Genomic DNA, 63,917 nt, shown 5'->3' on the forward strand with positions numbered 1-63,917 from the left:
GGTCTTGTATATTTTGGGGGGTTGGGTGGGGGAAAATTGGGAAGTTGCGCCGAAAAAACATCCGCCCCACGATGAGGCTAACCCAGCCGGAGCCATTTGACTAGTGCGCCCCCTGGTGGCAGGAACGCACCCTGGAAGCCGCAGGTCAGCTGCCGAGGGTCAAGAGTATGGCGTCAAAAACAAAGTAAAAAAAAAATAAAATAAAATCAGAATTACTTTATTAATCCCTTGCGGGAAATTATTTTCTTGCAGTGCAACCATTTACAGAAGAGAGAAAAATATGATTGTCAACACACACAAAAAAAATAAAATATAATGAAAGGAAATAAGTAAAATTACACCCTTCCCATATAAACAGTGTAAAATAAGATATAGCAACAAAATAGATAAAAAGATAGAATAAACTACTTTTATTGCACATAAAAAGCAGATTGAAAAATTAATAATTTAAGTATATATCAGCTTTTGTCATATTTCTATGCTAAAATTGTTGCAAACTTATAAATTATTTCTTAAATAAATATTTACATATGGGATGGTTAAAATTAAAATGTATTGAACACATTAAAAAAACTCAAATCAATTCAATTACAATTCAGTTTATTTATAAAGCGCCAATTCACAACACATGTAATTTTAAGGCACTTTACAATAAAACCAGATCATCCAGTCAAATTGATTCTAAGTTTTCTATCAAAGGAAAAACAGTTGATTGCATCAACTTATTGACTCAAAGGCTATCCCTTACACTAGGCATGCTTGTAGCGACAGTGGAGAGGAAAAACTCCCTTTTAACAGGAAGAAACCTCCAGCGGAAACAGGCTCAGGGTGAGCAGCCATCTGCCGAGGCAGACTGGGGTTCAAGGAGACTGAAGCAGAGATACAAAAGACAACTGTTAACCAGCTCCACAGGTGGCCCTGTCCAGGAAACACACAGCCATCCAGACAAACTCTGAGCCAGCTCCCATGTCAGAGGATGAGGATAGCACATCTAGCCAGTCACAGTCAGAGAAACAGGACTACTCTGAAAAACAGGCTGATCTCGAACATCTATAAACAAAGGTTTTGATGGCAGTCGCACAGCTGATATTTCTCTCCAGGATGGTGTCACAGCCAAACAGGAACAGACCAGATGAAGCCACTATGACAAAAATCAGAGAGAGCATAACGCTAGAGATTGAACTAACAAATTCTACAGAGTGGGAGAATAGAGACAGAATAAAGCCAAATGATGAAAAAAGGGGTCCCTATGTCCTCCAGCACTCTAAGCCTATGGCAGCATAACTATAGAGGTATCAAAAAGAAAGTTTTAAGCCTACCCTTAAAAGTAGACAGGGTGTCTGCCTCATGGACTAAAACTGGTAGTTTGTTCCACAGGAGAGGAGCCTGATAACTAAAAGATCTGCATCCCATTCTTTTCATTTATTTATTTATTTATTTATTTATTTATTTATTTATTTATTTATTTATTTATTTATTTATTTATTTATTTGTTTATTTATTTATATAAATTCTAGGAACCACTAGTAAACCTGCAGATTGAGAGGCAAGGGCTCTTTTAGGGACATAAGGAACAATCATATCTCTGATATAAGATGGAGCTTAAAAAAGATAACTTAATTGTTTAGTGATTCAAAAATCTCTTAGACATAATCAGATATTAAAAATATATAACCATTAATCCAAATGTAAACTAATGATGTTTTAAAATAATTTCAAAAAAAGTTAATTACTTACTTAGTGATTTTAACCGTTTAAATAACTTAATTTAGCTCCTTTACATGTTAGTTTTTTTTATAATGAAAATAAAGACTAATACACAACAATTCAATGCATCAAGATTTTTAAATTCATATCTCTAAATGTGATTGCAAATCAATTAAGCTGGATCCATTATTTCTCAAATACACCCTAACATCTAACTGGTTGATCCAGTAGCAGCGCTGGCCCAATAAAATCTATAAATAATCTGGAAAGAATAAAGAAACAAAATGCTCATTTATGTTTTCTGTGAAAATTTTTACAATATGTTAGTTATAAATGTTTAAAAAATATGTGTTTAACATGGAAGTGTTTGTATATACTCAATGAATGAGCTAAAATGAGTAATTTTATCTCACTTCATGGATTGTCATGCTGAATATAGAACAGAACAAAGAATAATGACAACCTGGAAGCTTATATACAATGACAGAGTGAAGAAAAGCACCCAAATAGCTAAGAATAATCAGGAGTAGATAAGAACAGCTGAGCTAATTAAAAGAGGAAGAGCTGAGGGAGGAGGGTAAATGAAGAACAGAGAGAAACCCAGGAACAAAATCAACAATGATTGAAACAAAATTTACAATGGAAAAAATGTATATACAAAATAAGAACTTGATCTAAAACAAATGGCAGTGTGTAGAAAACATAAATACAGAGAGAAAAGTACATATATAAAGAAACAAAAAGGTTAAAACACTTCATGAAACTTTATTCCAGGTTTTATTGATGTGTAGAAGTCAAACACTGACAGTGAGTTCAGTCATTGTATTACATAACATAGGTTATTTAAAATGAAGTCTTATATGCTGTGTTTACTCTTTTTACCCAGATGCACCACAGGAAATCATTCCTGCCTGTGGTCATCAATCTCTACAACGCCTCCCTCAAGTGATTCAGACACCCCCTCCCCCCCTCTGTAATTGACATTTATTCATTCCTTGCACTGTTTTTGCATGTCACTATCACTTTATTTGGATTTATAGTTACATATGCATTATTATGTCTGATTCTGATTCTGATTGAGGCTGAAATCAATCTGCCCATCGTCTCTCTGTCTGCTTAGGCAAGGCAAGGCAAGGCAAATTTATTTGTATAGCACAATTCAGTACAAAGACAATGCAAAGTGCTTTACATGATTAAAATACAGGAAGATAAAACAGAATCAAAACAAGTAATAAAAAATAAAAAATGAATGAAATAAAATAAAAAAAAATGCAGAAACAAAAAAGAATATTAAAAACAGTTGGGTTAGCATTTGATCAAACATTTCTTAGACTCACTAAATGCTGAAGAATCAGAATTAATTTCCCTTCTTTAAAATGATCACAGCTGCCATCTTTCACTCTTTCTTTAAGCAAACAAACTGCATGTTATTTAACCCTGTCTGACATTTTTTATTGTTTTATAGTGAATGCTTAATAAATGAAACCTTTGGATTAAAACAGATACACAAATAGATTTTAAAGTGTTCCGAACCTTGGACAGAAAAGCTGAATTTATAAAAAAAAAGGAAAGAGGAGGTTTTATTCAAAGAGTAAACACAAAGTCAGTATCAGCCAGTGAAAATTGTATTGCGTGTCTCATTAATTCAGATTACCGGTATTGTTGATATCAACAGCAATTGCTTTTGTCTCCCTGAACCCTAGTCAGCCTCGGCAGATGGCCGCTCACACTGAGTCTGGTTCTGATGGCGATTTCTTCCTGTTTAAAGGGAGTTTTACCTCTCCACTCTTACTACAAGCATGCTCTGTGCGAGGGATTGCTTTCGAGGCAATGAGTCGATGCAATCAGCTGGTTTTCCTTCAAACGAAAACTTTGAATCAATTTGACTGTATGATCTGGTTGAACTGTCCTTAAAGTGCCTTGAGATGACGTGTTGTGAATTGGCACTTGGCAGTGGGAGGATTTTTGTTTTCTGAAAAAAAAAAATTTATCATCCCTTAAGAGTAAAGTTTATTAAGCAATATAAACACAGCACCAAAAAAAAAAAAAAAACCGAGACATCTTAAATTCCTTCACACTAAAGAGAATCCACATCTCTATTTACAGTCTGGGAAACTTGAAACAGTCTTTTGAAGTTTAAAATGCTTTGTGTATTTTCTTTTTATTTCCCATTTAGAAACACGGTTTTCAACTTGAACCCCCATTCATTAAATTAAATGTCTGATTAGTTTGTTAACCAGTGGAGAGGATTTGTTTTTTACTCCATCATTATTACTGAAACAGATACATTAGTATCTGTTTCAGTAATAATGATGGAGAAAAAGACATCTGAAACACAATATCACAGTATTAAACGATGATAAATTGTCCTCTCTTTGTTCCCATTATAGAGAGCGGATAGAAACACAATGTGAAAGTTTGCCTGATAGGTAATGTGTGACTTCTCCCTATGAGAGGGGCTGCAAACACTGAGGGCAAAGAAAAGGTCGACAAAACCTTTCAGGCAAGTTACTGATTTTAAGGGAAGTAAAATGCTCTGTTTTGCACAGTCAGTCATATACCCCATATTATGTGTTTTTGTTTCTTATCACCTGTTTAACAGTGGAATGAATAGATTAAAGAGACATTGATCCATTCCAGACATTTTCATTGTGGCCTGCTTTAGTGGAAGTGATACTTTAGATCGAAATGTTCACATGTGGCAAAATAGCAATTCAACTTTGAACATAATTATCACATAGCCAAATCAGATAAACATGTTTTTTTAAAGTCACATTTTAGGTCACCTATTCACACAACCCCTGATCTGCCTCTTTAATTTAGCTTTAATTGAGATGTAGAACAGGGATGTGAGGAGAGATTGCTGGGCAAAGTTCCTGTGATACACTTTTGTGAACAATAGATGGCAGTGTCTCTTTTTAACAGTTTCTTCATGCATTTGATAGCTTTTTCATGTTGATTTACTAAAAGGAAAACTAGAATTAAACCGCGCAGCGAAACAATTGAATAATTGTTGAGCACCAACTGATTACAAGCTGAGGAAAAAGATAAACATGTTTGCAGTGTGTTTCCATCACGATTCCCCTCTATTAATAGTTAATATCGTTGGGAAAATAAAACGTATCAGATATAAATTTACAGCAAAAGAAAAAAGGATGACCTATTTTATGTTAAAAAAACCTATAAAATGTTTTTAATGTGGATTTCAGAGTCTCAGCATCTACTTTAAAGATTTGAAGTTGTAAATATTCAGCAGTTATTTCCAATGTTGTTCATGCAAGTATGGTGCCCTGGGCGAACTGCTTGGAGAACCAGAAACCAAATCAAAGGAATAAATTGGATGAAATGAATTGCTGCCATGTACAGTACCTACCTGTAAGATAGATAATTTATGCTGTTTTTATGCTGTTTGTGCTCGAACCCGCACATCTGCCACTGATCAGCTGCTAATTCAGCCCTTGGCAACTGCACATATATAATCCATATATCGTACTTCCATCATTTTAGAAACGTGAAATTCCAATATTTACTGCAGTTGACTCTTTTTTTGTGCAACTGTCAAATAGATTTGCCAGAACACGTTAATTCTTTGTCTCAAATCAAAGTGGGGCCATTAAACATAGTCTGGGAATCAGTGACTTAGCAGGCTATGCATTAGCTGTAGTGTCTTGCTTTATCATAGATACAGATTGAGATGAATTTAAATCAATAACAATATTTCTGGGAAGAGGCTTTGCAGCATTTGCTGCAGCACCAGCAGGTTCTGCAACAGCTTTTTGCCCACTGCCATCAGACTGTTAAACAACTGAAACTCTAATCAAGACTCTGCATCACACTTATAAACATCATATTTGCACAACATGGCTGATTTTTTTCATAATCCCTTTAAATAGAACCTAACTCAATGTTATACTGCATTTTGCACATTTATTTATTTCAGCTGCACTGAACCTTTTCACATCAATGCCTTTTGCACCATTCTTTAAACCGGGTTTCCTTTTCCCCAACACAGTTTACATTCTGATAGCTGCTGCACTTTATAAATGGTCATGTTCATGTAACTGTTGTAAGCTGCTCATGCACTGTGTATGCAATGACATTTGGTTTTATATACACTCTGTGTATATAAAATGACAATAAAGTTTGTCTAAGTCTGTCTATTTAGTATTCTTACCCACAATTGTGTGGATTTTTATACAATTTTAAAGACAGACAGTTATAATGACAGATGCTCTTTGATGATTATTGCTATTTTCTAGAGGCTTCGGGGGTGGACGAGATCCGTCCTGAGTATCTCAGAGCTCTGGATGTTGTTGGGCTGTCATGGTTGACACGTCTCTTCAACATCACGTGGAGGTCGGGGACAGTCCCCTTGGATTGGCAGACTGGGGTGGTGGTTCCCCTCCACAAGAAGGGGGACCGGAGGGTGTGTTCCAAATATCGGGGAATCACACTTCTCAGCCTCCCCGGAAAGGCCTATGCCAGGGTGCTGGAGAGGAGAGTCCGGCTGATTGTCGAACCTCGGCTGCAGGAGGAGCAGTGTGGTTTTCGTCCTGGCCGTGGAACAGTGGAACAGCTCTACACCCTCTGCAGGGTGCTTGAGGGTTCATGGGAGTTTGCCCAACCAGTCCACATGTGTTTTGTGGACTTGGAGAAGGCATTCGACCGTGTCCCTCGTGCTCCCCTGTGGGCGGTGCTCCAGGAGTATGGAGTCGGGGGCCCTTTATTAGGGGCCATCCGTTCTCTGTACAATCGGCGCAGGAGTCTGGTTCGCATTGCCGGCACTAAGTCGGACCTGTTCCCAGTGCATGTTGGACTCCGACAGGGCTTCCCTCTGTCACCGGTCCTGTTCATAACTTTTATGGACAGGATTTCTAGGCGCAGCCAAGGACCGGAGGGGGTCTGGTTTGGGGGACAGCGGATCTCGTCCCTGCTTTTTGCGGATGACATAGTTCTGCTGGCTCCCTCCTGCCAAGACCTACAGCGTGCGCTGGGGCGGTTCGCAGCTGAGTGTGAAGCGGCCGGGATGAGAATCAGCTCCTCCAAATCCGAGGCCATGGTTCTCGACCGGAAAAAGGTGGCTTGTCCCCTTCAGGTTGGAGGAGAGTCCTTGCCTCAAGTGGAGGAGTTCAAGTATCTTGGGGTCCTGTTCACGAGTGAGGGAAGAATGGAGCGGGAGATCGACAGACGGATCGGTGCGGCTGCTGCAATAATGCGGACGCTGCACCGGTCTGTTGTGGTGAAGAGAGAGCTGAGCGAAAAGGCAAAGCTCTCAATTTACCGGTCGGTCTACGTTCCTACCCTCACCTATGGTCATGAAATTTGGATCATGACCGAAAGAACGAGATCCCGGATACAAGCGGCTGAAATGAGCTTTCTCCGCAGGGTGGCTGGGCTCTCCCTTAGAGATAGGGTGAGGAGCTCGGTCATTCGGGAGAGGCTCAGTGTAGAGCCGGTTCTCCTCCACATCGAGAGGAGTCAGTTGAGGTGGCTCGGACATCTTCTTCGGATGCCTCCCTCGGGAGGTGTTCCAGGCACATCCCACCGGGAGGAGGCCCAGGGGACGACCCAGGACACGCTGGAGAGACTATGTCTCTCGGCTGGCCTGGGAGCGCCTAGGGCTTCCCCCAACAGAGCTGGAGGAGGTGTCTGCGGAGAGGGAAGTCTGGGAGTCTCTGCTTAGTCTGCTGCCCCCGCGACCCGGTTCCGGATAAAGCGGGAGACGACGAGTACGAGTACGAGTGCTATTTTCTAAAAAAAAAATCTGACATTGTTATTTATGGTTTTCCCAACAGCAAAGTAATCAAGATAGCTTTCATTGTAAAAACAGTCAACGTTAAAGGGTTTTAATCCCAAAATGTTTGGAAACCATTGATTGCTGCCACTTTACAGTCATTTACTGTTTCTCTGTTGGTATCCAAGGGGAAAAAATAGATTGGAGATTAAAAATGTACTATGAATATAAATGCCCTAAAAGTAAAGAATATCTTTGTGTTCACAGTGTGTTTATACATTTATTCAGCTATTTCAAACACTCAACCCCCCAAATGCAATAAGATTCAATGAGATTCCTTTAATGGCTTGAATCCACTTTTTCAGAATCAGGTTTAACTCATTGATCTGCATGAGTTCCCTGGTTATTGAAAAGCACACACTCTTTTAGAGCAGGACGTAACATTGCACAGATGTGGGGTCCCTGAGGCTACAGCCCCATGCTTTTTCCACATTCCTCTGCCTGGCCATGGCTGCAGACTCATAGTAAGTCCTTTCCACTGGCACTCTTAGCAACATTTTCCAAGGAAGCAAAAGAATCCAGTTGGACTCTGCTTGAAATTTGCTGCTGTTCTTTTACTTTTCACTTTCTTCACTACTTAAATGGCCAGTTAACTGCACTAATTGGTCTGACTCTAGACCTATGACTCAGTGCTTGGGGTTGGAGGAAATATAAGCACAAGCAAGAAAGACCCTGCTCCATCTACAGCCTACCTCCAGCTGCAGCTCCCACACAGGGACATAAGCAGAGACAGGGGGTTCAATAAAACAAGTTACACATTTTTCCTTCCCACATCTGGTTCTCATGCTGGCGGCAGGATGTGACCTTTAAAACAACAAGGCCTGATTAGGAGACACACCACAGAGGAGGGTAATAACTCCACCGCAAAACTAAAATCTGCACATTCAGCCCATTCTGGGATAAATGATCAAACTGTTACAAACCTCCTCTAACAGAGGCAATGCAATAGGAGTTTACAGGAAAGTGGGAGTAACAACCATCAGTCACTCCCACCATCATGTGTTGGAGAAAAGCGAGGTGAAAGTATAAAAAAGGGGGTTTGTGGAGTGTGAACGATAGATGTGGATAGGTGTTGGAGAAAAATAGGAATAAATGAAGAAGCATCTGCTGGTGGAAGGAGCTCCGCCCCACAGCTTCAAGAGGAAATGATCACAGCTGTACTGAGATGATGTCGGCAACAACTCTCCTCCTGCTGCTTTTGCCTCAGCTGGTTTTCCCCACAGTATGTACCAAATGCATGTTGAACATTTTCATTGTTTTTCAAATTGCTTTGTTATGAAATGTTTATTAGAATTGACTGAGGTCAGATTAAGGAATAACTTATGAGCTGCCAGGCAAGAGGCCCAAACGGCCTCTTAAAGCTGATTTATTCTGTATGTGTACGTCAGCGTTTAATCAAATCAAGTTTCACACCAAAAAGAAAATGAGCAAGAAACCCTTTTTGTCAAATCTTTGAGATTAAAGGGTTTTGAAAACACATAAAGAATGTTTTATTTTATCAAATCGGTACTCAAGGACATCGAAGGAACTCATTGCTTCAGAAAACCTTAGACAGGACATTATAATCTTCGGTTTTTTTGATTATACAAATGTTTTTTTCCCCCAACTTTTATTTTATCCCATCTGGTTCCAGGTTAAATTGCCCATTTGTCAATTTTATCTCAATAATATACCAACTTATTGCTATTTTATCATGACCTTCTTCCATTTTTTGTTCTGTAAATCAACCGTTTCATACTCGTGCCAAATCATAGGATATTAACGATGTCTCTTATCAGTGAGGTGCTTTATTGTTAGAACGAAAGCTTCTAGAGACTGTTTGCTTTGTATATGAACATCACAAATCAGCATTTATAAAATAAACATCGAAGTTTTGTGTCATTCAGTTAAATATGAAAAACTGGATTACTGGGTTACCATCATTTCTTTATATAGCAAGTTTTCCTTTTGTCTAAACTTTATTCATTCTTATTGTTTCTCCCTAGACTGACGGTATCATTGGTCATTTAAACCAGTCAGAAACAGTCAGAGAAGAGCTCTCTGATTCATCTGCCAAAAGCCAAAAAGCTTTCAGGCAGGACAGAGGTCACGATGCTTGCTCCATCCCATGTGACATCACCATCAAACTCCTGCGGGATGAGAAACACTCAGTCTGCGGTGAAGTTTTTCTTCGTTTCTCATTATATTTATAGTTCTGTTAACAACAGGAGTTGCTCAGGATGCCGGTTTCTCTGCCTGCAGGTCAGCTGCAACAGTCCCTGCTGGCCTTTGGACGCAGCACCCGAAAGCTGATGAGGGACGTGATGGAGGAGCAGCAGAGAGCTCTGGATGTGCTGAGCAGTCAGGTAAATCCTGGCTTTGATTTGATGGTTTCATGTAGAGTCTTTAAAGGATCAGACTGAAACGTTTAGTCATCTTTTCAGGTCACAGAACTGATGAGCAAAGTGCAGACGCTGAGCTCCGAGGTCCAGAGAAGCAACATTGAGATGTACTCGATAAAACCTGTGTTATCCCACGGTAATGCCAAGGTTCCCTCACAAATCTGACAGATTAAAGTGAAAGGCTTAGATTAATTAACTGAACATAGTAAACCATTCTATAGTGCAAGAAAAATGATATGATTTTCTTTATAGATCTAAAAAAAAGAGCATTTGTGTAAATTTCTTTCATTGTAACATCGCTCAACAAAAATGTAGTGCAGCCAAATATTATCTATGGTTTTATAGAAAAATATAGAAAACTTAAATGCTGAATAGACCAGAGGGTGTCCTGATCAGTCACTTTTTGGACGTAATCCCAGTGGAACTATGCAGAAAATTCTTCAGCACATATCAAAATATATTTCCTGATTAATCAGATACCCTGTGGCGCTAAATATGCCACAGGGTATGAATAATTTAGGGTTTTACCAAATCAAAATATTTTGTAGTTAATATGTAGATGTGTCATTAAGCCTAGGCATATTTTAATGTGCAGAGTGAAGCAACAATGGATGAGAAATGTTCTTTTAATTGGATCATTCTTGTTATTAATTAGGACGAGACTGCAGTGACATCAAGGACAGTTTGTTGTCAGTTGTCCCAAAGATCCCCAGTGGCATTTATATAATCCACCCAGAAGAAACAGATTCTTCTTTCGAGGTAAAACATTAAATCAGTCATCCAAAGGCTGATTATTTTATCATTCAAAGCTAGATAAAATGTTCTGCAGGTGTTCTGTGAGATGGACTACATGGAAGGTGGCTGGACAGTGATTCAGAGAAGAACCGATGGATTAAGTGACTTCAAACGATCCTGGACTGATTACCTTGATGGCTTTGGGAACCTTGCAGGTTATTCAGGCTTGCTTTCATCATCTTCAAAAATCCAGTTAAAATAAATGGAATTGATTCAACTTCCTTCTCATATTGGGTTACATGTAATTTCTTAGATAAGTAAAATTCTCGGGGAGTTTGTTCCTCACACATTTCTATTTGTTTACATCTTTAGGAGAACACTGGTTAGGTCTAAAGAAGGTTTTTCACATCGTCAACCAGAAAGAGGCTCGCTTCCAACTGCACATTGCTCTGGTCTCCAACAACGATGTCACGTCATATGCATCCTATGATGACTTCCGCCTTGATAATGAAACAGAGTTTTTCAGAATCCACCTGGGCCGATATGCAGGCAGTGCTGGTATGCAAAAACAGTCTGATATTTACATCCTTAACTTAATGTCTGTCCACCGTTTGGAACAAGTAATGTTGTCTTGTGACACTATGTGCATGTGTGTGGTTTTGTGCAGGTGATGCTTTCCGTGGCTACGAGCAGGAGCAGAACCAGGACACGGCTCCATTTAGTGCTTCCGATGTTGATAACGATGGGTGCAACCCATCATGCACCTTCTCCAACAAGACTGTGGAGAGCTGCAGCATTCTGCATAATCACACAGGATGGTGGTTCAACCGGTGTGGGCTGGCGAACCTCAACGGTTCCCCTGGAGAGGGGCTCCAGAACCAAGGGAAGAGGACTCACATCCTATGGGACACCTGGAGGCAGAGTGGTGTCCCACACACCATCAAATCTGTTACAATGAAGATCAGAAGGCTTGCAACAAATAACTGACACCAAAATGACTCATCAAAATGGCCAACAATTTGAATTCAACAGTAAATATTCACTAGCAGAAACATTTGACAACTTATGCATCAATGTAGAGAATACTTTCCAGGACCTATTCCAGAACTTTACAGGTGATTCATGGAAGTGAAAAGACACTTCCAGAAACTTTCATGAAATTTGGCAGTTACTTTTGGTAAAGTTTCCATCAAAGTTTTTTTAAAAGCTCTAAGGCAGGGCTGTCCAAAGTCGGCCCATGAGGGCTACTGTCCTGCAGGTCTTGGAGGTTTCCTGCTTCAGCAGAGCTGATTCTGATGATTGCAGTTCAGCAAAAACCTGTTAATCAGCTTTTAATGTAAATCACCTGTGCTGTAGCAGGGAAACTTCTAAATGTATGCTATGTTCAACACTATTTTATAAGACTACCATTTCTCAGAGATTCAAATTGAGTTTACTGGTTTGCTCCATTAACCAACAATTCATGGTATGTTCTGAAAAAGTGTCTTGAGAGTCCCTTCAAAATATAGGATAAATTCTGGAAAGTAAGTTGCAGAAAGATTTACGAATGAATAAAGAGCACTAGATTTATATTTTAGTTCTGTGGAATATAAATCCACCACAAATGTAAAAAAAAAAAAATGTATCACTGTTTTTCTAAAGCAGAAATCCCTGGTATGTACATAAGCCAAAGCTTAATGACATGCTCTAGAGTTTAAAAAATAAAATCCTTTTATTTCCGTGTATTTTGCCTCTTTACTTGTCTTTGTGTTTTAATTAGATTCTGAAAGTCAACTCAGTATCCATCACAAATTTCCTGTAACCTTCAATGGTGACTTAAACATTTTTTTTTTATTAATATTTCTGTTTTCATTTTATTTTGTTGTTCACAGAGGTCTGATCCTAAAATGGAAAGTGCCTGCATTTATCTCTCCTAAAAATACCTACGTTGGTATAGTTGTAAGAAAGGAGTTAAAGATTGTGTAATATCATCTCTATCAAGTGAACATGAATATTTATCTGGACAGACATTAAATATTTTACTGAGAAGGAGCATCTGTATCAATGTAGCCTAGACCTCAACAAGCTTAAAGGGGAACGCCGTTTCTTTTTTACATTGGCCCCTTGATTTTACGTTATTACATCTTGTTCTACTCACCCATATGAGTTTTGTGTCATTTGGAGCTGTTCTGAGATATTCTGTTATGTTATATGGTAAATGGCATGTACTTATATAGCGCCTTTATTCAAGTCAGAAGACTTGACCAAAGCGCTTTACACTACATTCATTCACCCATTCACGCACACACTCACACACTGATGGCGGCAAGCTACATTGGAGCCACAGCTGCACTGGGGCTCTCTGACAGAAGCGGGGCTGCCATACACTGGCGCCACCGGGCCCCCTGACCACCATCAGTAGACAATGCAGGTGAAGTGTCTTGCCTAAGGACACAACGACACTAAAAGTCGGAGTCGGGGCCTGAACCGTCAACCCTTCGATTTCAGAGCAAACTCCTACATCCAATGCCCTGTCGTTATATCCAAGTAACGTCTTCCTATGAGCAACGACTTAAAGGCACAAACTAAACTGTTCATAATTTATCATTTATGGTACGCCTGCATTCATAACATGTAGGCGAATCACTGTCCCCCAGACATCCGCGGTTATATTTTTTATATTACACAGAGACCCAGTTGCTAAATAATCTATTCAAATAAAAATTTTTTAACCATCAATACAGACATATCAAAATATGACTCCACGTTTGAAATAATTTGTGTCAAGATGAGTGGAGGATTGTAGAGGAACCAAATGCAGAGCCAAAGGCAGAGATGGTTTCTTGCAGATGTAATGGGGTGGCAAGAGAAGAATAAATCTAAAAATAACAAACAAGGGAACAAAGGAACCAGAACAGAGAGTAACACAAAATTTCAGGAGTGAATGGAGAGAACACAGAAAACAATAACTTCAGAGGGGTATGTATGGCCAACAGTACAATGAATGAAGTAATCAACTGATTGGGAGCAGGTGTGGGCAGAAGTAGCTAGAAGGGAGCTGGGGTGGTGGGGGCGGAGAGTAACAAGGGAATAAAAGAGGGCTTAAATATTTCTCAAAAATAACTTCAATGACCTTAAAGGCAGATAAAACTAATGACTAGAAAACACAGAATGACAGAAATCAAAGTGTAACCAAAAACCCAGAGTAAAAACCTAAACACAACCAAAACTGCAAATCACAAGATCAGGATTATTTGGCTCCTATCTCATGTCAGCATTACCTAAATATCCATGTAAGTGCAGAAAATTTAGTCCTGAAACTTTAGAACAGTTTTACTTTGCAGGTCTCTGGCTTATTATCAGTAAGACTATAAGAAATTTAAATTAATTCTATAATTACTTTATCATAGCCTAACTGCCCAAAGTGATTTAAAAATCCACAGCTTTAACTTCAGCAGGAAGCAATTTCTGCATTATAAAATAGGTAAAACTTAGTTTATCCTTATTTCTTTCTTTTTGTTTTTACTTTCTACTACAGTTATTTGGCTAAGAGAAGGTGAAATGTCTATGATTGAGAAGAGAAACGATCCATTCCAGCAGATGGTGCTGTTGACCTTGCCTTTTTTACACTTCGACGGAATAAAAGGCAAGGTCAACAGAATAAAAATAAAAATAAAAACTTTTAACAGAATAAAACATTTGTAGCAAAAAAACAAACAAAAAACAAGCAAATATTTAAGAATAAGAATCCAATTCCAAAACTGTCATTAGATACTGGTCAGAAATTGTAATCAAAGGTAATCCAGCACTGGAAATAATGGTTGATACCTATCCAATTACACAATGCTTCCAAAATACAGAAATGACTGGGTTTACTGGGTAAACTAGATGAATTGGACAGCAGTTCCCTGTATGTCATCTTCACTGCCTTATGTACTGGAAAGAAAACTATCCTCATGAACTGGAAAAAAAGAACAGTCTAAATATTAACCAGAACAGAGACATTCTGTTCAATTCAAGTAATCTATACAGGGCCTCTGCTCATTAGTAAATCAATCTCTCTAGAAACTTTTGATTGGCTACCTTTCCTCTTAGGAATGTGTGGCCTGTTGCTTTGTCCGGGTGGCGTACTGAAGCTGATTTGGAACATTTCTCTCACTGGGTTGCTCCTCCAAGTGGGCATTGGGAGGCCCGGGGTGAGACTTCTGGAGGCTGTGCAAGTCTTTGGGGAATCTGCGTTGGCGGATATGGGTTACCGGCCTGGGTGGGCCTGGAAGGACCTGGGGTCCATGGAAAGGCCTGCCCTTGGGTGGTTTCCCTATTGGAGGTTGGGGGCTTGGTTTTGGACCGATGCTCGCCTGCTGTTATGACTAGGCTGCTCTTGGATCTGGGTGCAATGGCTCTAGGTTAATTAAGGTGGTGTGGAACGTACTTTATACATCATCCTTTAAAACATCATTTATTCATCATACATACATCTCCCCTATAAGGGACCTAATGTCAGTAAAGGGGTGGAGGGAGAGCAGGGAGTTGCTTGTGCATGCAGCTTGACCTGAGTGTCTTAGTCAGCGAGCCCTTTGGAGCTTGCTGCTGCGCCCCAGTGGGACCTCTGTGCTGTAGCCACTGGGGTTTGGCCCCTCAGGGGCTGGACCCCTTTGGGGTTTGGCCCCTCGGGGTCGGGCTACAGTTGCTCTTGTCTGCCCTTTACTGGTGGGTGCGGCCATCCCTGTGTCTGCCCTCCTTGTGTCCCAGTGATCAGGGGTGCTTTACATGTCTGTATTTCTAATAAAATAGTTCAAATCAAGGAATTCACATATTTTCTTTGAATTCTCCCTTGGTAAGTTAAACTTTAATCACAAAACACCTCAGGCCCTAAGCACCTAAGGTGAATAAATTGCTAAAAGTGGATTATTAAGGATTATAAGAGTGCCTTAAGCAGAGTCTAAATCCAGTTGCAGCAGACTGACTGTTCTGAAGCAGGAAGAGTTAATATAGGTCAATAGGTCAATATATGGACATTTTAAAGATTAACAATAGAAAAATTTTGAGAAAAACATAATAAAAAATTTATTAGTTAATGTGTGCAAACCATTGCAACACTGAAGAATTTAAACGGCATTTACTGCCTATAAAATCCTCACCATGATAAGTATTTTAAGATCACTCTAAAAAACTCAGTGTTTCATCCCTTTTACAGTTTTCTGGGAGTTTATTCCAGATTAGTGAAGCATGAGAACTAAAGGTCGTCTCTCCTTGCTGGTTCTGGTTCTGGGTACACAGAGTCCTGCCAGAACATCTGAAAGGTCTGGGTGGCTGATGCACTGACAACATTAATTTCATTTTTCTTTTATGAAATTAATTCCGAATTTAAACCTGTATCATATAATAACTGAGGTTATCCATCCAAGATTTTGTACTTTTCTTGATTTACAAAATCCTGAAATTTAAATGTCAAAAAAAAGGAAAAACAGCTTAAAGGATCGGAAAAACATTTTCACCACTCACATAATATACTAAATCGTTCTAAGGCAAGGAAAGTTTATTTATAGAGCACAATTCAGTTCAAAGACAAAAGTGCTTTATGAGAATTGACGTATAAAATAGAAGGAAAATAAAAGCAGAATTAAATCATATAAAGACATCTTAAAACTTTAAACTAACAATACCTCAGTTAACAGTTTAACTTCAACTGTCAAAGGCTGTTTTAAAAAAAAATGGTTTTTAACTGTGACTTAAAAGAACTCAGGCTTTTAAAAGTTGTCCAGTCTTCTGGGAGTTTGTCCCAGATCAATGGAGCATAGGAACTAAATGCTGCTTCTCCATGTTTGGTTTTAGTTCTGGGTGAACAGAGTAGGCTGGAACTAGAAGACCTGAGACCTGATCTGGGTGATACACTCACAACAAACCTGTTATGTATTGAGGTTCTGATCCATTCAGTGATTTATAGACTAACAGAAGGATTTTAAAGTCTATTCTCTGAGCTACAGGGAGCCAGTGGAAATATTTTAAAACCAGGCTGATGTGTTCTACTTTCTCAGTTCTAGTGAGAATACAGGCAGCATTGTTTTGGATGAACTGCAGCTGTCAGATGGACGTTTTAGGCAAACCATGAAGAAAACTTTCAAGTAATCAATTATAATAAAGATACATGAATGAATTAGGTTTTTCTAGATCCTTCTTAGACATTAGTCCTGTAACCCTGGAAATGTTCTTCAGGTGATAAAAGGTCTTTACGTGCTTCTGAAGGTTCAGGTCTGAGTCCATCAGGACATCAATCAGGTTTTTTTTTAGCTGTAGTAGCTGAAAGCGTGTGCTAACTCTTATTCTATCCTCCTTTGGTCCAAAGATTATTACCTCTGTTTTTTTTTCATTCAGTTTTGTAAGCTGCTTGGTGTGTTTTTTGAATAAAACGATGTACTGAAGGCAAAAATAAGAGTACTTCACCATTAAAGCAAAGAGCAGAAGGCCCATCTGAGGAGTTCTTCTCTGTAATCTCCCACCTCTGTCTTCCTGTTTAGTTCTACACGCAAGAACACGTGATTTACTTTATGTTTGTGTGTTTTTACTCGATAAAGATTCATTAATTCAGCTGATAACATTGTTGGAAGTCTGGCTCTTGTGTGGTCTGGTATGTGCATGTGTTGGCAGCTTCCATCCATAGAAACGCACACACAGATAGAGAACGGGACACGTTCAGGTGCTTTGCACTCTCTGTCCCCCCTAATGGAACTGTGTATGTTTGGGTTGACAGTGTTTACACCTAGATCTTGGGTCTGTTCTGCTCTGTGCAGGAAGTCTTAACAAAAACTCCTACTATTGACATACGTCAGTGTTTAGACCTTATTCCTTGAAGCCATCTAACTCTCTCACAGAATGAAATGTACGAAGTGACTAATCTTAAGTAATCAGAGCCTTAAAAGGCAGTTTTCACTCTATCAGACATCAGAGACTTTGCGCTTTCAGATTCTTTTCTACTTTTAAGGTTTGTACCAATATGACTTATAATGAAACTGAGGCCTGAGTTAGATTGAGGCAACAATTCTCTAAAACAGAGATAAGATTACCATGCACCATATCAATTAACAGCCATGCTTGCCTTAAGGATATATGATTATGTGTGTTTGTTTTCCCACACTTGACAGGGATCAGTGGAAAGTGGGAGCGGACAGGAAGTTTGGTCTAGTGGGAATTTAACCCTGGAGGAATCTCATCTGCAGTACATCAGCCATCATCCACTCTGGCACGCACGTATTCAAACATGCTCACTACAAAGTTTTTCTTATACACAATTCAAGCAGTAAAACTTAAGGAAAGGGATATCCTGCATTTTCTTTTCTTCAACTTAAAAACTTAATTAAAACTTTGACAGGTAAGGTAGAGACGAGGTCAGAGTAAGGGGGAGAGGGGAGCGTTAAGGTTTCTAAAGATACAGAACACAATTTGAAGAGGAATGATTTTGATCATCAAAGTGATCCTTAAGGTTTTCTCTACATCTGTGAGATTGACTGTGTCATGTAAATAAAAGTACAGTGGGACCCAGAAGGATGCATTCTTTCTCAAGGATAGAGAATAAACATAGGGGGAGGGCGGCAGAGGGAGCAAAGCAGGAACATGCCGCAGGCACTCGACTACTTGCTCACATGAAGCAGGAGCAGACCCTCAGCTGCTGATCATCGCTCAGGATGAACCACAAACCGCGGGGAGGAAATCGCAGCAGCCAATCTCCTGGCAACATGGACAGATCCGGAACAAGAAGCCAGGACAACCTGCTGCTGAATGATGATTTTAGGGAGGAATACTGTTCTGCTGGACAAAACCTTGGGTAAGACTCTGATTTTACCTGGACTAATAGATAAACAAAAAGAAAGTGCAAATACGGTTAAATGTGAGGCATGTTTTCCTAATTAATGTAGGTTAAAACGTAAACTGGGTCACATCATCATTCTACATGATTATTTGATGGAAGAAAAGATAAGGAAAAGAAATCCACCCAGATATACATTAAAAACATAAACCACCTCTTAACTACTATATTTATTAACAGTTTGAATAACAGACATTTGGATAACAATGATTCAAGCAGTGGATATTTACAGATATTTAGTTTGTGAGGTTTTGTAAAGGACAATGCTTTACTGAGATCATGTTTGCAATCAAGTCTAGGCCTCCAGTTCAGCCACATCTGAGTATAGCAGGTAATGTCATTACATGGATCTGTTCTGTTTGTTTTAGAGAAACGCTTAGAGATAAAGCTGTAGAATAAGAAAGATTCCTGAATATCTTTGAGGGGAAAAATTGTTCTTATTTCAATCTAAAAAAACAATTAGAAGAATTTTATTGACACAATAATTTTAAGACTTTGACTCTCAGACCTCGGCGGTAAACATTAGAACAGAATTTTACTATAATATGCATAAGCGGTTGTAAGACAACAGGGATGTTTCCCCCCAGGCCTGAAACTAGTGGTGGAGTGGAGATAGATGAAGTTGGTTCAGTCCATACTGTTGGTTGACGAGATGATCTGCTTGAGCTGAATTGGTGGGATCCAGTACACTGTGACAGTGTTGTAGTACTCGAGATCGGTCTTGGTCTCAAGACCGGTCTCGAGACAATTTTTTGATGATCTCGGTCTCGTCTCGGACTTGACCCCATTTGGTCTCGGTCTTGTCTCGGTCTCGGGCCTTGAGGACTCGGCATTTTATTTCAAGACCGGTCAAGACCAAAACTGTGGAAATATATATATAATATTATCAATTTCTTTTTATTGGATGCTTGGATTCAAATCCAAGCAATAACCTGTCTCATTGGTAAATGCAGTGAAGGAGATCAATCTATTTTTTCAACAAATTATCTCATAACATTTTTCACAACTTGGTGACAGATATAGATTTATTTAAGAAAAGTTATATAATATAGCTTTAATCTGTATATGAGAGAGAAACAAGAGAAATGATTGGCTTTTTTTTTCAGTTTTACAAATTTTACAGAATTTTGCACATTGTTTTGAAATAGCACATTTAAAAACAACATAAATGTATGTACTGTTCATGAAAGGCAGAGAAAATACAATTTTGATCGACTTTGATTAATTGTTTGAAATTCTGTGATTACTACACAGAAGTACTAAATAAAGATGTTAATGTTTAGTCCAGTTCTGTGTGTTAAATATCTAGGTGTTTTTATGTGAATGTGGGTCTTTTAGATCAATTTTAGTGATTTTGATCATGTTTCACATTTTATTGTCACATACTGGCGCTGGTCTTGGTCTTGACTCGGTCTCGGACCCTAAAAGTCTTGGTCTTGTCTCGGTCTCGATACACTCTGGTCTTGGTCTTGTCTTGGTCTCGGCTTAGGTGGTCTTGACCACAACACTGTGACTGTGTGAGCTGATACTAGTACTTCACTCGGGACCCGGGAGATAGATGTCCAGCTTGGATAAAGAGGTTTGCATGAACCTATCTGTGATGAGCAAGCAAAAAGCTACAATGCAGAGGAAAAACTTTGAGGAAGAACCCTCTGGCAGAACCAGGCTCAACATGGCAGTCTTCTGCTGGACCAATCGAGATGTGGTGGGGAATGCAGTAAGTAATTAACCTTTGATGGGGACAAGGTTGAAGAAGCACCATGAAAAAGCTAGATGGACCATAGCTACGATGGTTGAGAAGGAGATGGAGGTGGGTTGAATCTATGTCAAAATCAGACTAGCGCAACCACTGCTTGCGCTTGGCTGGGTAGCAGATTGAGTCGAGGATTTAAAGACCTTTTAAGATGAACTCTGGATGCTGATTGGGCTTTGTGGAGGTGCTGTTCAATGCCGATTGGTTTGCATCAGAGGCAGAGAGCCTCTGATGATGAGGGATAGTAATTTAGTTTCTTCAGCTGAACTTCCACCTAGGCTTCATTTAACAGGAAAATTAGTTCTGGTATTTCTTCATTCAAGCCAGCATTTATAAATCCTTGCAAGGGATATACAGTGTTGCCAACGTTCTTGTCTGCTCTGGTCATGCAGAATTTCAATAACTAAATAAAGCCTGCAAAAAGCTGTGAAGGTTTTCACATACAGTTAATCAAAAATATCGGCCTGGGTAAATACACTGCTAAAACAAATCAATTAACACATAAACAACACAACATAATTCATATTAAATGAAAATTTCTGTCGCACTCAAAAAAGGAGTGGTTCAGCAGGAGGAGACCACTGACCACTTCTCAGTACCTAATGCTTTCTGCCTGATGTTTTGGTCACTTTTGAATCTTGGTGGTGCTTTCACACTTGTGGTAGCATGAGATGGACTCTACAACCCACACAAGTGACTCAGGTAGTGCAGCTCATCCAGCATGCGAGCTGTGGCAAGAGGGTTTCCTGTATCTGTCAGCTTAGTAGTCCACAGGCTGGAGGTGCCACCAGGAGACAGGCCAGTTCACCAGGAGACGTGGAGGAGACTGTAGGAGGGCAACAACCCAGCAGGACAACTGCTACCTCTGCCTTTGTGCAAGGAGGAACAGGAGGAGCACTGCCATAGCCCTGCAAAACCTCCCGTAGACCACAAATATGCATTAATCAAAGTTGGATCAGCCTTTAGTGTTTTTCCACTGTAATTTTGTGTTCGACTCCAACATTAGGCCTCCATTGGTTAATACGATTGATTTCTATTGATATTTTTTGTTTTTGTTGTTGGTACATTTAACTGTGTACAGAACAAAGTATTAAATGATATTATTTCATTTATTCAGGTCTAGGATGTGTTATTTGAGCTTTTCATTTACTTTTTGTAGCAGTGCACCTTTAGAAAGCAAGTCAATGAAAATCAGCACTCATATGAAACTATTAGAAGGGATGTGGTAGGAAATAGATTTTTCCATATCTTAAAAATGTTTTAAACAGAAAACAGAAAGTAGGAAGTCTGTAAGAAAAAAACTGAGTAATAATATTGTTAGATAGCTCATAAAAGTAAATACAGCAGCTTTGACTTGAAGTTGTTAATCTTTCTTTAACAAAACATGACGGTGTTGAATTTGGTTGTTTTTGTAAAGAACGTTAGATTTAAACAAATTTGAAGCTTTTAAACAATTGAGACAAGTGTGATCCATTTTATTATCTTCTGATCAGAACTGTATGCTTCCCTGATTCCCAGCAGGCACAGCAGCTCTGACAGGCAGCTCACAGCTCGCATCAGCACTGTAAAACGGCGCCAGGCTCTACGGGGTCCTGCCTACATGTTCTCAGCTCCTTTGATCAGCCTTTCAGACGTCGAGCAACGTTTCCTAGAGGCAGCTGAGTACGGCAACATCCCAGAGGTGCGTCGCATGCTGCTTCAGATCCCCAACCTGAATGTCAATGCTGTGGATTACATGGGACAAAACGCTCTGCAGCTGGCTGTGGCCAATGAACATCTGGAGGTGACGGAGCTGCTGCTGGGGAGGGCAGACTTAGCCAGAGTGGGAGACGCTCTCCTTTTGGCCATCAGTAAGAACTGTGCTCTTGTGTATTCATACTGTAGATAAATATTTACTTGAAAGTTTAATCTCATCTGGCAGGGAGCAGATAGTATGTGATACAGAGGCGTCAAAATTAACTTTTCATCAGAGCAAAGGGATTTTTATCGCTGGAAAAATAACAGCTTTGCATCAACTGCTCAATATTTGATTTAACTGAAAGTTTACTAATGAAGTTCCCATTTGGTAAATATCCAGATATTTTAAGAACCAACACAAAATGGGAAGGGAACAATAGAAGGTTTTCACATTTTCTTTGGCAAAAAAAATAAATCTAAAAAGAGTGCTCTACATTTGTATTTAGCTCCTATAAAATAAAATAAAATTCATGCAAACAACCTCAGAAATGAACAAATCAAAGACTTTTGTATAAACAGCTGTTCTGTGAAGGCCTCAGAGGTTTGTTGGACAATATTAATGAACAAGCAAGAGCAAAAGAACATAGATGAAAGATTAAGATTAAAATTGTTCAGAGGTTTAAAACAGAGACAGGAAATAGAACTGGATTATGAACGTTGAACATCTAATTTTATGAAAAAATAAAAAAGTATGACACAACCGCAAACCCACAGAGTCATGTCCATGGAGCTGAACTGACATACTGAGCAAGGAGATTAATAATCAGAATAACAGTAGCCTTGGAGGAGCTGCAGAGATCCATAACTCAGGCTGGAGAAACTGCTTGTAAATCTTTGACTTGCATTTTGCAGAAAACAGAAACAAATTCAGTTCAGACCTAAACTGAACATTTTAGCTACATGCAAAAGCTATATTCCAAACAGTCACTTTATACTGTGAAACATAGTGTTGCAACATCATACTGAGGAGATTCATCTCTTCAGCTCGGACAGGGCAGCTCATCAAAATGAATGGGTTGATAGATTACGCCAAATATGGCGCTATACTGGAAATAAACCAGTTAGAGGCTACAGAAGACTTTCAACTGTGCTGAAGGTTTATCTTCCAGCAAAACATTAATCCAAAACCTATTTTTACTGACATTTTCACATAATCTGAAAAAAAGAAAAGGAAAAAGTGGAGATTTCACATCTAAAGAATGAAATTTCAGTCTCTAGATGTGGGGAAAATGGTAGAAACATTCTGTAACTGTGATTGACCCAGGTGGGGCTAAATAAATAGGCAATCTGCACTTTTTAGATTTTTAGTTTTTATTCCAATTTGCCTTCTACTCACAATAATTATTTTATATAATAACCTTATATTTAACTAAATCAATTTTAGATTTTATTCATGTAGGAAAATAAATACACTTCTATAACCAGTTTTCTCTGTTTGTGCCATAGGTAAGGGTTATGTTCGTATCACAGAGGCCCTGCTCAGTCACCCTTCTTTCAGAGATGCTAACCGTCTGACAGCAAGTCCTGCTCAAGTAGACATGTTGGATGACTTCTATGCTTATGATGAAGATGGGACAAGGTACGGCTGGTAAAGAAGCATCACACAGCACCTTGTAAGGCTTAAAATTATCTTATTATACACATTTTTTTGTGACATAAAAGCAAAAAAAAAGAAGAAAAGAAAAATCTGTTTGGATGGTAAACCTACTGTTGCCTCCTTTTGAAAAATATATTGCAGTGCGAGTGGTTCTCTTTAGAGAAAGTGCAAATTATCACAGATAACGCAAATAGAAGAGAAATCTGTCTAATTATAGATTTGAGAAAAGTGAACTTTTACAGCCAATCAGTGGTTTGGGAGGTGTGCAAGAAAAATGGAAAAATGATCTCACTCGGAATGTGAGAAAAAGCTCTAAATTCCCATTTTATAGCGCATGGTGTAGATTCTATGATGCTACGGGGCTTTTTCTCTTCAAGAACTTTACCAATTAATGTCATCTTATCTTTGAGCGTCCCACCTTTTAAACTTTCTTGGATGGAACGGAATATTCTGTGAAAAATGATTTCAACATTGTTTTTTCCCTGATGAAATTTATTTGAATTAAAGGATGGAAAAATCTGATTTTTTCCGGTGTAATGTTTGTCCCATAAAATAAAACAATTTGTTCTAATGGTTTATTTACATCTACTGTATAATAAGGTGATCAAGCTAAGGCTGACTTGTTGTAGACTAGAAATCAATGGCAAAATTTGCAGTTTGGCAGCCATTAAAAGTTTATTTTAGATTTTTAGTGATGCTTTTTGACCCCTACCTTAGATCCTTGCTAAACCGAACTGAGTTAATGAGCTTTAAAAGATGTAATATCCTTCTTTCATAAAATTAGCTAAAACTGCCAAAGTTTTACTGAAAGGATTTCTTACTGATTTCATTATTGTTGCTCAGGGTAACGTTCCAAAGTTAAAGCTATAGTACAGCAATGGGAAAATATTTTTTTTCTTTGTTTATCCTCACAGGTTTTCTCATGATGTGACTCCAGTGATTCTTGCAGCTCACTGCCAGGAATATGAGATAGTTTACACGCTCCTGAGCAAAGGGGCCCGCATCGATCCTCCTCATGATTACTTCTGTGGCTGCGACTCGTGTAACTATCAGCAGCAGTACGATTCCTTCAGCCACTCACGCTCCAGGATCAATGCATACAGAGGACTGGCCAGTCCTGCGTACCTCTCTCTCTCTAACGAGGATCCGGTGCTGGCAGCATTGGAGCTCAGCAATGAGCTGGCCATGCTAGCTGATATAGAGAAAGAATTTAAGGTCAGAGTAACCGAACATGTTGCCTGAGTTGATTTGTTTTCTGGCAGCTGTTGTCTGCTCTCACAGGTTTCAGTTGCTTGAAATGTGGTTTGTTTCCTGAAAACAAGAACATTTACAAGAAGATATGATTCATTTGCTATATTCACTATGAAAATCCACTGGTGTTTATTACAATTAAACATTTATAAAGGTTTATAAAGGATAAGAATAAAGTTTCAAAATTCACATTAAATGTGGAGTTGTACAAGGTTGAGTTTTGGGACCCCAGTTTTTTTTCTTTTGAAGGCCATACTTATGACATTTGTGTATAAGTATTCTGTAGGGTAGAATATTATTTTTTCATAGAGCATTAGATTACTTAAACATTTTTGTTAAATGCACCTACTGAAATAATTACACTTATGAGGTCATTTGTAGGTTTTTTTTGAACTGGAATAAAACAAAATGTTTTTTTTAGTGACCAACAAAAAAACTGAGATGATTTAAATTTTATTGTCACATTTACATTTACACATTTACATTCTACTATGTAAAGTGAACCCTTATATACACATTAACATGCTCACATACAAAAAGAAATGTTTTTATACAAAAAAATGGGGGTGCAATATTTGTGACACTCTGAATGACAAAGATGGTTTAAATATCACATTTGAATGGTGTCCATTTTAATTCCTACCAACGTTTATTAAAACTACATGAAACCACTTGTTGCTCATGCTTCTTCTTTATCTTTGCAGAACGATTACAGTCGCCTGTCTAACCAGTGTAAAGATTACGTGGTGGGCCTTCTGGACCTTTGTCGGAGCACAGAGGAAGTGGAGGCCATCCTGAACGGAGAAACAGCTTCTGATGAAAGCTTTGATTTACCTGGTCGCCCCTCACTGACCCGGCTCAAATTAGCAATCAAATACGAACTCAAAAAGGTAAATAAACAAGTTCTTAAATAAAAAAAAAAAAGACAGCAATAAGCAAGACTGTAAAACACTCCACTATTTAAAAGAGTTTTGCTCACAGATTTCTAGTTTGTTATTTTTTATTTTGGTCATTTAAAGTTTCCATTTAGGCGACTAGAGGGCTAAAGGTTGATGCAATCAGAATCCATCATTCTGGGAAATTCACTCAGTGGTCCAATCTCTTTGTTTTTTAACAAACGCAAATCATAACTTCCACATAAAATCCAACAGACTGAAGCTGCTTCAACGTATTTTGCATCGTTTTCCCACATTTTACTCCTCTATAATATTTTTAAAAATATAACAATGTTTTTCCACACAACCCCTGTGGTGCAGCCTGCCCTGGCTTTTGAGAATTTATCTAAATACGGATTAATACAGACAGGTTTTCCTTTAAGTACCTGTAGCCAACTGTTGAATTAGTGTAGACTTTGTCAGATTAAACATATTTAATTCTGTGGAGTAGATTTCGGGTAAAGATCCGCCTTGGTGTGTAGTTTGATGGTTAGAAAGATGCACAAACTCACATGTTTAATAGCTTCACAGACTGGACTCTATGTTGTGTAAATTTGATCCTATCAGACTGTATATAAAACAAATGTTTTGGTAAAGAGTTTAATTTTTATTTAAAATCTATCACTGACTGCTAGACTGTTTTCTCCTCCATGGATGCTGTTAGTTTGAACTGAAAACTTACTGGCTGGTTTCCCTCGTCTTTAGCCTGAAGGACGAGGGGAAAGTGTCATGGTTCCCAAAAGTCCTTTCACATTTTAAATCATTAATTGAAAGCACAACATCCTCCTTTGGGTAAATCCATCTTAAATGATGTGGAAGCTGTATGTTTGGGACCTGTGTTTAACTTCTAAATAGACATTTAACAGACATTTCTGAATTCTAGAGATTCAAACAAACAAAATATATCATCTCTGCAGTGATTTATGAACTGTTACTTTTTTTTTTGGATGTGTGCACCCATGGATATGGTTAATGATTTTATTTAAGAGAAAGTATTTATCTATAAATAGGTGATTAGTATGTATGTATGCATATACATTTATTTATGTGGTAGATTTAAACAAACAACATACCAAAATAAAATGTAACTGTGATTTTTGTTTTCTTTTGCTTTTAATATTAGCTCTTTGGCTTTTTAACAGACAAAATAATTGGTTATTGAATAAATTACACCTTTCTTGCAGAAGAAAAGACTTTTGATCAACTGTAATCAAATAATCAACAGAAAGTATAGTTTGTATTAAACTGGAATGTTTGTTAGGTTGTCTTTGGAAGAATGTTTTTCTGATTTAAGCTGAAATAGGACAGAGCTGTTAATTATTATATTTAAATGAACTGCATCATAATCTAAATTGACATTTATTATGAATTGGTTGTATATGAACAAACTGATCTGTTTTTTCTTAAGTTATTTTAACCCAGCTTTGGTTTCCTCCAGTTTGTTGCCCATCCAAACTGTCAGCAGCAGCTGCTGAGCATTTGGTACGAGAACATTCCTGGGCTGAGACAACAAACTACTGCGATTAAGCTGCTGGTGGTTCTTGCTGTGGCTATAGGACTGCCTGGACTGGCTGTGGCGTATTGGGTCACTCCTTGCAGCAGGGTACTGAGCGCACAGACTTTGTCCCACATTAACTTGTTAATGCACATATATGTTATGGTTGATTACAACACAAAATAGGATCTCTCATCCTTTTTATTTCATTTTCAGGTGGGAAAAGTTATGCGCAGCCCCTTTATGAAGTTTGTTGCCCACGCCTCATCCTTTACAATTTTCCTGGGTCTGCTCATCCTGAATGCTGCTGACCGTTTTGCAGGAACCACCCTGTTGCCAAACATGACCCACCATCAGCAACCTGGAAGTTCACAGCTAAAGCTGGACCCCCCAGTACTTCACCGCACAACCACCACCCCCTTTACGTGGATGGAGATCCTAATCATTTCATGGGTCATTGGTGAGCAAAAGATAAGTCTGTATGTAAACAACTGTTAAAAGAAGAATGTGATTATTGATCTGTGTTCCTGCAGGCATGATTTGGGCTGAAGTGAAGGAAATCTGGAGCCAGGGACCCGGAGAGTACCTGGTTGAACCATGGAACTTCTTGGACTTTGGGATGTTGGCCATTTTTCTGGCGTCCTTCAGCTGCCGTTTCTCTGCTAAGAAGCAAGCTGACTGGGCCCAGGCCTATGTGTACAAACATAACAAAACACTGGACCAACTGAGCCGAGAGAAATGCTACTTCATTCTGGGTAAACAGACACCCAAGCATGAGGTTTTAACTTACCATATACCTATGGTTACAATTTTACTATATAAATCAAAAATGAGTGCGCATCTTGTATAACAACTTGATTCTGAATACTTGAATTTAAATTACCTTTTTTACTTCAGTTTTTGGAAAATTTGATTTGAAGAGATAAAATCAAAGATTATCCTATAGAGCTTTGAACAATATTCATATAATTTTCCCACATGTTTTCAGATGAAAGAGGCCTGTCTGGTTAGTTGAGACCAGAATAAATGTTTCATTTGGATGCACAACACTGATTGTAGCAGATCTCCATGAACACACTCTCCTCATGTCGATACAATGTGGAGGCTGGATCATGCTGTGGGGATGCTGTTCTTTCCTATGGGTGGGGAAGATGCTTTTAGTAAAAGGAAAAAAAAAGACAATAGAGTGAAATTCAGGGTGGCTAAATCTGAAAGTTACAAGTCAAGTGACTAAAAGTTACACTGTTGCTTTTAAACCAGGGCAACAACAGATTAATCTTGATTAAAGCATAATCTGGTGTTAAAATGGCCAACTTGAAATCCTTACTTAAATCCAATTAAGTAGATAAAAATAAATAAGAAAAATAAGGATGATATATCCAGTCTGACTGAGCCTGGGAGGTTTTTACAATGAGGAACTAATAAAAAGTACAACTATTTGGCAGCAAATATGGAAGAGAAACATGCCCAAACACATTTAATAGAAATTATATCAGATGGTGTCTCTACAAATGACTGTATAACATGTTTAAGTGTTTGTTTTATGTAGATATAGATTATACATACAGGAGGTCTAACTTGCAAAATTCCCATCCTAGTGTTATCTACAGTCACTAGTTTGTCAGCTCTTACTGCTGCAAAGAAATAGCTATTTCTAAGGCAAGAAGAACATAAATCTTGTGATTTTCAATTCATAAATGATAATAATTTACATACTTATGTATAATATATTAAATTTCTGTCAGGGAATCCTGTAATTATTACAAACTGGAGCTTTAATTCAGGTATTTGAACTAAAAAGTAGCCGGACACCAGCCCACCAAGGCTGATGGGGAATAAACTGCAAGGATTCATTATTTACTCTGGCCTGGGAATGCTTCATGCTAAACCCAAGGAAGAGGCAGAGTTGCTGAGTTGCAGGATGTGAAGGTTTTCATCCCAGGCTTACTAAACCTACAACCCAAACTTTGATAAGTGAAATACATCAGATGAACGGATAACTCTCTCCTCTCCTTTTGTTAAACATAAATTTGATTCAAATTTTGCTCAACTCCCTTTCTTTTATTTATTTTTCACCTTAGGTGTCAAAAAGCAAAACTTACTTTTATTGTGGCCACAGTCAAATCACCATGCACTTGCTATACCCCCCCTAAAACCGATTGCATGTTTATTAGCAGGAGTTATGTTGGATGTTTAATGGGTGATTTATGTTTTTGTTTGCAGCACGTATCGACTGGCTGCCCTCAGATCCTCAGCTGGTGTCAGAGGGCCTCTATGCCATCGCTGTGGTGCTGAGCTTCTCTCGGATTGCTTACATCCTGCCAGCCAACGAGAGCTTTGGTCCACTCCAGATCTCTTTGGGAAGGACTGTCAAAGACATCTTCAAGTTCATGGTCATCTTCCTGCTAGTCTTCTTGGCGTTCATGATCGGCATGTTCAACCTGTACTCTTACTACCTGGGAGCGAAGCAGAATGACGCCTTCACTACGTAAGACATTCGTATCTAGTTCTCCTGCATTTGCATCATTGTCACAAAAAATTGCCTTTTTCTATTAAAGAAGCAGGCTAAAATAGGGATAATTGAGAAAAGCAAGATTAAAAAAAAACTAAAATAATAACTAAGTTTGGTTAATGTTCTTTTTTTAATGTTTGTTTTAGGCATACTGTACCAGGAGAACACACAACAAAACTATGATTCAGTTTTCAGGATTGACAGCTTCTTTAAACTTTTACAGAGAGATGATTAATCTGTTTAGTCCATGAAAAGTTTATAAATTCAGTTTATTTATACAGAGCCAATTCACGACACATCTCAAGGCACTTTAGAGATACAGATCAACCAGTTCATACAGTCAGATTGATTCAAAGTTTCCTATCTAAGGAAAACCAGCTGATCGACTCACTGACTCTTCAGCAATCCTCTACACCACACCTATTACTGGTATTTGAGAGCACCCACCTAATGTGGTTATTAATTGTAGAAAACAAAACAATTTAGATTAATTAATAGACTTCTTGCAGAATAATGTGGTGTATCTGGCATTCATCATTGCAAAAATAGGTTGAGATAAAAATTTGGGTTCTTATCAAAAGCTTTTCCTCCCTGAACCATAGCATGACTTAATCATCTTCGTTGATTCATAAGAACAACTAGAAATAACAGAAAACTGTCAATTTCAAAACACAATTTGCTTACTGCAAAAACTGAAAATATGCAGGTAAGGCGATTCAATAATAAAAAAATTATGCTTTATAAACATCTCCAGGATTTATTTTGAGTGCATAACATCTAAATATCTTAGTTTAAGAGCAGAAATACTAATTCCTTTGGCAGATTATCTTATGTACTGGCTAAAATTAGGTAGAAATATATGTCTTTTCAGGGAGTTTTATTTATTTGTAGATCAGTGTTTGCAGCTCGCTCAATTCACTCAAACCTCATGCAGTAAATTAATACTGTAAATTATTATAAACCAGCTAAAATGATCTCTTTACCTCTGCCTTAATCTCAATTTCTCTGTCTCACTTCATCGTCATATATCTTTCTCTCTTTTCTCTCTTTCGCCATACTTACCTCACTATTGCTTATCCATCTGTATCTACCTCATTTTTTTCTATATCTATCCTCTATCAGTTCATTAGCCGTCTCTGCATTTTTTCCATATCAGTTTCTCTGTCTATATGTCTTTCTCTCTATATATGTTCTTTATCTTTCATCCATCGTAGTATTTTTTCTCTCTCTCTGTCTGTTTGTATTTATCTAATTCTTACTTCTCTCTCTCTCACTAGCTTTTTTAACTGAATCTTCCTTTGTCTTTAGTTTTTTACATCTATTCTTCTATCTCTTCTTGTTACACCTCTTCTTCTAAAAATAAATCCCAAATCACCTCCCAATTTCACTATTATTTATCTCTCTCTCTTTATAGAGTATATCCCTGTATCTCTTTGCCCATCATTAGTAAATTATCTTTATCTATCAGCATCCTTCTTATTTAATCTCTCACTATTTTTGTCCTTCTCTTAAAATGTCTTAAGTACGATATTTTTCGTGAGGCTTCTCTCTTATTTTAAATACATATTTGTATTTAAAACAATAACATTTGAATCCTTGTTTTAAACATTGTAGGAATCTATACGATTTAGGAATCTCTAAATTCTCTCTTCTATTTAAGACTGGTGCTATGTTTAGATATTAAAATTGATTAAAAAAAGGAAGTTTTCCATTTTTTTCCTGGATATGTATTAACTTGCTTGAATTAAAACTGTCCTCTTGTCCTTCTTTCTGTTTTTTTTTTTTTCTTTTTTAGCCTGGAGGAGAGCTTCAAGACTTTGTTCTGGGCTATATTTGGACTATCAGAGGTCAAGTCTGTAGTGATTAACAATGGACACAAATTCATAGAGAACATTGGTTACGTTCTGTACGGGGTTTACAACGTTACCATGGTGATAGTGCTGCTCAACATGCTCATCGCTATGATTAACAGCTCCTTCCAGGAGATTGAGGTACGTCACTGCAGTAATATGTCACCACTTGGTCCAAGATCGAGCCTATAGATGGGAGTCGCAGTCCCACTAATTACTTTATTGCTCCCTCATGTAAAGTGGACTTTTATTTATTTATTTTATCTTCATTATAACAGTTGTTTAGCTGGCTTACTGAGAGAAATCCTGCCTGATTTTTTTTGTGTGAGAAAATTTGGATGTGACAGTTGGAAACTTAAAAAAAACCAAGTTGACAAAAAAGCTTCCGGGTGCACAAAATACGGAATTAAGTTAAGATGAACAGTAGAAGCGGAAAAAGCACATATCAAAAAAGTGCATATATGGGGCCGAGTTGATACAAAAATGCTTTGGTTCAAATTAGAAATGTTCACATACAAGCTGGTTTCTATAAAAAATATAAGGCTGTGAGAAACATCATAGCTGCAGAAATAAAATGAGTAAAAACACTATTGCTGAATAAAATAGGCCACCAGAGCGAGTAGAAAAACTGAGCAAACAGTCATTACCATCTCTGCTACTTACCATTGGTAAAACACACATTAAGTGGATTAGAAACAGTGCAACTAATTCTTGTTTAGATCAAAAACCTGTGTAAATACTAACGTCACTTTAAGCACTTATTGGTTTTGTTGGGAGCAGTAAAAAATCTAAAAGCAGCTGCAGGAAAAGATCTGTGGATGCATCTAGGATGTAGCAGTCTGTCACTGAAAGAGATCCCCAGCTCTGCAGCAGCTTCATGTATGGAGGATGGAGGTTGGAGATGCTGTCTAACAGTCCTTTGGTCTCCCACCACCTCTAGAGAGGAATTCTAACAGAGAGCTGGCCTTCATATTGAGGCTATCCAATCGTTTCATCTCAGATGTAGATAAGCAGTTGATCCAAAATGCAACACCATAACAGATGATTGATTCCACCACAGGACTGCAACTTCAAACACCATCCCCACCAAAAATCATGGTGGTGGCATCACCACGCTGTGTGAAGGCTCTCTCCCATATCCTGGATCTTTGTCCACAATACTCCAAAATACCTTAAGTTAGCAAATCCATTAATTATTATATATATTTTTACAAAATAGAAGCATACACAGGTGCCTACACACATCTTCATCCATACAGTTATTACCCACAGTCCTCAGGTGACACAACCATTGCAAAATATGTATAGATCCATGTACAGTTACTTCTTCCATCTCATATATTTTTAACAAAAGCAGTTGAAAACTTCCTAAGCAGTCTAATAATAATAATAATAAATGAACTTTGTTGACCTCACATTCGAGGGATTTACCTCTACATTTAACCCATCCCCATGGTGAGCAGTGGGCTGCCATTGGGGAGCAGTGTTGGGTTAAGGGCAGTCTGTGGGAGTGGGGCTCAAACTCAAAACCTCAGGATTCCAAGCTCTATGCCCAAACCACTAGGCCACCACTCTCCTCAATGCTTAGACAGCTATAATTCAATGCTGAGTTAGCTCCATTCTGTCACAATTACTTTTAATTTGGTTGGGGGCCCAGGGAGCAGTCTGGGGTTAAGGTTCTTACTCAGAGAGCCAGAGAGGCAGTCTGTGGGAGTTGAACTCAGAACACGTCTATTTTTGAAATTGAGATTATCCTTGTAGAAAATGAGGATTAACCAGATTTTTATAAAGACATATTTCCTTTTTTAAAATAAGGTAACACTTACAACATCACATAATTATGTTGAATTGTGAAAGAATATAAATAAGTTCAAGATGCTCTTTATCTAGGCCATGTTTTACTGCTATGGGTTTTCTGATCTTGCTATCGAGAAATTTGTGCCTAATTGCAATAAAATGCTGTTTTATTTCTCATCTAAATATCCTCTAAGCAACAACTTTATATTAAGGTGTCCTACAGTATGCTGTAAAGTTACTCAAAAGTAAAGTCTTATGGAGGTATTGCTTCTAGATCTTCCTGTTTTCATGCACTTATCTAAACACACTAATCACTACTGCAACAGATGGGAAATTCAGCTGAGCATATTTTATCTTTATTTTCATATAATTACAGATTTAAAAAAACTCTGTTCTTTAAAAAAAAAAGCATTTATTTACTATTCTAACATTTTTTTTTTTTATTAATTTTTTTCTCTTCTGACACCTCATTAGGACGATGCTGATGTTGAATGGAAGTTTGCTCGGGCAAAACTTTGGTTTTCGTACTTCGAGGAGGGAAGGACACTCCCTGTTCCCTTCAATCTGGTCCCCAGTCCCAAATCTATGCTGGGATTGGTCACAGCCATAAAGTCCATGCTCTTATATGTGGTTCACAGACTCAATAAGAAGAAAGCTGAGATAGAGCTTAATCAAGTAAGTAGATTCCTCCTAATATGAATAAAACCCTCACTAAAATACTCCAGTATCACAATGCAAGGAGTTGAATATATTTGCTATCCACATTTTTAAAATTTTAGAAAAAGTTCATACCATATCCAACTTCTTTGCAATTATATTCAACCTTCTTTCATTCTTTCATGATATATTGTACCAGAATATTTTTTAATTTGGTTTTTATTAAGAAAAAATGTAGTAATTTGCGCCCTCTTGTGGCAATAAAGTAGCACTGTGGACTTCATTTAACAGCCATTTGTTTATTATTTTAGCTGGGAAAGAGCAAAGAACCAGGATATGGGGGATCTAATGGTCCAACAAGATATCAGGTATGAGTAAAAGTAACTATGATGTTCCTCCTGTTGGATAGCTGAGAGTTTTAATACTATATTATGCTACAATTGCTTTTGTACATTAATATTGTATTGCTTTTATCCCACCTTTTTTTCTTCACTGGATGCAGAAGATCATGAAGCGTCTAATCAAGCGTTATATAATTAAAGCTCAAGCAGACAGAGAAAGCGACGAGATCACAGAAGGTAATATAAACTGAACTCTGTCTTTAAATCATTATAATTTGGTTTTGTGGCAAAAAAAATACTTGAACTGGTTTGTAGTATTATAGTGTAATCACTACAGCACTCTGCCCAGCAACAGATGTCTGTAAATGTCGACCCCTGTTTATTTATTTATTTTTTTGGTCTCATTTCCTGTTTTACATTTCCTTATTATTGCCTCTGATCTGGTCCAGGTGAGCTGAAGGAGATTAAACAGGATATTTCAAGTCTGCGATATGAGCTGCTGGAGGAGAAATCCCATAACATGGAGACACTGGATGGTCTTTTGAGGAGGCTGGGAGATTTTAATACAATGTGATCTTAGCGCTGTCTATTGACGACTGCTAAAACGAACAGCAGATAAACTGTTTTAATATGGAGAAAATGTATGCTGTGGATGCAAAGCTAAAATAAATGCTTTTTGTAATATGTGCATATAGGAGTTAAAAAACATCAATTTGCCTTTAAAAATTTCCCAACATTATCTGTCAATACTTTTTGTTGTTGATGCTTTTATTGGAATCACACATTTAAAGGGTCTAATAAAGCTGATTTTGTAGCTATATGATTACCTTTTAAAATGCCATTTGTAAAAAAGTATAAAATTATAAATCATCTATTTTTCCAACTATTTAACAAGGAACAAAATAAAAACTGTATGCTTACAAATGGTTTCAGGCGTATGAATACATTTGGACTTATGTATATGTTAGGTTATATGTGGAACCAAAATTGACAATCATTTTTTCAGGTTTTCTGTTTTAATCCCACCTTTTAAACAAAGCTGCGCTCACTTTTAAAAGGAAATTACTCTGATCATTCTGGTATCTTTTAAAACTTTATTTTGTAAATGTTTTCCCTTAAGATTACATCAGTTTGTTGATGCATCTAAGAGTTGCTTTTTTAAATCTATTTTGTTCAAAAGTTTCAAAAATACAGTCTAAAATATAAAGCTTTGTGACAGTAAGAATTGGAGCTATAAAATTACATAAATAATAAGCGGCAAATGAAAAAGGCAGAATCCACACATGCAGAATATTGTTTTAATTTGTTTATTTTAGACAGCAGATAATCTGACACATAGGGTATAAGAAAAAAAGTTCATACAGTTTAAGGCACTGAGGTATGAACATTGGATTTCTAGACCAACTACTGAAACATTAAAACATAAATTATAAAGATTAATAGAAAAATAACACTTCTATGTACCTTTTACATATTTTTACTGGATACATAACATTTCAGAGTCTGCTAAACAAAAATTAAAAATGGTGATAAGTACTGAGAAGCTAAGCCTTACACGTCAAGTATCAACATCTACTGCACTGTTTACAGTAGCCCCATTGCTCATATTGTGGCACAGTAGTCAGTGATAACAGTCACAGTTACAGTATTGTGTGTTTTGGATTCTTATTAAACAACCCTTAAAATTTCAGTCAGACTCTTGTGATTTTCTCATGCGCAGACAGTTCATCAGGTTTGTCAGATATATTGGATGTAATTTTCGGGTATGAGGCCGGTTCTGCCCTTATATGTCGCCTGCAGCCAACCTGGTTCCACAGATGGACCCACTGCAGGAAGAAAACAAAACAAAACAAAAAAAACATCACGACTTTTATAACCCAAATTACAGCGAAGCACAGAGAGCTAATTTTCTGTTTTAGTGAAAACATGTTCCCACGTCGGAGAAGCGCTATTTAGCAATGATCTGCTGACACTTTAACATAATAACACTCATTTGTTTCAAAGTTGTTAAATCTGGTAAGGAGATTAGAAGATGTAAGAAGCAATTTGAAACTGTTTCGCACAACATGCTGTCTGTGGTAATTAAATCAATGTTTGATTTAGTGAGAGAAATTACTTGAAGGACATTACAGAAAGAATAAATGGAGCTTAGCAAGGCTGATCTAATTTATCTTTTTTCTATCTATTCTAGATATGAGATGCAAATGGTACAAATAGCTTTAAGACTTAACTAAAAACAGGTAATCAATTGACAGGAAATAAATAAATAACTTATATGGTCTATGGTGAAGGGAGTTTTCCCTCTCCACTGTGTGAGGGATTGCCTTTGAGTCAATAGTCAATGCAATCAGCTGGTTTTCTTTGGATAGAAAAACTTTAAATCAATTTGACTGTATGATCTTGTTGAATTGTAAAGGGCCTTGAGATGACATGTGTTTTGAATTGGCGCTATATAAATAAACTTAATTGAATTGGATGATCTTAATGTTTCATTTAATAAAGCAAAAGAGTTTTACACCTGATATTGAATGCAATAGCACCTCCTCTTGGCCAGTAGGTGGCATATTCGTCCGCTCTTTTCCTTCATTTGTACTGTTTGCCAGGTCTGCAAATTTAACTTGCACGTCCAGAAGAAAGTAGGAAAACTTTGCTTTTTCTAAGCTGTTTTCATACCTTAAGTTATAACCAATGCTCAAAACTTTGACTAATCTACCCCTTTATTTATTCTTTTATTATTTTGGTTGGAATCTCAGAATTTTGACTCATTCTCAGCTCTATTGCAAAGCTATAAGGTTCTCTGATCTCACGTGACTTCCCCCTGCTAATACTATTGCTGCACAATTATTTTACACTGACATTGTATTCATAACCAGAGGTAAATATTTATGTGTTTTAGACCCCTCAAAAATGTATAAAGCAATAAGTTATATCCTATATTTTTAATCTTTGTAAATGAAATTCATATTTTTAATCTGCACCACTCTGAAAGTATAAATTTCACTTACAAAGATAAAATGTATAGCATATAAATCAGTATTATAAAACAGTTATTTTTAAAAGAAATATTTTTTAAGCAAATTAGTAGCTATGACCTTTAAAACCAATTCTGGATTCGGATTAAACAGCTGGTCATAAACAATTGTGAGACATGCATAAAAAAGTAGAAGAAATCTAAACTTTAGTCTAAACATGCCCATTTGAAATGATAAAATATATGAATTTTCTAACAACAACAAAAAACAAATCAATGAACAGATATTTTCCCATCCTGATAAAGTAAATATTTGCTCTCATAAACCTTACCATTTGTGAACAGCGCCCCCTGTGGAAAACTTAATTCATGGCTGTGCTCTGCCTCACAGGAGTACATCGCTTTTGCTTCCCTGCAAGGAAAAGTTGATAAGGGAGTCACAAAGTGAAGTAACTACAAATGAATTTATCTAAATGTACGTTACCAGGCAACAGCATCATCAAAGTTATCATACCTTCCTGAGGGACAAATGTCTAACGCTGAGGAGAACACTGAACTCTCACGCTGAGGCTTCCTGGTTGATAACCTGCATCACAAGCAAAACATAATGCTTTAACTGCACTGAAATGTGGTTCTAAACACCAACAACTGAGATGTTCCGTCTCAAACCACACATAATCGACATTAGTTGTAATTTCCTAATCACAATCATGTGAAATATCTTGGGAGTTTTATTTTAAAAATCCTTTTGTTTAAAATAAATGACAGGTTTCAGTGACACTCACAATGAGGCAGGCCTGGAGTAGCCGTTGCTGGATGCGGCTGCAGAGTGCTTTGGGGTGAGGTCGGAGCCGCAGCGGTTGTGTCCTTTACGCGTTTTTAATCTCTCCTGTCGGTCCAGCGACACGAGGCTCTGCACTGATCCATGGCAGCTTTTGTAATCTTCAATCATGTCAGAAACAGGGTGGGAGAGAGTTAAAATGTCTGACTTTTAATTATTTTAGAGGGGGAAAAAAAAGCTTTTTACACACCTTCTGAAATGTGAAGGGATGTGAGCGAGGATGAGGTGGAAAGCCGGTAGGGAAATAGAGAAGAGGAGGAAGAAGAGGAGGAGGAGGCAGTGCTATGTATAGGAGGAGAGGTAGAGTTGGTTCCTCTGACTTCTGTGACTGTAGCACAGGAGGAGTTTCTTTGCTCTGCTGAACGAGTGCTCTTCAGGGAGGAGATGGAGGCTGCTTTCTGAAGAGGTCTACCCTCCCTGACAGAAGAGGAACGGTCCCCTGATGAGGGCTGGACTGACGTTGTGGACGCAGATCCGGAGTCTTTGGTAGAAGACAAAGAAGCGGTTGAGTTTCTGTTGAAAGACCTCTCCACTGCGGAGAGCAAAGAGGATGTGGAGGAGGACACAGAGGAAGTCTGCTCAGCTAAGGAGAGTGGAGCGGAGGTCCAGGAAGAGGAAGGCGTGAGGTGGGGGGAGGGGCCGCCGTCTGGTGGCTCTTTCTGATCTTTTCCATTGGGGGAATTGTTTGGTGGTGAGCTGGAGGAAGCCGAAGGAGGAGAAAACTGCGCTGCGGATGGTGAGCCGGGCTCAGCGGTGGGAGAAGAAGGAGTTGAGGTCTGAGACAACCCATTCTTTTCAGAGGAGTGGGAGGACAACGACTCCTGGCTGCCCATCGGAGTTGTATCAGGGCTGCTGCTGAATGTATCACCTGGAAAATAAAAGGAAACATCCCTTCAAAAACCAACAGAGGAAGATCTCCAGAACAGAGAGCTCATCTACTGCCTGGCTGATATGGATTATAGGGCCCAATTCCAAGCATGTTCTAACGAATTACTAACCATACACCAAATAAAAACATTGAGGAAAAAGTCCCGGTTAGAGGGTGATGTGACCCTATACATCCAACTATAAATTCTTCAGTAAACCTGCTGATAATGTTAGCTGAGATGCTAGGCTAAAATCATCTTTATTCTGATATGGCTATAAAAATTCAGCAATTTTTTTATTTTTTTGCAGCTTAAATTAACTAAGAGGAGAAAAGTGGTTATGTTGTTTCTGCTTTACTCTGAATGATGTAATACTATAATTAAAAGAGCAGGATGTGGTGCTCTGGTCTCATCTCTACAGTCTGGAGGAATGGCTCCTGACTGAATGCAGTCTGTCCGTATTTGGAACACAATCTGAAACATGGCTGCATTTAAGAGACATTAATTCAAGCTCAATAAAACACTTATCCTACCGAGTAGGCCTGGGTAAAAAATCGATTCAATTAATTAATTCAAATTTTTTGTTGCAGGCAATTAATTAAAAAATCTATTTTTTATAATTGCACATTTTTGGCTTCCTGGAGATTCTGTAGCTGCAGCATTGCTCTCAGGTTGCAATTTGGCAAGTAACAGCGTCACATGAAACAGCAAACGACATAAAGACTACAGGTGAGTGAGACGTTTGTTCTCAATAAAGGAATAAAATCATCTGTTGTTTGGAATTGCAGGACTTTAAGTTTTCCAGAGTAGTTGCAGATTTCCAGTGTGCGGCAACTGCGGTCGGGGATTATTTTTTTCTTTTCAGAAGGGGGGGAATAAACATGTCAACATGAGTTTCATAGAAACACCAGCAATAACTCTGCTATGATGACGCGTTTTTTGGCGCTTATCAGGACGCATTACTACCCAAACACAAGTTCAGTGGGAAGATAGGAGATTGGAGCTGGGGGCATTATATGAACGAGCTTAGATAAGGTTGCATTAGAAGAAATGGGGTTGTGTATTAAAGGCAAATTTTAAAGCGGTCAGAAAAGGTTCCTGGTCTAGATAGCCAACAAGCTAGGTGTTAACAGAAGCACGGCTGCCAATAGCGCGGCGCGGTAGTGATGTGCCCCACGCATAGCTAAAGACATGTTGACCTGTTGGTACTTATTGCTGTCCTTAGGGAGGAAAAAAAAAAAAATCGGGAAAAAAAATCATAAATCGATTTTAAAATAAAATAATCTGATTTTTTTTTTTTTAGGCCATATCCCTCAGAATCTGAGATATGTTATTAATAAGAAATGAAACAGAACAGTGACCAATAGGCAGACTCACTGTCATTGTCTGCCAGGCAGAGAGCCGGAGTGTACCGAAGGGCCTTTCTCTTTCCAGATGACAGGCAGATGGCCTTGCTCCTCCTCGGAGTCGACCGAGAGGTCGGAGCCTGAGGCAGCGGCACCGACAGGTCCGGAGTCTCACCAAAAATCTGAAAGGAACAAAAAGCAATTCACATGAATGATCGGGGCTCCACATTTACATGTGTGTGAAGCTTAAAAGCTCACTTTGTCGTGCTTTTCAATGATGATCTCCACCACAATGTTCTGAAACTTGATGTTCATCATGGCCGCCACCGTCTCCTCCTGTGACCTCATCAGCGTGGGGCCAAAGATCATCCCAAGGTTAGACACGGTCATCATGTTCTGATCGCTGTGGGAGGACACCCTGCATGCACAGACCACCACACACACATTTCACAAGTATAAAATCATCTATAGAAATTTACTGAATAACTTTCAAACAATGATCACACCATGAATCCATGCACATACTTGTGAAGGTGATTGGTTAAGATGTCCAACATGGTTTTGTTTTTTTCCGGCAGTTTGTGTACGAGAGCATGAATGGCTCTCACTCTGTACGTCTGGTCGTCGTACTCTGTGACAGAGGAAGAGAGCATGGAGGCTGGAGCTTGGTGTGCTTTAACCCTGAATATACCGCATAAAACAACAAATGCTGTCTAGAAACTTCTTAAACATCATTCTGTAAAGTAATTAACTCCCTTAAATCTGTCATGTTTAAACCACTGTTTATTTATTTATTATTTAAAGGCCCAACATAAATAATGACTTTATTCAGTGGAAGTTAAAATACCTTCATATATTTAAAAAAAATTATAAAATTATAAAGCATTGTGTGTATTTAGAGGGCTGAAGGAGGGTGGACTCCTCCTTCCGTCTATAGCCTTTTGTGGGACATATTTCATTTGGAGATTTCGCCATCTTCTAATCCCATTTTTACTACTTTAGTGTCCCTCATGTAGGAAGGCCTTATCACATGATGCTGCTACCACCACCCTGTGTTATAATTAGGGTAATATAAACCAATATTCTTTTGATTATCTGACACGATCTGAGATCTTTCTTCCATATCTTTGCTGCAAACACTGTAAGTGCTTCCACTAAGCTGAGGATATCTGCAGCTCCTCCAGATTCTTGTTTTAATCTCTGATTAATTATCTCCTTGTGGTTTTATGTGGGCGATCAAATCCTGGTAGGTTTGTAGTTTTGCTATACATAATTGATGTTGGCTTTTGGGATAAATACTTTTGCATGACCTAATGCTTCCTACAATAAAATCAAGAAAATCTTACTTGCAGCCCTGATGAATTCTTTATGCAGCCTATAGGTCAGTAACGGTTCTGCCAAACACCTGGACATAGATGAGAGAATAAGAGTTCACAATTTAAGGGCCAATTTACTTAAAAAAAATAAAGAAATGATGCCATATATTCATAAATTACCGGAAATAATCTTTCAGGCCACTGGTTATTGTCTTGTTGTCCCAAGTTTCTGCATCCAGCTGTATATCCGAAGATGCAGTAGAAGCTGCAGGAAAACTTTTGTGTTATATTCACTATTGTATTATTATAAAACCAAGTTAATCTCTCCCTGATTTCAATATGTATATGTATATATAACATACCAAATGCACTGGCCATCAAGCGCTGCACTTTGGAGTTTACTCCACCCGTCCTGTACAGTCCAAGAGTTGTAAGGCCTGCAAATAAGTTAATACATAAGGATCGGCAAGAGATGCTGTAAATATATTGTTTAAGTTACATGTTCTAGGTTGGTGAATACCTCTTGATTCAACCAGCTCAACACACTTCTTAACAAAGTTGAATCCTGCTTCGTTGAGAAATGCTATAAAAAAAAAAAACGCCAATGTCAGACTGAAAAAATCTTTAACAATAAATTAATTTGTTTAAGGAGAATCTTCAGACCCAAGCTTGATACTTACTCTCTTCTTTTTTACTGAGCAGAGAGGGAAGAGTATAAATCTGCAAAGACAGAGGAGAACATGAATATAAATAGCTTTTTTCTTGTACCAAAACAGTCATTTTCCCCCAGGGATATATTCTTTATAGAGGTGGGTGTGTTCTTACAGGCTCTTTTCCATCCATTGCCTCCATCCAGAGCCGTCTGTTGGCCTCTGACAGGGCTTGCAGAGTAATGACGCCATGTCTGGATGAAAAGAAAGTCACACCCAAGCTCAACTAGGCAGCAACACCTCCAATTATTCAATCTAAAAATAAACCGTTGCATCATTCAGGAGAAACACAAAGACTCTCAGTCAGACTGTCCCCTCACCTCTCCACCACCTCGATGTCAAAGCAGAAGCGTTTGTCGATGGATTCGGTCTTCCTTCGGACACATGAACGCAGCCTGAACATGTCTGGGGCCCCAGTCATCACGCCATTCTGATAGACAGACCAGCGACACACATGCATCAACGCTGTTTTTTTACTGACTAAAATAAACTTTCAGGGGAAAGAAATCAATTATGTAAAGAATCTGAGTGTTAAAATGTTGGTTTTTGAAAAACAGAAGTGTTTTCTAGTACTTTTTGAACATTTATTTTAAATGTTAAAATGAGAGAAGAACACAACAAATATAAGGAAGGTAGTGTGAATGGATTTTATAACAAAGTAAAGCCTTCTTGGATCTTTCTTAGATAACTATGCAGTTGGTTCCTGGTTGTGGGTCGCTGGTTTTAGGGAATATGTTAGCAGCCTGTAGGCCATGAAAACTGAGCTTGATACCCTTGGCCATCCCTTTCTCTTGTTATCTCTGGTGCTACCTCACCTGGTGGGGATTAAGGCTGTGTTAAAAAATGAATGGTTATCACCAGCATATTTCAGCGTAGCAGGCTGCTAAACTGAAAACGCTACAATGAAATCTGTCCAAAACACTAATTTTTCATAGTGATGTCTGGGCTCCCCTGGATTTCTCATTTCATTTCAGCTCAACTGCTGGTTATGCTCAAAGCTTCAATATGATATTGAAATTAAGCTGGTGGTGTAACAAGAAAAGCACTATGAAAGCGGGAGCCCCTCCCCCTTCAGACTCCATCCTCCCTCAGAGGCGCATGCAGGTAGGTTAAATAATGCGCTCCTCCCTGTTAGCAGACAGAGTGCAATCCTTAAAGGCAGGGGTGGAGTGTCCAGGTCCAGAAGGATTCCCAAACAGCTGCTCTGTAAAGCCGAACTGGCTGATGGGCAGAGTGAGTTTTCTTTTACCCAATAAAACCTGCCATATTGCTGCAATGGTGAGCCAGCCCTAGTTGGAAGGGCGCTGTTCCCTCCACCCCTCTGTTCTAAGTTTTGCCCCCCATGGCAGGCTTATGTCGGCCGTGTGAATCTCCTAATCAGTGTAGGCCCCAAAGACAGGGACGGCTGGGTTCAAGTCTGTCTCTGTCACTGGTCTCCAGTGGAGGACGTAGTTGCAGGGTTCAGTTGGGGGGTTGGGGCCTTGTGATTATCCCTATGTCTCTTTGGCCTGGGGACTAATGCTCCTGTGCTTCACTGTGGACCTGCCCCTGTACAGGACATGTGACCTGCCAGGGTTCCCTGTGACTTTCTGCCTTGGGTCTCTGCAGCCTCTCTACTACCTGCTCTTTGGTTCTAAAAACGTTTGTCTATGGTTGGTAAAAACACACACAAACACACACCTACACAAATTCCGAATGGCGACTAATCAGAAACCTTAAACATAAAAAGAAAATCTGGTTATATTAGAGTTTTTAAAGATAAATCGGATCCAGCTTAGAATAGTATAGGAAAGCTAAATTAAAAAAACTAAACAAAACGAAAACTGCAAATCTACATCACCATTCTGATCAGTGAATGCCTTTAAATAGAGGGTTTAAGGATGTTTTAAAGCACCGATATTAGTGTTTAAGGGCGTCAGCAGCTCACCTGTCTGCTGGCTGGCCGGGTCTCTGTGTTGCTCATGGAGAACATCTTTGAGCTCCTCTCGTAGGTACAGTAGTATCGGGTCCACACGCTTCCCAATGGACCTGCACACATTATCATATTTTTATATCCATAGATCTGACACTTTTATGACCAGCATTTATTCTTTCTTAAGGAAAAAGAAATGTTACCGATCTGTATTTTAGAGGGTAGCTTACGTTTTTCTTGTATGTAGAGAAATCCCTCCATGGTGAAGCAGCTGGGGGCTTTGAAGTCATCCTCAGCAGACCTGATCCTTTTCATTAGCCTCTCAACTTCAACACGAGTACTTTCAAAGTTGTTGCGAGCCTTTACAAGAAAAGATAGGGGACACCTTAGAAACATGCTTAATTAAATAACATGCTCAATAAATAATGTGAATTAAATTGTTTGGTTTTGTACGACACTATGGACCTTCATCATTATCAGTTGATCTGTTCTGTGTTGATTAAATTCCAACAAAAAGAGGTAAAATGTTCCTGCAAGTTTTAAAAGTAACATTTTGGAATTTTTTAAGTGTCTACCAACAATATTTGAAAAATACCACCATGCAGCTCAGTTTGAGCTGCATGCTTCAAGGTGCTAACTTAGCGATGCCTGAAGCCCATGTGACTAGACAGTGGAGGACAGGATGGCCAGTGTGTGAGTGAGTTAAACCAGGGCTATGATGACAAAAGCCATCCAAGAGGACAATTCAACTGCAGTAGTCATTGTTCCTCCACTTGTGGCAGCACTAAGATGGTTTTGAGACAAATATTGCACAGATAACAAGACAAAACAAAACATTGCATGGTAAGATTAATAAGCACCTCATAGGCCCGATTAATGCTGTTAATTTAACCTGTCATAAACCAGATTGACAGGTGTGGTTCAATTTGAATTCGACACGTATTAATCAAAAGGAATAAAGATTTAGTACAACTCTTCTGCCTCCCATGACAAGTTTTTAGTCAGTCACAGCAGTAATAGTAGCTTGATTAGTTTCAAACTAGAGGAGTTAACTAATAAGCTCTTAACAAATCTGGTTGGGAGGAATGAGTAAATATCTTCCCATTCACAGAGGCAAAAATCATGTCCTTTTTTTCGTTTTTCAAAATGAAATAGAGGGTAATCCAGCTAAAGCTGACGCAGCCATGTTTGTTTTGCTTCAGCCTTTCTGCCAATGGTTGATTCACAGATGTCATACACGTCACTGCATTTCAATGGTCTGAAACATTTCTGTATTGAGGATAATGCATCTGTTGGCTTCTAGCAAGATGTATTTTTGGTAGTTTAGAAATCTCATGATAATTCATCTTGCCTGCAAGGTAATTTTTAATCTGCAATAAAGTCCATTTCAACCTCATTTAGTATTGAAGTTTGAGTTTTACCATTAGCTTAAACAACTTCAACACCTTTTAAAAAGACACATAAAGCTTTAAAACAGTAAACAACAATAAATCTGGTTTAAGGGGCAGGATCAAAAGCAGAGCAGAATGTAGCACTCTTTGCTATGCAGCATCATGGAGCTTTGTTGCAGCAAGTGACTGCAAGATTCAATTCAAAAATACTTAATCGTTTCCAAAGGGAAATCGCATAAAAGAATTAATAAATAATGAAATAATCAATTGCTCCACCTACGCAAAAATGAAAGTAAATGTGAGCAAAGCTCCAACTAACAAGGGAAATTTTTAACTGTGACATAGAGGAGCATACAACCCTTTTTTTGTTTTGGGAGTATAATATATCCACTAAACTCTTTGGAGTAAGCATGTCTAAATTCCATGCTCACCTCTAACAACATTTAGCCCTTTAATCAAATGTCTTGTAAGATTATTTAGAAGAAGATATTCTGGGCTCAGAATAGGAACAATTTTACAGACTTTGATGGTGGCTTGGTTATTTGTGATCATCTCAGCATTTCAGAAAGTACTGATCCACTGGGACTTTTTTTTTTTTTAGGAACTGTTTTTCTAACTTTACAAAGAAAAATCTGAAGAAAGAAATTATTCCGTGTGTGGCAGCTGACTAAAGAAAGCCAACATTAGCTCAAATAATAAACTAATATAGTAATAGCAAAGTGCACATAATAAAGCAGCAGGTACTTTTAGATTTCTCAACCAGACCAACAGAACATGGAATCAATGAATAAAACTGTTGAAAAAGAAAAAACATTGAAAGAAGAATCTAGAAATAAGGCTAAATAAATGTTCTCATTTTAACATTTAGATCTAAAAATGCTAAGTCAAAAATTATACATATAAACCTTTAAAACAATTAGTGGACCACAGAAAAGAGATGCAGTTGTATAGATTTTGCTTTAAAAACAAACAAACTTATAGACATAAACATCCCATGCAGCTAATTTATTCAGATTACATCATCAGAAGGTTAGATCAAAAAACTGAACCAACCAGATCAGGACATCCTGGTTTAGCCAGCTGATTTTTCACATATCGAGTGATGCAGAGTCAGCCCTTAAGCAGCAACAGCTGCTTACTGGCTTTTAAAACACCAACATTAACGACTTAACTCTTAAAGTTAATATTATTTATTAGTAAATAATCTTGCTAAAAATAAGATGCTAGAAGTATCAGGAATCTAAAGTTTAATCAGAGTTCAGTCTCCTTACTTTTACCTCCTTTCTAGCAGTCAAAATGCTAGAGGCTATTTCCAACAGGGCAATCTGAGGCACAGATTTAATCTTACAGTTTAGGGAAAACAAGTACTTACATTTTGCAGATTAAACTGGAGCTGCTGCTTGTAGGGTTCAAACTCATTGGCCAGCTCATAGCCCTCGTGGTAGAATGTAAACAACCCCTGCAGGAAGGCTAATAACTGAGAAGCACAAGGAGAGATCCACAGTAGAAACATTAGCTCTGGGCTTGGGAGTGTAAAAGGTGATCACAGTAGGACAGATTTTCAATCAGCTGCTGGGTAATCAAACCTGGTTCTACAGAGTAAAGCATTGCTCTATATTTGTTTTGCTGCCATTGTTTATTTTACAACAAACAGCTTTTGCTCTCTGTCAGCTGGGAAAAAAATCTAATCACAGGAAGTCCTGCTGGAGCAACAGGAAGTGTCCTTTACTGATATCCATCATTTAAAAAACTGAAACCAATGGCCATGCTGAGTGTGTAAAACGTTTTTCTGAGCTCATGGCTCACTTGTTTTTCCAGGCAGTGTGTTTACATAAAAACACTTGTTAATGGCTCGGTCTGCGTGCGTAAAAAAGAAAAACAGCACGGGAAAAGTCTAATCACTCCAACTTTCCTGCCATGAAACGCTGTGTAACCGGCCTGTCTTCATTTTAAAATGGAAACTATAAACATAAAAAGGGTGTGTATGGCTTTAAATAAAACCACAAAATTAAAATTGTAAAGATAATCTTACTGGCTCCACAAACTCAAACTTCTTTCTTTCCTGCACTTCTTGGATCTTGAAAACATACTGCAGAGATGCATCGTAAAAGATCTGCCTGTCTTTGTCCATCTGTGAGTCAGCCTGTAAAAAATAAAAAAAGCACACCAAATACTAAGAACTTGATGTAACCGAACAGGTGCCTGAGGAGCTTGTTGTGGCCTTGAGAGTATCTTAAGAATTTACCTCTTGTAGCTGGGAATCCTTCTTCCTGGAGGACACACTGAGATACTTTTCTAGCACAGAGTAATACCGCTCTGTCTCCTTATCAAACTGCTTCTTCTCCTCCTAACAAGAACAGGGCAGCAGAAAGGATGTAAGTTACAAAAACTACAAAACAACAGAGAAAGGAAACAAAATAAATGCCTGAGCGATGAAGAGGCGTTAACAATAGTATTCATCACAACAAAACATCATCCTGTTATTGAATATTAAAAGATAAAACTGGAGTTGCAAAATAATGGTGTGTTGAAAAATAAATACTGAAAATTGGCCTGACTGCATCAACTTCACAATGAAACACGTTGGTGGGAGTATCATGCTGTGAGGATGCTGGGGGATTGTTCACCTTCTAACAGACAAAAACCCTAAACATATGGCTTGGTCTAAAAGAAAACGGTTTAGATGAAAGAATTTTAATCTTTTAGAAAGGCCTCATTTAATCATAGCACTGAAGTTGGATGCTGTAATTTCTGAATAACTAAAATGTGTTTATTCTCATAATGCAGTTTTCAGAAAATGAAGCCCTTAAATGTACAAAGTCAACTTAAGGTGGTTCCATCTATGCAATGGTCTTAAATACTCAAATATAACAAGTGAAATCTAGCATAGAATTCAATCAAAGGAATTAAATAGATCATCATGGTTTAAAGCTGCTTTTTTCTTTATATTTTCATCTTATTTATAATCGTTTCACAAACAAATTAAACTGTTATGTAGAGAATAAAGGCACCTAAAATCTTAGAAGGCTTTAAAACCTGGGTTATTTGAAGAGTTTTGGGGGCTTTTTTGGAAACCAGTTACACTGATTTAAAACGACCCAGATGCAGGGTCAAAGTCAAAGACATTTCAAATAGAATTTGTAGCTCATCTAATTATAGAGTGTGTAAGACATGAGACCTTTCTGCTGAATATTAATGATAAAAAGCTAAAAAAAATACCATGCAATAAAGCACACGTTGAAACAATTTCAACACATTTCAAACGCATAAGAGCCAAAATGTTCGGAGAAAAAAGGCTCCAATGTGTTAGAAATAAAAGTGGATTACATTTAGAGACTGACTTAACATGAAAGTTGATCTGCTTTAGTCTAACCATCGGAAAAGTGAAGGGATAATCAAACATTTAGAGAGGCTGTAAAGGCTATTAATGTAAAAAAACAATGGAAATACATCTAATAAGTCACAAGAATGGTCAAAAAATTACCTGAGTATTGAATAAAGTTTCTGGATGCTTAAGAAGAGTATTATATCAGATTAAGGAAGTAGCTTCCCGGAACTAAAAGTTATGGCAAAGCAGAGATGCTATTAATATTCTAAACAAGGAATCGCTGCCAAAAACCATTAGCAAACAGCTGCAGTGCAGATATTTTCTCTGCTATCGTCTAGCTGAAGATGAGCTGCTCACACATTTGTGTTACATTCTGCAGTCTGTGGAGCTGCTTGAATCAATCCACCAAAGCCACCTGAGGTTTTACTTTCAGATCAGGTTCCTTTTTAAAACAAAGCTGACTCCCTGTGTCAGACAATGTTCTCTTTACAGTCAAAGAAAAGTTTGATAAGTAGCTAAAAATACTTGAAGCAGCTGCTAAAAGCAGACACAGCAGACGTTATGTTTCTACTGCCTGTGTTCAGCAATCTCTGTGTCTGTGACATGCTCAGTCTACTGTCTTCTCTCCCAGCGTCCGTTCCCATGACCTTGTTACTGACTCTAGACTGTGATCTATCATTTATCTGAAATATGTGAACTTCTGATCGTTAACCAGTCTAATTAGTTCAACTGGCATCCCTTCATCCCTTCTTAAAGCAGTGGATGTACCTTAACAGCTCCGATTTGCTCTTTCCGAAACCTCTCAAGGGGTGAGATCAAGACGTCATCAGCATTCTGGATCTGAAAAAAAGGAAAACAGAAGTGAGTTCAGTTTGTTGTAACAGTAAATACCGAGAGCCGCAGCCAAAACGTCCCATGAGGGCCGCAGCTGCAAGTTCACTGCTGAAGTTTAAAAGGGCTTTTATGTTTTATCAGCAAATCCCTGATAAGTTTAAAAAGACAGCTTTCATTTTTTTATTGAAGATTTTACTTTACTGCAATCAAAAAACTAATGCAACCCTTTTTGGTATGTATTTAGTTATACTTGGTTACTATATCATAATGTTTTTTAAATGTCCTACCCTGCTAACGCAAACAATTGTGTTAAACTAAATATGATAAATTACATACCAAAAAGGGTTGCATTATCTTTTACAAAGAACTCTAATCAAAATATTACAAAACACACATAATATCTTAATCCACAGTCAGCTTCACGAAAAAGTTGCTGTGAAGTTTATGACTTTAAGCTGGAATTAGTTTTATCCTACAGTAAATCTTTGTTTTCATTGAGGTCAAAATAACACCAAAAAAAATCAGAGGTAGGTTGATATGAACTAATATTAAAAAACGCAAGATGGTTTCAGCTGGAAATAAATCGCTTCAAATGGCCTAAAAGAATAAGAATATTTGGTTACAGTAATAGGCAAACAGTTAAATAAAAACTTTCCTTCTTCCTGAGCTACATGCTAATAACATATCAGGTCTTTTTAGTCAATAATATATCAGTAGATTTTGGTGACTGATGTTTTTAAGCAGATGCAAAGTGATTGATATAGGAGATGGACATTGCATTCAACAACAATACTGTTATTTTATCTTTTACATAATGTAACCCTACTTAAATATAGCATTTTTTCTATCTGTGTGAATAAATTAACCTCTTGTAATAGAGCCTAGGACTACAGATTGTGCAGCTTGCATAAAAGTCAAACCCATTTTGCAGAATTTTCTTTCAGTATATTACTGATAAATGTACATCAGTGGTACCATTTTTTAATGATTGAGTACTTTGAGGATAAACTCCATGATATTAAATATAAAGAGGATGTTACTGTACGCAGTATAAATTTTCACTTCATCTTAAATCCGCAATGGTATCCAAAACAGGGAGTCTTTCATTGTGATGTTAGACTTTTCAACACATCAGTGCAGGCAGAGGGAAACTGAAAACTGAGACTGTTGGGTTTGGTCGACTCCCGGTAATAGAACTTTTGGGTTGAACAGGAAAGTATTTCAAAAGGAAACTATTTTCCAAAAGACGGTCTAATAATTGTATTATTATAAGTTTAGATTAATCAGCAGAGTTCCAGTAAAAGCAAGTGGAAAAAAAGTGAAAAATCCAAACACACACAGCGAGGGCAAAAGACAGAAGACAAACACACAAGCACACACAGAAACCTTTTATGGACTTTCCCAGGCTGTCCAACTGCACTCCATCTCACAGGGGAATTGCCAGAATAGGTTCCACATGGTTCCTCTGCAACCAGACCAAGCAGGCTGCCACAAAGGCAAACACACACTCACACAAGGGTTTATATATAAGGCAGCATACTATGCTCCTCTGTTACAAACGCTGTGAGCTTAGGCTTCACACAGAGTGTGCCAAAATTCAATCAGTCCTCACAAAGGCCTCCGAATGATGGAGGATCACTGAGTCCAAGACATTTCCCAATTGCAGTGAACACGGTGCTGCTGGCACAAAGTTAACCCACAAATGTGTGAATCAGTGTAGAGGGAAAGCAAAAAAAAAAGAGAAAAATCCAAGGCAGTTAGTGAGAAGCTGTCTATGAGGCCTGAAACCTTCTAAGAAATCTACTTAAATTTCACTCGTAAAACATAAAATATATGAAGGAAAAGGCTTGGGTCAGATAACGCAGAGAGAATCAAATATTTAAACAGCAGAAAACTGTTTGCTGAAACAGCGTGAAAAGTATCACGTTTCAACATGCACATTAGTTTCACATTTCAATCAAACGGGGCCAGCGTGAAGCTTCGTTTCCTGATGCTCTTTAATCCTGTCACAAACCTGTTTGGATTGTTTGACTTACCTGATTTCCAAGGGACATAACTGAAACAGCATAAAAAAAGACAAACATGCCTACTATCAACAAAAAAAACAAAAAAAACATTTAATCTAATTCACATAACCTTTGTTTCTCACTTTGTTGCAATAAATTGGACTGAACTATCCTGTGTAAGATCAGTTTGACAAAAAATATTTGGCAGGTTAAATAACTGTGTGTTGTGGGTGATTGTGTGCCATGAATAAGATGTGCATACAGGTTCTGTCTGCCTTTTTTAAATGAGCAAACTGCTGGCGTTACTGGCAGTATGAAAAATACCATAAAAGAAGAAGAGATTCTGAAACCAGCTGGCCAACACGGACCTCCTTTGCTTCTATCTTTGACAGACCAGATACGCTGACATGAACAAAGACTTTCCTTCCAGTCTGTCATTAAATCAGTGCCTCCTTTGTGGACTTAATTAGAGACCAATCTGATAGTATCTGTAGTGGTCCTGATATTGAAGAAAATCGAGTGTTGGTGAAAATGGGCCTGATTAATAGAAGTTAAAAAAGTTAAGTTAAAAAAACTCCATAACGGTAGAGATGTTTATCCCTTTATGGGCATCTGTCCTTACTAAATAAAGCCAGTTTGAACCCTTACAGTTATATAATTGTTTTCAGGATGTAAATTGTCCTTTCAACATGATGCACAATTTTCCTTTTTCTTAAACTAATCTCAAATTTCCTTTTGGATACACACTTGATCAATTTATTTGCTGGTAGAGAAGAGTTTATGACAGCATTTTATTTCAATAGTAATGATGATAACATTAAAGAAAACATAGATCTATTATCAATAAAGTATTGAGATCAGCAGAAATCCAAATCGGAATCGGTCAGAAGTGAAAGAATGTGGATGGCTGCATCCTTAGTCACAATGACACCAGAAATTGTTTAAGGAGTTTGCGCCTCAATTTCAAGTTTGATAAATGTGTATCAAGTATTCTCCAGCCATTAGTCTGTATTGTGCTCATGCAGATATGATCCATGCATTCATGACGGCACACGGAAAAAAGAGTTTGCCTCCACTATTCTTTTCATGTGACACAGGAAAATTGATATGCACCTGGTATGAAGATCAGCTTTGCACGTGCCAAAAAGTTTTCACATCTTTTAATAAACCCAAACCTTTTTAAACATCAGTCCCAATTGGGGCATACTAAACCAAATCTGAGAAAAAAAAGAAGCTGAAAAAATAACTAAGTCAGTTTTATTTTTATTTGTTTTAAGCTTTTCTTACTCTGCTCAATATATGACTATAAACAAAATCATGAATTCTTACCAGTCGTTTTCTCTCCTCTTCCATGGTGCTTAAGAGCTGAGAGAACTCCTTTAAGGACTGAGCTGCAGAAGAGATCACATACTTCAAATATCTGGGTCTAGGTCATATCTTACAGAGAAGTCTTAGATGGAGGTTATTCTGTTGTATTTTTCTCACCTATATTGATCTCATCATCAGTCTCAGCGTCTCCGATGCATTCAAACTGGAACTCCTGCAGAGACTGCGAGAACCGCTGCACGGCCAGAGAAAGTCCTGGAGAAAAACAGCCAGGCAGGTACAATAAAGATATTGCTGATATTATTTCACTGTATGATAACAGTTGTATCACTGGTCAAACCAATTATTTTTCACCCTTTATTTTAAAGAATAACTAAAGAACTTGCTTTTCATCTAATCTCAAGACATGAGGTGTCAAAGTCTGCTGTGACTGAGCTGCCACACCTGGTGATAACACATGATGTGCATGACACACCGCTGCATTCTTTGATCACACTCTGGCAATACAATGCAATGAATTTCAACTGCTGTGAGACAGTTTACATTGTAGGTCTGGTGTATGCATAGATAATGACATAAAATGAAGTGAAACTCGACTGCAGCGGGTGTTAGAGCTACTGAAAAAGGAATTTAAACCAGACTAAACTTTCAGAACACTTTCCAACACTAGAAACAAAAATAATGTCTCATTTCTGCTATAAGATGTAGACTAAGTTGGTCAAGAGATGAAAACATTCAATTATGCTTGTGTGTTTAAACTTAGCAATTCATAGTTTGCAAAAACCATAGGCAGCCTTAAAAACAGTAAACCTCTATCTGAAACAACAACTGCACTCTACTGGATTAGAATCTAATATTGTGGCTCAGGTGATTTTTCTACAAAAACAGGACTTGTTTTAAAGGACAATGCAGCCATTTATTTTACCCTCAGAGAAGAGCGAACAGGCTAAACTCTACGAGTATCAGGCAGGTAACAGCTGGTATCCAAACAGATGCCTACAGGCCAGGCGAGGAGCCTTCCCCCTCTTTGTCAGTTGTTCAAATAAATGAGCCCTTTCACTAATTTTCCTCATCTTGTGTTAAGGATGACACATTTTCTAAAACGTATTATTTATTTTCCCATAAGAGCAACACATATAACCACCCATCATATAGAATTTCTGGAGGGGATTTGGTAGTGTGCATAAATACACCAATAAGCCAGAGATAGGACCCATTTATTTTTTTCAACACTAAGATAGGTAATCTGTGAAGTAAAAGTTAAATATTGAAAAATCAATTTTTCCCATAAAAAAAAAGAAAGAAGTAAACCCACCCTTTACAGACTTTGATTGCATTGACAAAAGTTTGTGTTCTACGATGCACTATTTAAGATTAGAAATAATAATCAGATCACGGCTCGTTTTTTATCTTTTATTTTGTCAATTTCTTTTGACATTTTATTTTTTAGAGTTGAGAGACGAAGACAGGTTCACAGATGACCCGGAAGTGTTTCTAGTTTTTTTCTGTTTCTCAAAGCTGGGGACAGGAAAGACAAGTCGGCTGTTTTCTGTTTTTCCATTTTTGATTTGGAAATTTAAAAAAATGAAAACACTAGAGTAATTTCCTTTTTCTGGTTTTCAAGGAAAAAAACAAGGACCAGTCCTGCACAATAAAATTGTCCTAAAATGAAAATTTAGATGAAGCAAGCAACAGTAGACAATTGTTTGCATTCCTTGACTTTGCAGCAATCCCTCATAACAAGCATGCAATTTTGGGAAAACAACTACACTGAAACTAGTTTTTAATAAGGACTGCACTGATTACAGGTTTCTGGCCAATCACCGATTCCAATCATGCCTGCAATGCCAATTCTGATTTTGACATATATATTTATTTTTATACCTGACATTGTCAGTTGCTATGAGATCACAAGACACAAGACATTTAAATATTTTTTTACTGAATTTTTTTTTTATCGTTGCTGTAAAACAATGTAAGTTTCTGAAAAAACTGCGCTCAAATATGAATTATATATAATGATATCTCAACATTCAGAAAATCTAAGCCGATTGATCGGTCGGCTGATAAATCGGTACACCCCTATTTTTTATTTTAAACAGAGGAGATTTCAGGGTTATCAAAAGCTGATGGCTGATGGCAAAGTTCAAGTTTCAGTTTGGCTACCAAACACATAGCAAGTCTTGTCTATGGAACAACCTTGTTATTAGTAAACACAGACGAAATGAGAGTCACTGGCAGAGAAAACAGTAAAAACAGACAGAGACCAAGACAGCTGAAGCTCATGAGAACTTAATCAAAGCGAAAATTATCACTAATCCTAAAAATACAAAAAATATCAATAAGTGAAAAAGCATTAAATGAAATAAACAAATACTAGTAATAGTGATTGCCTTTCTATTCCTGAGTGTTAGATGGCTATTAATGCTCAATATTTGCCAAAAGTCAGACTGAACAAGTTGATCTGGAATGCAGTGGTCTAAATGAGTTAAATGTAAAATTAATTCTAGGTGAAGACATTAAGATGTGATGTGAAGGTACTTCATTAGTGTTTACTGTATGTCTGTTATTTAGAGAAAACAGACATTTTCATGTTTAATTTGTTTATAAAAGAATTTTTTGATAATCAGCTACTGACAATAGTTTTAATTTAACAGAATTATGGTCAGCTAGAAAAAAACACAAAACATAACAGGTTGATAAATTACTACAAACCAAGTAACTTAATAGTAAATGTAGACCTTTCTAGCAGAGCTTTTTGAGCCTCTAGGGCATTAGAGGTTGTGCTGTTAAGTTTTCATGGTAATTGAGCCTTTTTTTGTTAATGTGTAACCGCAGTGGGCCTGAAATTCCCCAATGCATCGCTAAATCATGAGTAGAGGAAGAATTTTAACTATTTGGTTAACCCTCTATAACCTTAAGGTTTGCTAATGTTGGGATCCTGAGGATTGCCCACCAGAGGGCGCCGAGGATCCTCTTCTGCTTTTTGTTTTCTTTTAGGGACTGGGTTACTGTTGGGATCTGGGGATGTACCACCTTCCACCAGCAGAGTGCGCCGTGGGTCTCCTGGGCTGGAGCCCTCCAGCACACCTGGAGCTCGTCTGCTCATCAGGAACCCTCCCTACATAAGCAGCTGCCAGACCTTCCTTCAACGCCACAGTGTTGACCTTAGTTTGGTTAGCAACCTGAGCCTCTGTTACCTGAAAGAATCTAAGTTGTCTCTAAGTGAGAAAACTGATTCTAATCCACCTCTGTCTTTGCTCACAGGAAACCTGTCTCAAGCCTGAAGCTCTGGGTGAGCTTAACCTGCCTTCCAGCCCTGGTGAGCCAAACCTGAAGATTCCTATTTGGATATCCCCTGCTGCTCTCTGTGAAGAGCTGGAAACTCTGATCAAGGTCTGCCATTCAAAATCAGAAGCTAGACGCTGCAGCTGCTTGTGTACTCTGCTGAACCAACAGTCTCTGGACCCAACGGTTCCCTCTCTCACAAGAGAAGCCTGGACTCCGTCAAGGTAGACTCAGAATTATCTTAAAGGACTCATTAATCATCTGTCTGCCCAGCTAATCAAACTATCCATCTCTACAGACTTCAGTGAACCCAACCCGGACCAGTTCCAGATCCTGTTCATGTTTTTGTGTCAACAATCTTTAATAAACTCTGTTAAACTTTTACCCAGCCTCCGTTGTGTTCTGCATGTGGGTTTGAATTAAAACCATTCATGACATCTACAAAGTTTTTTTTGTTTAAGAAAAACTTGAACTTAACACAACAGTAAATATGATTTATCAAACTTTGTAAAAAACAATTTATAATAAATCAATTAAAAGGTCTTTTGTTTTGTCATAAAATTTTGGTGTATGCACAATTTAACATTTTGTCACATTGTGGCCAAAAGCTTCAACTGATTTTCTTGGGATTTTTTATGAGATATGGCAAAAGACCAAAACACCAAAGGACAAATAATGAAAATGGGTTATAAATAAGTAGTAGTATAACATGGACATACTCAGCCCTCTAGGTCTGATGCCTAATGCCTTGAAGAGTCACCTTTTGTACATTTACATCTACACCTGTTTTAGTGTACATCTCTAGTAACTGGTAGCTTTTTGCTCATTCTTCTTGACATAGTAGCACAACATCAGTCAGAGTGGCCAAAGAGCATCACAGAACAGCCATTTCTAAGCCTGGGTTTTAGCCTGGGATTTGACTGGGCCACTGTGACACATGTTTTATTCTAAGCCACTGCATTATTCATCAGACCTTATCTTTAAGGTTGTTGTACTGTTAGAAGATAAACTGCTAGAAGGTAAACCCCAGTCTGACTTCATCTGGAGCCTCAATATGTTTCCTTTTAGAATCTTCCAGAATTGATCTCTTTTTATAAACCTGCTTTCATGTCCCTGCTGTATACCAGCATCCCCACAGTTTGATGTTGATAGCATGTTTTACTATAGGATAGAGCTTCCAGGTTGGTTGTTTATTCTATCCCACAAATAAAGGTTTTTGATGAAGGTCAAAGAGTTCAATATGGGTTTCTTGTGACCAGAAAACTTTTGTTCATGTTTGATCTGCCTCCTTCATGATTTGTGGGAACTTCTTGGCTTCCTTGTAACAGTTGCTTTCGTCTCATTACTCTTTCATCAAGAGTGGTTTTGTGGAGAACATGAATTGTCCTGTCCACAAATTCTCCCATCTGAGCTATGGCACTCTAAACCTGCAGAGATGCCCTTGGTCTCTTTGCTATTTATCTTATCAATAATCTCCTTACTGTGTAACTGTAGATGGATGGCCATGCTTGGTAGATTTGATCAATGTTAGGATCTTAATTTTATAACTTAAAGACTGGTCTTCGTAGGGCTGTTTGTTCACTAATGTTTCGTTAGAAAACATCTAAAGACTTCCCATATCACCTGTTTTCACACATGGAAGTAAAATGGGCACATGATCTAGTTATTAAGTAACTTCTAAAGGTATTACACAATACCTATGTACACTATAAACTTTAAAGGGAAAACCATTATTATGGGCTTTTAAGTCAAACTGTACGTCAAAGCCTATAACAAGGTTATACGGTACTGGTGTTGGAAACTGTTCAGATTTGATGCTGTTTGTCCTTCTTTTCACATCTTTTAATTGATTTAATTTATAAAATACTGAAATCACGCAACATATTACTACATTTAAATGTAAAATTCCAAAATATCACTGGATGTAATAACATAGCTGACAAAAGAAAAGCACAAAATATATGCTTTCCACAAACGGCTCAACTCCAAAGGCAGAGATTTTGTTGGTCTTTCACAAATAAACTTCAAGATTTTTTTAAATGAAAGGATCTATACTTGACATTGTTGCCTAATATAAGTTAACAGAAATTAAACCAGTGATATGAAAAAACAGTCGGCCATTCAAAATAAAGATGCTCACAACAAGTAAAACAGCCTAGGTTATTTAAAATTTAAAATCAAAGCTCTTAAAATCACAAATCGAACTTCACTGGGTATGAAAAAGTCATTCTGTTGACTTTCTAAAACAGAGCTTGCAGATACAACTGTTTTTGAAGGAAATAAAATGTTTTTGTCATTTTTTTCATTATGTGAGGGGGAAAAAAATCGATTAATTGGATTTGGAAGATAGAATCCGAAGATTCGATTTTGAAGCTAAATTGCCCAGCATTGCATCCTAAAGGGGAATATAATATTCTCCACAGTGCAAAAGTTTTAAGACGAGGCATTCCTAAAATGATTTGATCACAGATTTATGTTGTAAAACCCGAAGATTATTAGTGGCCCCCATTCAGACACTGTTTACACAACTTTCTGGATGCACCCTTGAAACTGCATCTTTTTAGTGAATCTATATAATTATATTCCATGAATAACCTTAAATGATCTTAAATGTGCAATCAACAGTGTTGTATTAACATAGATGGTTAGCCATTCACAATTTATAAAGTAAAGTTTGTTTTACAGACAAGTAATGGTACCTTAGAGATAATATATCCCCTGTATAACATAGTAACTACCAGCTTCGGTGTGTATTTAAAACAAGATAAGCAGAAATAACTGTCCTCTGAAAGCTTAACTAGGTAAACTAGCTGTGATTGCACTGGTAGCCTCGGGCTTTGGGCTCAACTTAAACAAACCTATCTGAGTAAACAGCCATTGGGTTTTGTTTACTTACCTCTGAGGGCAGATATGAGCATGTTTCCATCTTTGATCAGGTCTTTTATAAATCTGTTAGTTCTCTCCAGTTCGATTTCATGGCACTGCAGCCGCTCTCTGAACTCCGGACTATCCAACAAGGAATCACTGAACTCCAACGTCGGGAGACCCATCGATAACTCAGCACACACCGCTAATAATTAAAGAACTGCAATAAGTTGGAATGTGTGCCGTTGGAAGGGGGAAAAAAGCTTTTACATACCGTAGGCACGGAGATACTTTCTCTAAAGTTTCTTCAAGCTCCCTTTTTTCATGCCTTTCTCCCCTTTCCCCCCCTCGCAGAACTTCCGGACACTGAAATGCAGCAGAGCTTCTGAACTACAGAGGGTTTGGCTAGCTTTCCCAGCAAGCCTTTCCCGGCTGTTCCTTCTACTTTATATACGAACTGAACCTAAATATAACTTCACTTTGAATTCATAGATAATACAAAAAAAAACCCTAAAAGACTTAAAATCACAGAACCGAAAACTGTATCTGGCTTAAAGCACATAAAACCCCAGGCGACGCTGGGAAGCTAACTTTCTTTACGGGTTACGTTGTTACTATGGGAACGGGAGACTCCTGCTGGCGTAGACAGAAATTTAGACAATACGCCAAGAAACTAACATTTTAAGCAGCGTGTGGTTTTAAACTGTCATTCACTCAAACAATGGCGTAAATATCGATAAGCAGAGACTGTAGTTGCTTAGGAGACCCGTCACTGACACCTGGTATATGGCAAGCCAAAAAAATTCTCTTATACACACCTGGTACCATGTTGGTTGTCCAGAGTCAGACCTTATTTATACCCCAACACATGCCAGATTTCTTCAGGATGGTGAGCCGTTTAAACACGACACCAATAAAGCAGACAGTGGTACTTTTAATTACTATGTTAATAAATGTGTATAGTTCATTAGACGGTTGGTAAAAAAAATACACTCATATAATATGTTTCAAACTGCAATAAATATAAATAAATAAATGGTTTTTAATGGGGGTACCGAATAAAATAATGAAACATGAAAAGAGGCAAAAGGTCATAACTTGATTGATTATATGAAGTAAAGAGATATTTGCAACTCCGGAACTCCAAAGATATATCTCAATATGACTAAACGCACCAGAGCGTTGATGTTTTTTTTGTTTTTGTTTTTTTTCACTCTGCCACCCATTCTGTTATTTTTATACACCTTTTAAGGTCCACATTTGTGTGACCACTTTTTCTATAATATTTTGCTGCTGTAACACCACAATTGTCCCATTGGCAATGAAGAGATTTTCTATTCCATTCTATTTCTAACAGGATGGAGGGTAAAAGTGCAACAATTTATTTTTGAAATTATCAATAAAATAAATCTTTTTTTTTAAATAGCCTAAGGGACTTATCAGCTGCGGTTTTTGCTCCAGTACATGTCATAATTTGATAATTTTATCAATCATTTTATCTTTTTTATATATTAATCTTTTTTCAATATTGATTTTTATTATCTTAAAAAACCTATGTTACCTTTATACCACTGCATTTTACTTTTCTTCCTCACTTTATTCATGAACAGTCCTTTAAATCGTGGCAGCCTAGTTTGAGGAGTGGCGCCACATAATATATCTTATGTGTGATAAGATATATAATGATATAGAAACTCTCTCTAAACAGTTGTTTTTGTGTTTTAATTTAATTGCTCTGGACTGTTGAAAGCATATGAAGAGGAACTTAAAACTTTCAACATATAAATCAACAGAAAGCTGAAGACAATATTCCAGGCAGTCACAGCTGAATGGCAGATTTTCATAGCATGAAATGAAGCCACCATAATGCTAAATACTTCTTGTAAAGAGAAAGGGAATGTTTTGGGTTCAGCTGAGATTTTTGAAGTTTAATTGGCAATCCTAATCTGACTTTTCTCATGAGTTGCACAATGTGGTACTTGTTAGCCTTTTTTTCGTTTCATGAAGAAGGTTTTGTGTTTCAAAGCTTTCTCTGAGGTCTTTCTGCACCAAATGTCCATGTTCTCCTGTGCATTCCAATAGCCGCATTAAAATGTGTAGAACTAAGCTGAGTTGCGAGACTCGCAATGTTAGTGCATCCATGCGGCCAAAAGGCAAAACTTTACATTTTGTGTGCGTTGGTGCGTGAGTGTGTGCCTGTAAGGTATGTCCTGTCTGTCTGTGTTGCCATTTGATGGCCTGGTGACCTGGGTATACCCCACCTGTCAACAAATGACTGCTGGACAAAGACACCAGCTACCACAAGGCCCTGCAAGCACCAGTTCTCTGTCCATATTAGGGCCCCTTTTATCTAATATCTACATGCTTCCCCTAACTCAGATCTTAATAAACAACAGTAGTTGCTATAACTATGCAGACCAAAGAACAGTATGATGTCACCAGGTGACTATGAACCCATTTGAGCGCTGACTGTATGCATAGAAGAAATCCATGTATGGATGAGCCACAATATTCTTCAGCAGAATCAAGACAAAATGAAGTAATTATACATTTATAATTCTAGAAACCACCAATCTAAGTTTAGTGACTCAGATCCAACACGTCAGAGACCCATAGAGTAACAAAATTGGGCCTTTTATCACCTAAAGAACACCTCCAGGATTTCAGGACTAATGTCTTAGCAGGAGCTTCGAAAACTAATCAATGCATTCTCTTTATTAGAATGTATTACTGCAATGGTATCTTCACAGCTGGTCCAGAATGCTGCTTCCCTCATCCTCACAGAAACAAAGAAAGGGGGGATATTAGCCTGGTATTAAAATTGCTGTAGTATCTCAGTGAATAAACTCTAGAATATTTCTGTTAGTCTACAATTCTTTAATTGTTTAACTCCAAAATACAAAACATTACAGCCTTGCCAGTGTATCACTGACTATAGCTCTCAGGTCTTTTGGCTGAAATCCTGTTTGTATAACTAGAGCCAGAAACAAACATGGAGAAGCAGCATTTCGTTTTTTGCTCTACAAATCTGGAAGAAGCTCCCAGAAAACCACTAAAAACTCTGAAACCCTCAGCTGCTCTAAATTAAGACTAAAAACACATTTGTTTAGAGTGGCCTTAGACTGTAATGTAATATCTATTATTAGTGAAGTTTCCAGTATACTTCTAGTTCCAATTTCTTAATCATTTCATCATTTTCAGATACAATCCTCTTATTTTGATATATCAATTCTATTCTCTTTTAGTATTTGTGTTGCCTCTATGTCACTGCAATGGACTTTCCTTTCTTTCTCATTTACAGCACCTCCAGTTATCTTTCCAGTGAAATGTGCCATATAAATAAACTTGCCTTGCGCCCGAGAAAATATATTTATGAATTAAGGTCTGCTTAAGAACAGGAAATCACAGTCAAATTTAGGCGTTATAAAATGTTGAAAAAGTTAATGATTTTGGCAGCATGTCATCTTAAAAATCTGTTGTTTTTTTATTGTTTTTTTTTAACTCCCAATCATAAGAACATCTGAATAGGATGGGGGTGCTTAAATAGAAAGTAATACTGCTGCAGGAGTTTGCCAGGTGAATACAAAGAGGCACATTGGATTACTGAACACTGACCAAAGCCTCTGTGGTAACCTCTGAACAGACTCTCTGAATCACTTTCGCTTGTTTCATTATGTGTAATAGAATACAATGGTCTCAAATTCACTTTCACCATCACACTTTCTGCCGTGCATCTGAATAGTCCTGCTTCCCAATAGACTTCATCATTGCACGTCTCAAATGTCCCTTTGTTTCGTTAACCAGTCTCTGATAAAGCTGAATCCAGGTTCAGGCTTCCCTTGAAAACAAGCTGCCTCAATGTTTAACACTGTCTTGGTGATCCTGCTGTTTTATTGTTGAAGTTAGTGAGCACTGTGTGTGTGGAGAAGAACTGCACACCATGACAACTGCTGAATACAAGCTAAAGTCGCTCTGATACACACAACCACAGCTGAGGAATGCAGACAGATTAGTTTGATGTCAGCAAATGTGTGTATTATCCACAACAAAGGATAATACATTACAGCATACTCAAACTATTTAATGCAACTTTTTTTTTTTTTTTTATCTAGGAGACAGACCTTTTTTAAAATTTACTGAAAGTTCTTGTACACAAACACTGGGTATGGTCCTGTCTCTGCTGAACCAGGGAAAAAAAAATGCTTTTGATTATGCTTTTAATCAGACAAAGTGTTCTTTGAAAATGGCTACATAAGACGCCACTCTCTGCAGCCATGAATTGTTTCTGCGCAGTCAGGTTTTCAGAGGAGAGTCTCAGACTATGTTGGCTATAAATTCCTAAATTTTGCACAATACAACAAATGAAGTCAATGATCTTGTACAATCAGTCAGTTTAATTATTATTTTCTTTTAATAAATGTCCTTCTTCCAGTAAGTAAGTAAGTAAGGAAGGAAGGAAGGAAGGAAGAAGGGAAGGAAGAAAAAGAAAGAAAGAAAGAAAGAAAGAAAGAAAGAAAGAAAGAAAGAAAGAA

At 37.8% G+C, this 63,917-nt stretch overlaps 3 protein-coding genes across 7 annotated transcripts; 2 read left to right on the plus strand and 1 right to left on the minus strand.

The window, feature by feature from the left end:
* Positions 1-8,388: 8,388 nt before the first annotated feature.
* On the plus strand, positions 8,389-12,303 carry angptl5 (angiopoietin like 5). Its single transcript, XM_015396219.1, has 8 exons — positions 8,389-8,723; positions 9,487-9,658; positions 9,743-9,846; positions 9,925-10,018; positions 10,538-10,641; positions 10,712-10,832; positions 10,990-11,175; positions 11,285-12,303. Exons 1-8 carry the CDS (start codon positions 8,667-8,669, stop codon positions 11,602-11,604), a joined length of 1,158 nt encoding a protein of 385 aa, XP_015251705.1. The 5' UTR covers positions 8,389-8,666; the 3' UTR covers positions 11,605-12,303.
* A 5,586-nt stretch (positions 12,304-17,889) lies between these two features.
* On the plus strand, positions 17,890-35,492 carry LOC107098507 (short transient receptor potential channel 6-like). 3 transcript variants are annotated; one of them, XM_015396232.1, is made up of 15 exons: positions 17,891-18,418; positions 21,732-21,894; positions 21,970-22,063; positions 23,397-23,529; positions 24,462-24,762; positions 25,503-25,688; positions 27,172-27,336; positions 27,445-27,688; positions 27,762-27,983; positions 29,452-29,716; positions 31,536-31,731; positions 33,862-34,062; positions 34,356-34,412; positions 34,547-34,622; positions 34,835-35,489. In XM_015396232.1, exons 1-15 carry the CDS (start codon positions 18,279-18,281, stop codon positions 34,957-34,959), a joined length of 2,568 nt encoding a protein of 855 aa, XP_015251718.1. In that variant the 5' UTR covers positions 17,891-18,278; the 3' UTR covers positions 34,960-35,489. The 3 variants fall into 3 exon arrangements, with proteins under 3 accessions (XP_015251717.1, XP_015251718.1, XP_015251716.1); XM_015396231.1 differs by having other exon boundaries at positions 17,890-18,418; positions 21,735-22,063; positions 34,835-35,492; XM_015396230.1 differs by having other exon boundaries at positions 17,892-18,418; positions 21,732-22,063; positions 34,835-35,487.
* Positions 35,493-35,720: 228 nt separating this feature from the next.
* On the minus strand, positions 35,721-59,980 carry LOC107098506 (rho GTPase-activating protein 42-like). Of its 3 annotated transcripts, XM_015396227.1 has the most exons (25): positions 59,660-59,980; positions 59,417-59,590; positions 53,392-53,487; positions 53,236-53,297; positions 49,835-49,906; positions 47,984-48,085; positions 47,771-47,881; positions 47,111-47,215; positions 44,578-44,707; positions 44,363-44,463; positions 42,756-42,865; positions 42,551-42,629; positions 42,406-42,445; positions 42,246-42,308; positions 42,088-42,162; positions 41,906-41,990; positions 41,756-41,814; positions 40,935-41,040; positions 40,668-40,827; positions 40,441-40,591; positions 38,388-39,065; positions 38,142-38,298; positions 37,871-37,942; positions 37,689-37,768; positions 36,123-36,211 (listed from the first exon to the last, which is right to left on the minus strand). In XM_015396227.1, exons 2-25 carry the CDS (start codon positions 59,568-59,570, stop codon positions 36,123-36,125), a joined length of 2,937 nt encoding a protein of 978 aa, XP_015251713.1. In that variant the 5' UTR covers positions 59,571-59,590; positions 59,660-59,980. The 3 variants fall into 3 exon arrangements, with proteins under 3 accessions (XP_015251714.1, XP_015251715.1, XP_015251713.1); XM_015396228.1 differs by lacking the exon at positions 59,660-59,980 and having other exon boundaries at positions 35,721-36,211; positions 59,417-59,570; XM_015396229.1 differs by lacking the exons at positions 53,392-53,487; positions 59,417-59,590; positions 59,660-59,980 and adding an exon at positions 51,287-51,956 and having other exon boundaries at positions 35,723-36,211; positions 53,236-53,286.
* Between the last annotated feature and the right edge of the window lie 3,937 nt (positions 59,981-63,917).

This window comes from Cyprinodon variegatus, unplaced genomic scaffold, assembly GCF_000732505.1.
Source record: "Cyprinodon variegatus isolate N-32 unplaced genomic scaffold, C_variegatus-1.0 Scaffold784, whole genome shotgun sequence".
Taxonomy (NCBI): domain Eukaryota; kingdom Metazoa; phylum Chordata; class Actinopteri; order Cyprinodontiformes; family Cyprinodontidae; genus Cyprinodon; species Cyprinodon variegatus.

Coding starts and splice junctions, on each gene's coding strand:
- angptl5 (XM_015396219.1), top strand. CDS start 8,667: ATGATGTCGGCAACAACTCTCCTCCTGCTGCTTTTGCCTCAGCTGGTT. Junction 9,659..9,742: donor TGAGAAACACTCAGTCTGCG/GTGAAGTTTTTC, acceptor CTCTGCCTGCAG/GTCAGCTGCAACAGTCCCTG. Junction 11,176..11,284: donor CCGATATGCAGGCAGTGCTG/GTATGCAAAAAC, acceptor GGTTTTGTGCAG/GTGATGCTTTCCGTGGCTAC.
- LOC107098507 (XM_015396230.1), top strand. CDS start 18,279: ATGAACCACAAACCGCGGGGAGGAAATCGCAGCAGCCAATCTCCTGGC. Junction 27,984..29,451: donor GAAATGCTACTTCATTCTGG/GTAAACAGACAC, acceptor TTTTGTTTGCAG/CACGTATCGACTGGCTGCCC. Junction 34,623..34,834: donor AAGCGACGAGATCACAGAAG/GTAATATAAACT, acceptor GATCTGGTCCAG/GTGAGCTGAAGGAGATTAAA.
- LOC107098506 (XM_015396228.1), bottom strand. CDS start 59,570: ATGGGTCTCCCGACGTTGGAGTTCAGTGATTCCTTGTTGGATAGTCCG. Junction 42,163..42,245: donor TGAGCTGGTTGAATCAAGAG/GTATTCACCAAC, acceptor ACTTATTTGCAG/GCCTTACAACTCTTGGACTG. Junction 38,299..38,387: donor ATCCCTTCACATTTCAGAAG/GTGTGTAAAAAG, acceptor ACATGATTGAAG/ATTACAAAAGCTGCCATGGA.